At 42.8% G+C, this 72,089-nt stretch overlaps 1 protein-coding gene across 1 annotated transcript; it reads left to right on the top strand.

The window, feature by feature from the left end:
* Positions 1–16,598: 16,598 nt before the first annotated feature.
* DUSP10 (dual specificity phosphatase 10) lies at positions 16,599–53,986 on the top strand. Its single transcript, XM_001488632.6, has 4 exons — positions 16,599–17,366; positions 19,531–20,384; positions 49,841–50,212; positions 53,458–53,986. Exons 2-4 carry the CDS (start codon positions 19,574–19,576, stop codon positions 53,721–53,723), a joined length of 1,449 nt encoding a protein of 482 aa, XP_001488682.1. The 5' UTR covers positions 16,599–17,366; positions 19,531–19,573; the 3' UTR covers positions 53,724–53,986.
* The last annotated feature ends 18,103 nt before the right edge of the window (positions 53,987–72,089 follow it).

Raw genomic sequence — 72,089 nt, 5'->3', positions numbered from 1 at the left:
CCTCAGGTCGGTTGATTCCCAAGGCCATGCTGTCAACTATTATGCCATCCCGTCTCCCAGTGATTGCATTACACTCTGTAACCTCTGCGTGACCTTCACAAAGGGAGGGGGCATTTCTGACTTAATGGGGGTCACAGGAAACTAACCTGCATGTGCTCATAAAGAAGGCAGCTCTGTTCCCTGGTGGACAGAGGGCCAGAGGGCCTGCCACCACTGTGCAAGTGGTGCTCATTGGATGGGGATGTTCTCCCCAAGATGAAGGATGGAGAAAACTCCTTCATCCCTTGAGGCAGCCCAAAACAGGGTGGCTTATGGCAGAAAGAAAAAAACACACTCTGAGGAGGCCTAAAAGATGGTCCCAGGAGCTGCTATGTAATATAGGAAGCTGAGATCTGACCCACTGGACTGGTGGGCTGGTTGCTCAGTGTCCAGGAGAAGGAGAAGGCAAAGCCAGGCTGATTTGGGTGCCAGAGCAGCAGGGAAGAAATGGTTTGTAGTTGTGAAGCTATACTCCTTACAGGAGGCAGACTCGGGCAGGAGGAGCACCTGTGAAGGTGGACACTGTGACAGAGGTGAGCTGGGCCCGAGATTTCCTTTTTGAAAATCAGTTTATTTATTTGGTCATCCAATACTTGCCGTGCACCTCCTGTGTTCCAGGCTGAAGTCTAAGTACTGGGCGTTCAGAACTGAACAAAACAGACTCACACCCCTGCCCTGGGGAGGTTTAATTCATGTACCTCTTGCAGCAAAGTGAATTAATCAGTGACAAAAATGCACCAGGTGATGATGGAGATATGGGTATGCCAGCCTTGAAGATAAGCTGTTAGAGCTGTCGAAAGAATTAACCAGGCAGCAAATATTCGCTGTAACAAGCTTCTTTGATTCACAGAAAAAGTTTATTCTGGAGTCCTTTCAAAGATGCACCATAGAGAGATCCCTGAGTACATGCAAATTGGAATCTAAATCATCAAAAGTGTGTTTATGCCCAACTTTCACAAAATTCACCTCATATAGATGTCCCAGTGAGCAGGTCCTAATAAGGTGGCCTAATTTCTGTGACTGACACATAATACCTGGTGGAGTTACTAGTTCTACAAGTCATCTGATAGTAAGGCTAGTCCAAACATTGAAATTAACAAATGTCTGGTAACAACAGCCAGACATTCTAGTCTCTAATACTAATTTTGTAACTAAGCTTTCTTGTGACCTCCCGAGCCAGTCTTTCACTTTTGTAAATATCACGTTCCTTTCCTGGAAAAAAAGGTGTGCATTAAGCGATTTCTAAGTTCCCTTCCCATCCAGGCATAGTATTTCTGTAAGGTTCCATGAAGGAAATCATGCCAGGGGATTAGTATGGATGGGACGGGGCTAAAATGATTGCCAGATGCAGAAGAAAAGGCACCAAATCAACCAGCGTCCCAGCTCGGAGACCTGGATCTGGGCATCCTCCTGTATTGGGAACGTTGGACAAGTGATTAGCAGACTCCAGGCATCTCTTGCTCAGCAGTTTTTTGGTATTCCTCCCCGTAGCCTATTGACACGTTGTTCACGACAATGCGTATAAAGGCTTGAGGCACTTTAAGAGCAGCTGCACGTGTACATGGCCCCTTGGAGAATGAGGCATTCTGCATGAGTGAATTCCGGAAAACCCAAGCTTATTTCCGCAGACATCAACACTCCTGTCACTAGCGTCTAACCTATTTTCCTCAGGACCAGTATGAGCAACAAGCACTCTTGTTCTGTGCTGAGCTATGGTGATACGTTGTGGCTTGTTCAAGAGTGTAGGTGCGACCCCCAGATCACCGGATACTTTTTATGTTCAAAGCTTTTATTTGCCTGTTTGCTTGGTTTTGTTCTTCCCTCTGCAATCCACTCTCTCCTTGCCCTTGCTTTTTCATTTTGTTTTACTTTTGTTTGTTTTACACATAACTGCCCAGCTCACACTTTCTCCATGTATATTACCTGAACTTCGTGATAATCTGTTTCTCAGAATGAGGCTTTTTTTAAACTATCAGAATGACAGGGCTACCAGGCTGATCTTCACGTGGTTACTTGAATGTGAAAATCTGTGTTTAGAAATCAAGAATCAATTCATGAAATAGACCATTATTTGCTTTAATGAATCTCCTGTTTTAAATAGGGAGGCCACGGGCACCGTGGGTGAGCAGTGAAGGGCAAATCAGATGTTGTCAAGTTAGGACAGGTTCTTGCTCTGTGAAACGTGAAAGCCCGCCGCCCTCCTCGAGCGTCACGCTTTCTTATCTGCAAAATGAGAATAGGAGCTTGCACTGCAGAGCTGTGGTGAAGTTTAAGAGCGATAACGTGTGTGAAAGCACATTGTAAAGGACGACTTGGGATACAATTGTAATCATTATTATGACACAGCGTTGCGCGGGAGTTATTGGCGGGCCTATCTTACCCTCTAAACTGTAAGCTATTTTAGGACAGAAAGTTTGTCTGATATCCAAGGGTGACATTCAAAATATTTAACAACTGGTAGGGCATCAGCCAATCAGGTGGGACCCGGGCCTAATCAAAGCAGATGCTGGCTATAAACAGCCAGAATGCCTGAGCCAATGCTCAGACCAGTCCTGCTCACACCCGTGGGAATCTCCCAAAGGGACTAGTACAAGACCTTGCCCATAAGGGATGCTCCGTGTGTGAATTAAAAACATTATCTGTTTTGTGAAGCTTTATTTTACTCACAAAATTTTTAGAGGAACTTCCAATGTAAAAATGAGCTACATCTCTCCCTCGATTTCCCCCAAGAATCTTAGGGGTGTCTGATCTGTTCCTGCCCTACTTGACTCCCCAGCTGAAAGGTTTTTTCCAAGCTCAGTTCCAGGTGTTAATCCCTGAACACCTGAAGCCTCTTTTCTTTCACCTGAGTTACAGATTCATTAACCCAGACTTTTAGAAATGTTATTATTAGAACTTTAATCACCCATGTCCTCCTTTTCAGTTCTTTCTAAAATTACTTTCAGGCAATAATAATTATGTCAATCAGGGGCCAGCCAAATATAGCTGTGGCCCTTGAGCCAAATCAAGATGGGAGTTTCCAGCCATAATCTATTATTTGGCTCCAAACCATTGTGCTAATTTCCCCTCCACCCCAACCTTCCTTCTCTGTCCTACCTATCCTTCTTGTTGGCACATGGGGCCCTAAAGACCAGAGTAGAATGTCAGAACTGGGTCTGTCTCACCATCTATTGCTATATTCGAGTCTGCAAGTCATATCTCAAAGGAATGCAAAGACAAAAATGAGATGGTAAGTAAATAGAGTCTAAGTCAAGGGCAGAAGGCAAAATGGTAGTGGTCTTGGTGGGGATCGGGGGGAATAGTGAGTTTCAGGCTGGAAGAGAGAGAAACCGAGGAAGCCTAGAAATGAAGAGTAGCTGACAACTTGCACAGGTGGTAGGGCTCTCATTCTGAAAGACGCTCTCAGCCATGGCTGCTTTTGATGTGATCCAGAAGAGCTTTCATGAATGTACCAGATGCAGCGAGAGAAGCCACAGCCACTGGAGGCCTTTCAGTAATGGCCCGCCTGACTTCCAGCCCCCAGCCCCTCATCTCTATTGCTTGAGTTCTGTGGCTCTATCCACAGGCCTAGCCCAGTCCAGGCACTGAGACCCACTTGACCATAGTCAGACAACATTTCATGACCACACCTTCATTACCTCTGCTCAGTATGAGGTCAGCTAAGCTGTCCCTTTCTGCCTTTACTTCATATATTCATTTAATAAACATGTACTAAGTGCCCACTATTTTCCAGACACTGTGCTAGGTGTTGGTGTTACAAAGATTCAATTCCTAGGAGTAAGGGAATGAGGTGACAGACATAAACCAAAAATCACATGTGAAGGCAGCAACATGGAGGAATACTTAGAGGTCAAGGAAAACACAAATGCCGGTAGTTCAGAATGCCTGGCTTGTGAGGAGGGCTTTGCAAGCTATTCCAGGCTGTTGACATGGACTATGAGGAGACGTTGAAGGTAGACCAGGAGAGTCAAGTGTTTAGATTTGGGCTTTGGACAGCTCACTGGGGCAGCAGTGGGGAGGACGGCTTGCCTGGGGCCTGTGGCAATATCCAAGCAAGACTTTGGTAGGCTAGACTAGATTGGGGATAATGAGGATGGAGAGAAGAGAGTGGACTTGAGAGCCAGGTAGGAGAGAGTATCAATTAGGCTGGTCAAGGAAGGGGAAGGAGGTGTATAGGATGACCTACCTTCCCGCGTGTTTCTGGCTCAGAGACCTGGTCAGAGCAGGAACCAACTCACTGAAGAAGACAGTCAAGGAGCAACAGCAGGTTTAGGAGGGAAGGTGATGAGCTCAGTTTGATGAGAGATATCTATGGGGTATTGAGGTTGAACTGTCATGAGATTGCATGTATCAGTGGTACCCAAAAGTACCTGCTCTGTGCACTGTGATGAGAAAGGGGTTCCTTCCAGAAGGCAGATTAGTGCTCTGCTTCTTTCAGAGAGAGGAGAAAATGCAGCTTAACTAAACAGTGTGCTTGTAATGTTTATTTGCATTCTGACACAAACTCCTTCTCTAAATTTAGACCAGCAACAAACAGTGTGTGGTCCCGCACTGGTCCACAGACCACACTTCGAGAAGCCTGGGTCTAGGTTAGGAGTTCAGGAGAGTCTGGGCTGGAAGCAGGGGTGGAACATCAGCATATGATGCCCTCCTTACTCTCCCTAGATTGTCCTGCCTCTTTCTTCACTTCTTAAACTCTGCTTCTTGCCCCTCAACATATAATTGAATGTTTATCCACACTTCCCTTCCATTTTGGAGGCAAAGATGACCCCTCACTTTCCAAGGCTAATAGTTGCTCCTGTCCCATCAGTGCTCCCTCCTCCAGGACCTGGTGCTGACAACTGCCCTCTTCCTCTCTCATACCTTCCATGGCTCGTTTCAACCGGAAACCCAGCTCAGCCTGCAAAGGGACCAAACCCTCCGTTCTAAAACAAAACGAAACAAGCAGAAAGTCCTCTGACACTGGTGCTTCCTCCACATATCTCTTCAGCTCTCTCCTTTTCTTAATCACAAAACTTCCTGAAAGAGGAGTCCTTGACACTGTCACCTCCACTGACACTTGGCTCCCACCCCCTCCTTGTCTGCAACCTGCTCCCAGCTGTTCTGCCCAAGTCTCTTCTCTGACCTCAACCTGCTAAAATCCACCATCAAATCTGACACTTTGTCACTGTCTCTCCTTGAAACTCGGGGCTTTCTAAGGTCCCCTTTCCCCTCGTCCTCCCTCACTCCTCTGACTGCTCCACACATCCTCTCCTTCCACAAGCCCCTAGCAGATAAGACCAGTGTATTCTTTTCTAGAACTATTGTGTAAAGTGTACTCCTGGGGAAGTCGCTTCAACTCTGGCTTCTATTTTCTTCTGCAATTGAGGAGGTTGGTACCAGGATACTTGCAATCTCTATTCCAGGTATAGTGTGATTCAAAAAACATTTATTAAATGCTTCTTATGTACAAAGGATAGGTTTAGGAAATATACTCAAGAAGCTTGAATGACATTGGGAGTCAAAGTTGACCTGCTATCTATAATACGGCAACCACCTAACCAGCTATCACAACAGCCTGTGGAATGAGGCAGTGTGCTAGTCAGGATTCTCCAGAGAAATAGAACCAATGAGATGTATATGGACATATATGCAAAAAATATATATCTTATATAGGTGTATATAGATATATATAAGAGGAGATTTACTATATGACTGGCTTATAGAGCTATGGAGGACCAGAAGTCCCATTGTCTGCCATCTGCAAGCTGGAGACAAAGAAGAGCCAATGGTGTAATTCAGTCCAAGTCTAAAGGCCTGAGAACCAGGGGAACTGATGGTGTAACTCTGTTCGAGGCTGAACTTCTAAGGTATAAGTCCTGGAGTCCGAAGGTCAGAGATCCAGGAACTCTGATATCCAAGGACAGGAGAAGAGAGAGAGAGTTCATCCTTCTTTCACCTTTTTGTTCTCTTTGGCCCCCCAAAGGATTGGATCATGCCCAGCCACATTGAGGAGGGCATCTTTTTGAGTGTCTGCTGATTCAAATGCTAATCTCTCACAGACACACCCAGAAATAATGTTTGACCAGCTCTCTGGGCATCCCTGCACCCAGTCAAGTTGACACATAAACTTAACCATCACAGGCAGTATATAAACTAGCAAACAAATAAATATGATCAGGGTTGTTCACTGTTATTTAGCCAGCCAAGAACTATCATTTGAGTACCTACTTTATGTCAGACATTATGCTAACAACACAAATATACTCACTATTTCTAATCCTCACAAAACCCTGGGAGGAGGTGTTATTATTCCCATTCCAAACATTAAACTGAGGCTCAGAAAGGGTAAGGAATATTCACAGAAGAAAAAAAGAGTCCAGGATTGTATTTTGTCATCTGTTTATTCATAGGCTTTCTAGTTTAATATCTACTTTCTCTTCTAAAACTCTAAGTTCTTTAGGGTAGGTAAAACGTTAATTCTGTTCACCACTGAATATCTAGCACCTAAAAGATAGGCACAGAGTAGGTTATTGGATTAACTAATTAATAAATTCATCAAATTAAACTCTAGGGTCTTTTAATTCTAGAGCCCATTCCATTTGCTAGAGACTTGGTCCTTTGTAAATGCTATATATGTGCCACAAACTTTTTAGGGAACACAAAAGAGAGTCCTGGGGCTGGCCCCGTGGCTGAGTGGTTAAGTTTGCGTGCTCTGCTGCAGGCGGCCCAGTGTTTCGTTGGTTCGAACCCTGGGCGCGGACATGGCACTGCTCGTCAAACCACGCTGAGGCAGCGTCCCACATGCCACAACTAGAAGGACCCACATGAAGAATATACAACTATGTACCGGGGGGCTTTGGGGAGAAAAAGGAAAAAAAATAAAATCTTAAAAAAAAAAGAGAGAGAGAGAGTCCTGTTAATGAATTTTTGAGAGAGTTTCCAGGTCATTTTTGGCTAGGCCTTTCTAAAGAGGATACACCCTGACTGACAGGGCCCTAGATGGCCAAGGAGTGCTGGGAGCCACTGTGTAAGGGGTGGGGATAGGGAGGTGGCGGCAAACACTGAAGCATGAGTTCTAAGGAGATGGAGTAAAAGAGGGATTCAGTGCCTGGTGAAAAGTGACTGAAGGAGTAGAGAACTCACTCTCCTTCACAAATACGTCCAGGACCAGCTCTGTTGATCTGGAGCAGCACCGCCCAACAGAAATATAATGCAAGCCACAAATGCCAACAAGATACGTAATTTCCAATTTTCTAGTAACTCCATTTAAAAAAGTAACAAGAAACAGGTGAAAGTAACCATACTAGTATGTTTTCTTTAACCCCATATTTCTAAAATGTTATTCCAACACGAAATCAATATGAAATCATTAATGAGATACTTTGTCCCTTTTTCCTACTGAATCTTCAAAATCTGGTATGCATTTTATACTTAGAGTACACGTTAATTCAGACTAGCCACAGTTCAGGTGCCCAAATAGCCGTGTGTGGCTAGTGGCTACTGTATTTGATGCTGTGGGTCTAGATAGCACAGTGTGGTCTGTGGAACAGCTGCATCAAAATCATGGGAAAGCACGTTAGGAAATGCAGACTCTCCAGTCCACCTCTGACCTTCTGAATCAGAATCAGCATTTTAACAAGATGCCCTGGTGATCTGTGTGTACGTAGATTTGGAGAAGCTCTGGTCTACGTAAAAGGCAGGGAGCTTCCTGTCTGCTAGAAATCAGGGAGGATGAAGCGGAGAGTTGTACGTTCATGGTCAAGCACTTCACACATTCCTGATAAAGAGCCAGGAAAACCGAAAACATTAGGCAGCTGCAAAAATAGAGTAGATTTTTGTCTCCAAGGTGGTTTTGTGAACTGTGACCTCTTCATTTTGAGAAATCTACTTCTTAGGCCCTTATTCTGAGAGCTTATAAAAATTGACCCAAATGTTGATGAGCTTGGGAAAGCAAAAGTAACAAGAAATTAATAACTGCAACGAGATGTCAACATTAATTCTGGGATTTAAAATGGTTTTCTGAACACATGATGGAAAATTGAGAAAGCAATCTGTACTTACTATGGAAACTCCTGACAGTGCTCAAAATTCAGGATGTTTAGATAAAGATTAAATATTCATTTTTGAGGAAAGCAAAAATATTCATATCTTTCTTTCTTCAGGCTGAATGGACACAAATCAAAGGCTCAGAAACGTATCTCAGGTTTATTTTTATCTTTCCAATCTCTAGATTGCTTTGTAATCCCAAAGGCAGGATTTTATACTTTCTCCTAATAAATTGTGGTGTGTGTGTGTTGGGGGCAGGGTAGTTGTTTTCCTTCTTTATCAATGATCCTATCTTAATTTTTTCTTTTTTTGAGGAAAACTAGCCCTGAGCTAACATCTGCTGCCAATCCTCCTCTTTTGCTGAGGAAGACTGGACCTGAGCTAACATCTGTGCCCATCTTCCTCTACTTTATATGTGGGACACCTGCCACAGCATGGCTGGACAAGTGGTGCCATGTCCGGACCTTGGATCCCAACTGGCGAACCCTGGGCCACTGAAGCGGAATGTGCGAACTTCACCGCTCTGCCACCGGGGCAGCCCCTTATCTTAAAGTGTTTTTTTAATTAAAGTTTCTCTTTCTTAGATTTGTTAAGTGTATCCTCATCACCCTTTCAAGGCAGTTTTAAACTCTTGGAAATTAAGGCACTCAAAGATGCAGATGCCCTCAATTCAGTGTGTCTTTAGTAACACAGGATGGGAACTGAGATGTGTTGATGCTTGATAAATGCTCATCTCCCAGGCTTTGCTCTGCTCTGTCTGCACAGGAAAAGAAGGATGTATTAGTCAAGGTTCTCCAGAGAAAAAGGACCAATAGAATAGAGAGAGAAAGAGAGAAAGAGACAGAGAGACAGAGATTTTAAGGAAATGGCTCATGCGATTATGAAGGCTGACAAGTCCAAAATCTGCAGGATGGGCCAATAAGCTGGAGACCCATGAAGAGCCAATGTTGCAGTTGAAGTCCAAAGGCCATCTGCTGGTAGAATTCCTTCTTGCTCTAGGGAGATTATTCTTTGTTCTATTGAGGCCTTCAACTGATTGGATATGGCCCATCCACATTGTGGAGAGCAATCTGCTTTACTGAATGTCCACTGATTTAAACAGTGGTCTCATCCAAAAATAAAACACCCTCATGGAAACATCCAGAATAATGTTTGACCCACCATCTGGGTCAAACCAGTTTGACGCAGCCAAGTTGAGACATGAAATTCACCATCACTGATGCTGAAACGGACAAGGGGAGAAGCTCTGTATCCTCACAGGAGAGAGGCACAATCTGCTCTTATACTATAGGATCAGAGAAATTGGTTTTGGGGGTTCTCCTAGATTTGAATAGAGTGTCTCTGGGCATGCACTTGAACATCTCTAAATGTCCTCTCACTCAGCTTTCCCAGAGGGCTGGTGCTGGCTTCTCACATTTTGGAGGCCCCACGGCCTGGCACAGAAGTGCTCAGTTGCTGCCTGAGTGAGAGCTTCTTGTCACAGAGACACACCAGTACTGATAGCCTTGCCACTTCATTCCCATCCCAGTAGTGTGGGCCCAGTGTCTACTGAGGACCACCAGACGGAGCTTCAGGGCTACCACATTTTTTGGCTACAAAGCATTCAACAACCCCTTTCTGTGGCCAGACTCTGCTATAGCCTATTTAGCTCGTGAAAAACAAAAAGATCTGGAACGGGCAACACTTCCTCTATTTGTCTACTCCTTGTCCTTCTCTGCTCAAACATACCCTTCCCAACCCATAGTCAAAAATACAAGCAAAAAGTTGATAAACAAAGCAAAAAAATCCTAATAACCATCTCAGTCTTCCTTTTGCCCGCCTTCCTTCCTTCTTTCCATACTCCCTTCTTCCTTCCACAAACAATTTCTATTCTGTGAAAAATATAGATAAATCACTTCATTGGAATACTTGCTGTCCTTAATCCAATTTAAAGTTCAGAATAGCAGTTTTATCAAGTAGCATCAGTTTTCCTGGTTCCTAGGAATAGAAATTGCAAACTGAAGCATGACAGTGGCTAAGAATTCCCTGTGCATCTTAGTGTGTTCCTTTAGAAGGGTGAAACAGTTGCTCAGTCACTCACACCTGGCACGTCCTAGGCTCTGCATCAGCAGATGAATGAAAAGCAGGTCCAGCACTCCATTTGGCCACTTTCTGATCCAATCTATTTATCCTCATTAAATTCTAAATTTTTGTGAGCTGGAAGTTTATAGCATCAATATCATTTCTTCCTTCTCTAAGATTTCTACTTGAACTAACAGTTTAGCCAATTCCAACAGGGGTTTTTTTATTACCTGTTGTATAACTGGATTCAACCTGACTTGACTTGAATTCATTTGAGCACCTACTATGTGCCACCGGTGGTACTGTGGGCTCAGTACCCATCACACAGTGGACACTTCAATTCACCTGGAACGGGACTCATCCACCACATTTGTGCACTTGTGGCCCTAACAGGTCAAGAGTGTAATTTTAAAGTAGTTGCTTTATTCACCACATAAATCAGGGGTCAAAACTGAACACTCTGCCTGGTGGGGAGTCTATGGGACGTGGACCACCTCCACAGAACACTAGAAACAGTAATTCTCAGGTCTCTGCTCCCTGTCTAGGCCAGAATGGGGAGCGGCATTGCCTTTCAGAGCACAAGATCCACCTCCCAGGAACAAGAAGAACTTCCTGACTTCCAGGCACAGGTCCTTGATGAAATGCCTCTTTCTAAAAAAGCCGTTTATCAGCATCAGTCACATGATAGACCACGAACACTGGCCAGGCCCTCCGTCAGGGAGATAAACACAAGGAAATAGCTGCTTTTGACTGCTATAAAAGGGAAGATGTTGAAAGAGAAAAGGAAGAAAATTTTATTCTGCTGAAACTCCGTGAACAAGAAGGGGGAAATATCCTAAGCATGGAAGATGATGAAGCATGGAAGAGCAATGACACATACGAAAGTACAAATATTGTATGGATTATAATGAGAAAGATATTGATATCTCCACAGATACTAGGGGAAAAAAAAGAAATTGGAGTTAAACTATAAATGGGAGAATATAGTAAAAGAAACAAATAAGTGATGTGTAAACAAAGGGGTTCCCCAAAGATAGACATTTGGCTAATATCTGCACAAATAATTCAGAAGAGCATTGAATTTAGGGACTTCAGAGGTCCCAAAACTTCCAGCTATTGCAGAAGGCCAAATAAGTAGGTAGAAAGGTGTCAGATGAGCCAATGTATGCGTCTAAAGAAAAAGCACTTCAGGGATGTATATAAGAAAAATGCTATTCATTCATTCATTCCCTCATTCATTCATTCCACAGAAACTTATTGAGCTCACACCATATGCTGGCTCCTGTGCCAGGTCTTAGGGAATGGATGGCAAACAAGACGTGGTCTGGGTAACAGAGGTGACACAAGCTCTTCCTTGAATATGTCCGTCCAGCTTGCAGCAGAATGCAAACACTGACAAAGTTTAGAGCACTATTTTGGAGGATTCTGGAAACAAAGTGGAGGTTTGATCCAGTCCCAAACATGGAGGAGGCAGCAGTGAGAGAAACCTCACAAAAACATAATGGACTCAGAGAAGTTCAGGAGAAAGCAGAGGCAAAAACAGCAAAGTGTCATGGAGAGGCAATTAAAAATATCCTGGGAGTCTGAAGGCTCAGGGGAATATGATAGAAGTTTATAAAATCACAAAGAGAATGAATTAAATAACACGTAATGGTTAAAAGCAGATGCTGTGGCGCCACACTGTCTGATTACAGATGTTGCCTCTGCTGCTTTCTAGCTGTGTGACCTGGGGCAGATTACTTAACACGTTCGTATTTCTGTGTCCTCATCTTTAAATTAAGGCTAATAAAAGTGACTCCTTATAGTATCAATGTGGATGTGGAGATTTAAATGAGTGGATGTTTGTAGATTACTTACAGCAGTACTCAGCAGAAAGCAAAACAGTCAATCGATGTTACCTATTATTATTACTTTCCCAAATGCTTTGGAATCAGCTCAATGTTTAATTGTAAAGATAAACAAAGCCCATTATGGCACACTTGGTCATTTAAGGACCACGTTATATCCAGAAGCGGTGCAGTCTTAACCTACTAGGAGATGCTGGGAAGATGGATTAATTCCTTCGTGTTAAACCTGAAGCAAGTCCTAATGGGGTTTAGGAACACCTAGGGTGCATGTTTCCCTTTTGTCTTTGCATTCTCCAACATTGCTCCACAGCACCATCAGACACAGCCTCCTGGGGTTGACGGGCTGTGGGCCTGATGGCATTTCCTAATGAGAAACTGATCGCTCAGCTTGGCAAAGGGGAAAATATTACCAGTCTTTGATGTAGCAACACATAATAACAAGAGGTCATCCACTGCAGAGCAAGGCGTTACTGGAGACCTGTGGCTAGTGATTTAGTTTTTTGTTATTTTCATAAAGAAAATAAGTTTGTGTCAATGCTCAGGCCCAGACAGAATTCTCTTTGGACAAAGAGCAGCAGGCGTCCGTGAGGTCACAAGTGTAGGGTGAGCGGAAGGAGAGGAAAAGCTCACTGGCTTGAAGGGGGATCTGCTTGCCTTGGTTGAGACTGCGAGTTTATTAATTCCTCCAACCAGTCAGTCACCTCCTCTCCTGCCAGGCTAGACTTGGAAATGAGGTCTGAGGTTAAGTCCTGAGGCCAAGCATGACATTGGCCATGCCATCTCCATTCTCTGGGACTCAAATTGCCTTAGAAATAAAATGATGGGCCAGAATTCAAAAACAAAACAGAACGAAAAATGAACCAGAATCCTTTCTTCAAATGAAATCTCTCTTCGGAGTCTCAGGAGTCAACTGCTTCTATCTCGAGTGTGGAGGGGTGGGGATGACACTGTGGTCTGAGAGCTTCACCAGCTCAAGGCTGCTCCCCCCTCAATCACCCCCACTTGCACTGGCGTCCCTTCTCCCTGTGACTCATCCTAACACAGTTTGAAAACCACTGGCCTAGATAAGCTCTAAATTCCCTCCCAGGTCTAACATTCTGTGGTTCTGGTGCCTTTGGCACCAAAGTGATCTCAAACCAAAGGAGCCATTACAGGGTTAGAACAGCACTGTCCAACAAATATGCAAGCTGCTCATGTCATTGAAAACTTTCTAATAGTCATATTCTGAGAAGTAAAAAGAAACAGGCAAAATTAATTCTCCTAACATATTTTATTTAACGCTACATCTCCAAAATAGAAATAATTCAATACGTAATTGATATAAAAGTAGTTCAGACATTCTACACTTTTACATGAAGTTTTCAAAATCCAGAGTGTATTTTAACCTCACAGCACATCTCAATTCAGATTTGCCACCTTGCAAGTTGAATAGTTTAATAGTCACATGTGGCAAGTGGCTACCACACTGGGAAACAGAGATAGAGAACCTTCCATGGCTCAGAGCCTTTCCCTGACTCACAAGTGCATCCTTTCCATGAATCCAAAAGGAAAGAGATCTGCTGTCCTCCTGCGTCCAAACTCACGGATGGCAAGATAAGCCGGTGGGCCTGCTTCTATTTCCATCACCCCACCAAACATGGCAGCTGCCAGCTCTTTCAGGAGATCTTCCCATCAGCACTTCTCTAGGCTTAGAAGTTGTCCCAGGATGTTTCAGGCTGGTCTCGATGACCTCTGCTGCTCACCACCTCACTTTCCCATCCCTCAGCTCATTCCCCACTTCTTCTTCATTTAATACCACCTCTATCCTGGGATTTATTATTTCTGTTTTCTTTAAGCCTTTCTCTGCCTTAATTCCTGTACCTCCAGGAATCCACCTTGACCGTGCTTGAGGACTGTCTTGAAAACCTGCCTTTTACCTGGTCCCCACCTTCTGCCACCATCCCACACACTTAACCACCTGAGTGCACATAAAGGAAGTCATTTAATTCATACATTTGTTCAACATTATCCATATTATATCTTACATGTTGGCCTAAGTTCTCTTCATCTTTTGGCTTTAATATACAGCACTTTGCACTGAAAGAAATAATATTTTTCTTACGATGTTTGCTCATAGGAACAAAGATATGGCTCAGTACAATCATGTTAGAACACTCAAACACAGTGAAGACGCTTTGCCATTTCTTTGGGACTAAAATTGAACATTAAAGCTTTGCTGAGTTATTTGTATACAGATCAGGTTCATAGCCATTGGCTGGCCAGTATTATAAATTTAAATCTAAGGACAGTACTTCTGACAGTATTTTGACATTTATGACTCAAAAAATAGAAACAAAATCACCTCTTTTTGTACAAAAGCAGCTTAGAAGAGTAGTGACTTGAAACAAATATCCATCTGGAATCTGATTTTTTTCTACCACTCTATAATTTGAATTAAACTATACACTTAGAGATGCTTAATTTAGAAAATAATTACATCTTTGCATATGTTAATGACATGTTTATTCCATGTTTCAGGTTTGATAAATGATGAGGCATTTTGCCATCTTTCCCAATTTTTCAGCTTCGATGGTTCAGATTCTTAGTCAACTAAATTACAGCAATTCACTAGTTTGAAACTATAATAAAATAATCATCTCATTAAATGAGTTACATTTCTTTTAGAGTTACTTTCCCCTTCTGGGCCATGTAGGAAAAGCTGTTAAGAACTCTTCTACAATTGTATAAATCCCTACTTTGTTTGGGCTTAGAAATTGAGGTATTAACAATGAATTCATAATTTATGGATCATAAGTACCTTTAAATAAAGACACCTCATTTCCTGAAGCAAGGACAATGTTTTCTTTACTGAATGTCTTGTATCAGCAGGGAATCTTTTTTCCCCTGAGCACTTGTACCAGAACTTTCCCCTTTTTCTTCTGTAAAATAACCATTTGACGGATAAGTAAATGAACACAGTGCCTCTGGATGAACAGACACAACAGATGAGAGTCAGAATCAGGATCTATATCCAGAACTCTCCAACCCTGAGTTAACGAATATTTTTCCGGTAATTATCTATGGTTAAGGAAAGGCAAGCTTGCAACCTTTCAGCTCCAAATAGATCCAGGGTAGACCCTCTGGGAAGTTCTTTCCTGATTTTTATGGAAATTACCCAGAGCCCATCTTTCTTGGCTAGGACCTGGGGATCCACAAGGGTGTAAAGATCAAATGGTGTGCCCTAATCACTCATTAGTTATCATTAAAGGGATGCACGTGTATGTGTGTTGGTGTGTGAGCGCAGAGGAAGCTACACAAAGCCCTGTTCTGTTTAAGATGATTGTATGTATTTACCGCATGTTGAAACACTGACGTGAAAGTTGGACTGTGTATGTGTATGCACATATGTGAAAATTATTTTAAAAAATTATATGTATATATTTCTTTTTCCTGAGAGGTACCCAAGGGGGTTTCTCCTAATAGCGTATTGAGCATAGCGGGCCTGTCGGCCATGGTTTGGCATCTTCTGATTTCAGATCAGCACTTAGAGCAATTACACGAATATGTCGCTGTCGCTTAGCTGACTTATTAGGCCTGGAGCCTGAAGTGTGTCTCTAAACACCTTCAATCTGGTAAGAGAGAAAAATCATAGCCAAATATTCTATAGTGCTCGTTATGTATTACCCCACTGGAATGATTGCCCTCTTTCGCCCCTGTCTCTCTGAGACAGGAGAGGGGGAAAAGGGAAAAGCTCTACTGTGTTTCCTTAGGGTTCTTGGATGCGCACTGTCCGAAGTTCATCTCGGCTTCTCCACTCCCTTTCGTACCCCAAGACAACTTTCCCGCAGTCCCGAAGTTTTCCTGACCAAGCGCAGGCCGGCTGGCCTCGCCCCGCACTCTCCTCGATGCGCGCCCCGCCAGCGACTCGGCAGACAGCGCGAGGCTGGAGAACCCAGAGGGGCGGGGCCGCCCCCTCCACGCTCCGCCGGCCACACTCCTGGTTATTTACGCTCAGCTCGGCTCCTTCCTGCAGCCGCGGCTGTTCCAGAAGCGCGGGGCTGGCCGTCCTCGCTCGCCGGGGGCCATGCGGGGTGGCGGGCCACTGCCCGGGCGCGAAGCTCTACGTGGTACAGCGGATGCGGCGCCGGGACCCTGCGCACCAGACGGGAGCTGGGGCGCGGGCTGGCAGAGGCCGGGCCCCGGGGCGTTGCGAGCGCGCAGCGAGCCCCAGGACGTCCCGCCCCGTGGGCTGGAGCCCTTGCGGCCGCTCGGGGTGCGCCCCCTGTAGCTTCAGGCCTGGGCCGCGACCGCCGCCTCCGAGCAGCCCTCCGCGGCAGCGCTGCCTTCGTGCTCCAGGTCGAGCCCCGGGAAGCCGGCGGGGAAAGCGGGGGCGTGACCGGGGCGCAGATGTAGGAGAGCCAGAGGGCGCCGCGCCGGGTAGCAGCATGGCAGCCAGAGGGGCAGCGACATCTGCGGGCGGGCGGCCGCCGCTTCCCGGCGGCGCGGGGCCGAGCAGGGCGGTCCCGAGGACGCGGGCCGCGGCGGGGCTGGGAGAGCCTCCCCGCCCAGGGACCGCCAGCCCGCTCGCCAGCTGCGCCGGAGCCCGGGCCCCCTGCGCGTGGCCCGGGGCCGCGGGCCGGAGAAGAAGCGACGCCCCTGGCTGTGCGCTCGCGTCGGTCCCAGCGCAGGCGGCTCACCGACGTCCGCGAATCTTGGGTTACAGTTTAAGTCAGCTCGAGCGACTCGGAGAACCCAGTTTTCCTACTGGGGACAATGATTATTCTCGTCGTGTCCTGCCTTTAGAAAGTTACCCCGACACTTTTGATCATCCGTCCAGAGTAAGAAGGAAAAATAAAGAGTAGCGTGGTCTGTCCCCAGGGGAGGGAAGGTAGGAGGGTCCCGTCAAGTGGGCAAAGCCATTTTCAGCCAGAGCGGCGAGTCCAGCCCATTGACAATTCAGCCCCGGAAAGGGTTAACTGCATCCTGCCGGTTCGGTTTACATGTAAATAGAGAGCAGCTGCTCCGCGCGGGCCCCGGCTGGCCCTTTTAAGTTTTTGATTGGTTGCCAATGACATCACCTCCCGTGTTATAACACTGAGGATCCAAAGCGGCGTCGGATAAACCCTCCTTAAAGAGACGAGGCCACGCCCCCGGCTCCTCCCCCTCCTGCTGCCCATTGGCCGTGGGCTGCTGTGAGGTAGCGGTCAGCTTTCTCCGGATTCCTATTGGTCCAGCGCACCGTCGGTCGGCAGCCGGCCCGCCCCCTCAGAACCTTACATTTACAGTGTAGCAAAAGAGAAAGTAACTATGTTGCTGCTGGAGATCAATGAAGCCAAGTGAATGGGGGCTGAATGCGCGAATCCATAGCTGAAGCGGAGCGCCAAATGGTGGAGGGCTACACTTATTTATGAAGTAAGTAGAAGTCACTGCGACTACTTTTGAGAGTCGGAGAGTGTAAGGCAGAGTGACTGTGAGTGTGTGTGTGTGTGTGTGTGTGTGTTGCGATGCTTACGGGGGAGCCACAGCAGGTGAGGTTACAGGGTTCAGACTGTTGGCTCACGCTGCCCTGTGCGTGTACTCTCTCTGCAGTCTATTTGGATTTGGGACGAAGAAAAAATGAGGTTTGTTGGGATCCTTTGCGGCAGTTTTAAATGCCTGGGGCTTGTTAGTGCGCTATGTTGCGAAGGGGGATGTTAAGTGCCCCAGGAGTGGGGAAGGAGCATTCTCTAACCACTTAATTTTCTTTCCAGCCCCTGTCTGGAGGTGGAAGGAGGACTACTGAGGGGTGGGATAGCTCAGTATTTCTCTGAAAGGTTTCCTGGGCCAGTCTGGATGGTTTCACGGGCAATATATACGCCCGACCCTCTACTGCAGGGATGCAGATCTCGTTACACACTCCGTGCGTGTGTGTGTGTCTGTGTGTGAGCCGCGCACGCCGTGTGGAAGTGGGGGTCCCAGCTTGTGTCTCCGTGAACACGCTTTTGTGTCCCTCTCCAAGGAAAACGACTGTTGATCCTGGGACGTACCCTACCAGGTAACACAATAGCAAAGACTTCACCGCTTGGTCCAGCTGGGAAACAGTTATAGCTTCTGGAATAGTACTTGCTCTTCAAAAAATACTACGCAAGGGAAGGAGGAAAGGAGGAAGGGAAGGAGGGAAGGGATTGGACCCTTCGCTCCCATCTAAAGGTGGGTGAGAGAAACCTGAGTCGGTGGGGATCTGGGGACGCGATGGGTGCGTGCCCCTCTGGGTGTGCGTGTGTGCGCGCGCCTGTGTGTGGATTCTGCCCGTGACACTTTGGCTCTATGTCAGAGAATGGTGACGGTCGCGTGTAGACGGGTGATAGATGACATTTTTCCAGACATCTCTTAAAGTTCTTTTAGGTGAGCGACTCTTGCATGGGGTTTGGTTTCTTTTCTGTGTGCTTGTCTAATAGGACAGGAGCCAGGGGGCGGGTTGTAGAGTGCCCCTGTGCCTACAGGGAGGAAGGAATTGTCTCTTTGCAGGCGCTCTCTCATGAGGCAGGAGGTAGACCCTGTGGGCAACGCTTCACTGCCCCCTTTAACAGGGACGGGCTAATTGAGAAGTCTTCTTTATGGAACCCATCCGCTTATAAGAGGGGGGATATCTGTGTGGGATTGAAATATTATGCACGGTGGCTGCTTCCCGTTGTGAGAAGCTCTAGGCTGCATAGTCTATGCCAGTAGAGAAATGGAGAAGGGGGGAGAGTCGAAGTGGTCCTTTCCTTAAAGGCAGGAGGTGGGGGGGGGGGGGGGTGGTGGCGAGAAGAGCCAGGGAACTAAGGGTGATGGATCTGCCAGGGTTGGGGTTTCCAGACCTGGCTCCTTGACTTGAGGCTTTGTTTTAGGACACCAGTTTGTAATGAAAGGGGAACTGTAGATTAATTTATAAGAGCCTAATAGGAAACATGGGAGGTTTTAATATGACTATGCTTTTCAAAGGAGTCGGTAGAATGGAAAACAAGAATAGCTCCTAGTTAAAGAGATTCGCTTAGGGGATACTTTCATTCTGATTTGCAGAAAGTTGACATCCACCCCTGATGTATATTTAGCTGCTGTGTATTTCTGTGAGCCATGCCAGCACTCTTGGTCATTCCTCTGCCTTTGCAGTGGGTGAAAGAGTTAAACGGAGAGTATGCAAGGGTGGACAAATGGGTCTTTCTCAGATGGTTGCAGTATACTTCTGCCCAGGAGATGAGGCCCAGAACAGATGCCTCTTAAGAGCCTTCCGTATTGTCTTCAGCTTTTCTAATTCTTTGTGTTTTTAGCTTCTCTAAGGCTGAACTTTGATGTAGGTCCATGAAACGTTGTTCGTCAATATTTGCATAGACTATGCATTTAACCTTGGACTTAGCAACCACATAGACGGGTGGCCTCAGGTTTACATCCTCTTTGAATCTGGAAAAATGAGCTTCAGGCTTTGCACACGTCATGAGAAAGGGCACTTAGGACGACTTTGCTCAGAGGGATGCAAAGGCCTTTCCTAGGGATTGGATTAGACTGCCTTTTGTGTCACGTGACTTTATTCTTTCTTTCCCCCTCCCCTTCTTTACAGACTGTCTTGAGTTCTTCTTGAATTGCCAGTTTTCAGCCTCCTCATGCCTCCGTCTCCCTTAGACGACAGGGTAGTAGTGGCACTGTCTAGGCCCGTCCGACCTCAGGATCTCAACCTTTGTTTAGACTCTAGCTACCTTGGCTCTGCCGCCCCAGGCAGTAACAGCCACTCTCCTGTCATCGCCACCACCGTTGTGTCCCTAAAGGCTGCGAATCTGACGTATATGCCCTCATCCAGCGGCTCTGCCCGCTCCCTGAATTGTGGATGCAGCAGTGCCAGCTGCTGCACTGTGGCAACCTACGACAAGGACAATCAGACCCAAACCCAAGCCATTGCCGCTGGCACCGCCACCACCGCCATCGGAACCTCTACCACCTGCCCTGCCAACCAGATGGTCAACAACAATGAGAATGCAGGCTCTTTAAGTCCATCAGGTGGGGTGGGCAGCCCTGTGTCAGGAACCCCCAAGCAGCTAGCCAGCATCAAAATAATCTACCCCAATGACTTGGCGAAGAAGATGACCAAATGCAGCAAGAGTCACCTGCCAAGCCAGGGCCCTGTCATCATTGACTGCAGGCCCTTCATGGAGTACAACAAGAGTCACATCCAAGGAGCTGTCCACATTAACTGTGCAGATAAGATCAGCCGGCGGAGACTGCAACAGGGCAAGATCACTGTCTTAGACTTGATTTCCTGTAGGGAAGGCAAGGACTCTTTCAAGAGGATCTTTTCCAAAGAAATTATAGTTTATGATGAGAATACCAATGAGCCGAGCCGAGTGATGCCCTCCCAGCCACTTCACATAGTCCTCGAGTCCCTGAAGAGAGAAGGCAAAGAACCTCTGGTGTTGAAAGGTAATGCCCCTGCTCCCTTCCCAAGCACAGTCCTGACTAGCCTGGGGTCGCTTTGGGTTTTCTCTTAGAAGTACCAGCATTCTCCTTATCCTGGCTACAAAAGACTAAAGTAGACTTTCCTCTTTTTGTCTTTCCTTCCATGCCCTTACTTAATTATTTTGGTATAGTGAGAGAAACCCAGCAACCTTGAACTGGAAGCCAGAAGATTTGGGTTCTAGTCTTGATGCACCTTCTAATTTGCATTGTGCAAGTCATTTCACCTCTCTGAAACTATTTTCTCATCTTTCTAAAAAGGGGCTTTATAACACCAGCTGGTATCTCATGTCATGCTTGGTCTAGTAGCTCTACTCCATTCAATAGCTAGTTGGAAAGTTACTGTCTCTCAGACTTAACCAAAGTTGATGGAACAGAGGAAGCGGCAACTGTGGTGAACTACGAGTAAGCCTCCAGGTACCAGTTCTTTTTGTGGGAAATTCTTCCTCTTTCTCACTTCTCTCATCAGCTTGGATTTTAAATGGTTTATAAAGTGACCTTCACGAAGGTCAGAGATCCATATTGTAAGGCCCCACAGAAAGTGTAAATTCACCAAAAACATCCATCCTTTGCCAAAGCTCCAAGGGGACAGAGTCATTTTTATGAAATACTCCCCAATGCATTGTTCCTTCTGGCCTCACCTGACAACCTTTGGCAACGTAGATCCCCCCAAGATAGGGTGGTGGGTCACTTACCCCAGAATATTGGGCACAGAATGACTCTTAGATAAGTGTTGCTGAGCCCTGGGAGGAAGAATTAATTACCCACACGTTGTTGCCTAACCTAGCAGGGGGGCCCTCATCTCGTGTCCATCAGTTGTACCTCTTTGCTCTCAGATACTGCTCTCTGGGGGCACAGTACATCACTCTTCTTCTTTGGTGTCTTCTGTCCGGTGGTGGTGGCAGTGAGAGATTGTCATCTTCTTTCTTCTTTTGCATTTTGAGCCAAGGTACACAGCCTGGGCCACATCACCAGCCATTCTCCTGAAGTGTGTTGACCAAAGGTGTCGCTGGGTTCCTTTGAACACCTTGCACATTTAAATTGCAACAGGCCATTGGGGTGAGCAGACATCTCTGCCATTCTCCTTCTTGTCTTCCCAGTGATGCATTCTGCCTTTTGTTAGGTTGTATTCTTGGAAATGTGGTTCTAAATTCCTTTAATATAATTCCCCTTCCCATCCTCCACGTCTCTTCTCAAGCCTGTTTTCACTGGACTTAACTACCACAAAGGCACCACTTTCCCTAAGGTCACTGGGCTCCATTGGGAAGGAGAACATCATGGAGGTCGTATTCAGAGAGTTCTAGCAGTTCCCAGGCATTTTTTGTTGTTGTTGATGGGTTTTCTTGGGGTTACAGATATGTTCAGAGTTCTGTGTAGCTCTGTATTTGATTGCTTTATATTCTTGTGTGGTTGACTTTGAGTGATTCCCAGTAGGTTTACCTAGCTAGTGTTCTCTCACTGTGATCTTGGCTTATCTCGTCTATTTTGGCTGAGACAATACAATCTACAAATTTCCCATTTGTAGTATTTGTCTTAGGAGCAAACAGAGGCGGCAGCCAGTGGTCTTGATGGTTATCTCTTTGCTCATATAGAGATATTGTTGAGAAAAAGGGGGCCTTTTGTGTCTGCATGATATGAGGACAGGCATCAAACAATGCAAATTAAGAAGACCCTGGACTTGAACATGAGGGTGGTTAGGAAGAGCAGTAGATCCTACCCTCTATTTTGCAGTGGGCATTGTTGTGTATGGGAGTGGCCTGTCAATCACTGAGAAATGAATCTCCTGGATCCTACTGAAGAAAGTGGGGTTCCTCTCCCCCTTTCCTGTGGATGCAGCTGAGAGTCTGGGCAGTCTGGGCTTGTTCCTCAGTGTCAGTGAGTAAGATTGCCTCAATGGGGCGGGGCTGGACATGCTGCTGACCTCACCACTGGGCGCCCTGGGCGGCCACCGTGAGGGCTCGTCATTTTCGTGTTGGTGAGACACAGCGGCGGTCGACCTGGAAGACGCGCTCGTGGTAGAGGTTGGATTGTTTGTAGCTTTTGGGGCTTTTTCTTCAAATATCTGGGAATTTGGTTGAAAATATGTAGTTGAGGAGCAAAAGGGTCTGTAATCTACCTTCTTGATTATTATCGTGCTTATTATTTTGGTCCTTTTGGGGAAATGGCCTAAAATTGGGACCAAGATGGGAAAGAGATCAGTATTAGAATGCCCCTAGCTACCCTTTCATCTGCGTAAACTATTATTCACCAAAGAGGTGAATAATGGGGTGGGGATCTCTCAGAAGGCATGACCAGAAACTTCTCCCAGGTTCTTGAGGGGGTCAAGCAGACCATTTTGGTCTGGCTTCTCTGCTGGGGTTTATTTTAGTAAATCCCTCCCTTGGTGATGTAAGGTTTTATTTTAGCAAGAGTGGTAGTGGTACCATTTTGGAGTGAATGATTTTTGCAGGGAAGATATGGTGGTGGGGATAGTTAGAATAGAAGGCAGAAACTTCTAAGGCCTCATTAATGTATTTTCAGAGATTTCAGTACAATCTCAGGTAATTTATGGCTGGCCCATCTGATTCTGTGGTTTATGTTTGTAAACACTGGTTGCTACCCTCCTTGTCCAAGTTGTAAGTCCCCCTGTTTCAATGCCACGTTCTCCATTTTTGGTGCTGCCTGTCAAGTAGAACGGCTGCTCAGTTACTGTTTTAGTAATGCTGTGTCAGGTTGGGAAGAAACTGATCAGAGGCGCAGAGGCCCCTGGGATTAAGTTACTGTTCTAATTTACAGTCCCCTCGCTGTTGTGACCTATGTCTGAATCCATATTCTATTCTCATCTTCTGCAGAATAAATGGCATCAGACGTTCGCTTCTACTCAACCTGACAAAAATGATTCAAATACATAAATATCTAGGGATTTGCAAAGTCGTTGAAAGAATTAAAATCTGTTTTACCCAAAGTTGATTTTTAACCAAAATTGACTCCTGACCAAACTAAATAAGAAGGCTAGACAATTCCGGGCCTTCTACGATGACAGCTACCATTTTTACTATGATGTTTATAAAGCTCCCTTTCTTTTCAGCAAGGCTGAGTTCAGGGAAATAATTTGTCATTTACCTATCTAGGAAAGGAAAGTCTCCTGCTGCCTCCTCCTTAAAGATCGTCTACGCCTTTAAAAATTTTATTCTAAAAATTTTCAAATATGTAGAAAAGTAGAAAAGACTATAATGGGCACCCATATACCTATCACCCAGATTAAACAATAAGATAATAACATTAAACAATTACTAATATTTTCCCTATGTGCTTTCTCTTCCTTTTTTGCTTGTTGAAATATTTTATAGTATAGATGACGTTTTAATTTATTTAAATGTTTCACGTTAGACAGTGTTTTAAAGTTAATAAGGCTGGTAATATTTTAGAGGATAGTAGAGACAAGATTTTCATTCCTAAATGCTTCAGTTGTCAATTACTCATTTTTGAGAGTTTTTCAAACTTAGGATTCTACTTTGACTAGCTAGCTATCAGGTCTATAGAGAAGGATCTCGCCCTCCAAGTGGGAGGGCTCTAGGTGCCTTCTTAGGGGTCCATAACTCCCCCTTCCATGTGAATATGTCATGGTGCATGCCTGTACTCACTCTGTGCTGTCATAAAAGAAAGACTGGCTGACTGCTTCAGTCTCTCACGGGCTGGCCTCTGTTACCAGAGGCACTTACTGAGGAGCAGGGGGAGGAGAGAGAATCGCTTCAGGAGGCTGACACATAGGGAAAATTTGATAGCATAGGGAGTTGAGTTTTTATACTATCAAACTTTCCATCACAACTCCTGAGAAATAAGCACCACACACTGCACATTTTTCCGTCATCAAAAGGGATCCTGAAGTAAACACATGTAGGCCATATTGAGTTTGATGACAAAGTGAATGACTATGCTCAGAAATCAGAGACCCTGTGAAAATGTTCTTTCTGTTTCTGCTTTGTTTTGTGGGGGGAAACACAAGTTTTCTCTTTTCTCTCAGGGATGTTATGAGGATTTTTTAAGATATGTGAAACAAAGCCATGTCTATATTCACAAACTTACTGTTGTTCTTCTGGGCCACTGTTCAAACGTGGCAAACGTTAGCCTTGTAGCAAATGATGGAGAAATTCAGGCAGGACTTTGGATCCAGTCTGTCTGAGTTCTGGTCTCTGTTCTCCTCTTACTAACTATGTGCCCTTGGGCAAATTGCTTAATCCCTTACTTCCTTAATATCCTCATTTACAAAAAGAGGATGCAACAGTAGCTAGCTCATAGTGTTAGTTTAGGAATTAAATGAAGCAATGTGTGCAAAGTGTCTAGAACAGTTCCTCATATGTATCTGGTAACTACTCAAAGTAGCTTAATATTATTATTGCTGTTGGTTCAACAGAAATGATGGTACCAATAAAAAGGCAATTTTGGCTCCTCTACCAAAGGAGTACAAATAACAAGCAGGTTAGAGTGAGTGAGTGTGTGTGTGTGTGTGTGTGTGTGTGTTGCTATGGCCTAAAAATAACTTGGTGACTGTTACCTAATTTAAGTAGCGTACAGTTGGAGTGCCAAGTAATTACAAAAACGTGTTGGGTCAAGAGGCCAGAGTAATTTGGGCATATCCTAGAATTATTTATTTGCAGGGGAATTTGTAAAAACGTGATAATAAATCTGTCCAACTAAGGTCCCATAACTAAATAATGAAAGGATAAAACTATTAAGCTTTCCTTTTTCTGGCCTCTCATCAGGCTGATTTATTTTTGGAATAAGGATTGTAGTCTGACTATAAAAGGGTAGTTGGAAGGAGGGGGCAGTGTGCTTCATTTTGCAAAGTTCTCCAAGCTTTGAGTTGTGATGAGATGGAGTGTGAAGGAAAAAGGAGGGGATTCACTGAAAGGCCTGCTCCTTTCTTTAAGTGAGTCCTGGACCTTTTCCCTGAACTGGGTCACAGTTGCCTGTACTCTCTCTGAGCCTCTGGATATCCTGTTCTGCTTCCTCATTAAAATGTAAGTGGAAGATATAAGTGAGCTCTCTCGCCATCTCTGTCCTTGCTCCATCTGCTCCTCATTCACTGTGTGCTCAGCAGAGTGGAGTTTAGCTCACTTACACCTAGGTTCAGATTTAGGCTTTTCCACTGACTGACCAGAGGTGCCGTAGGTAACTCAGGTCACCTCTTGGAATCCCAGTTTTCCTCCATTGTAAAATTCCAACATCATAGGATGAAGGGAGACAATGTAAATAAAATCCCTGGCATATAGACAGCTCTCAATAAATCGGGCCCCTGGGCCCTGCTCTCCACCCCCATGCCCTTTCAGAGCCTCTTACATTAGACGTGGTGGGGAAGGGATGGCAGGTTGTTCGAAGCATAGTACCATGAGAGCATGTTAAGTATGATTCCCTTGTCCTTACCAATTCAGATCAGTTAAGTTAACCATCCGGTTTGTCAAGGGCAAGTTCAAGAAGCTCCTTTCGTGGCAGCGGTAGATAATGACTTTAGATTAGAAAGAGGAGGGTAGGGGAAGGGAGGTTTGGCAAAATCACAGGAACAGAACAACTCTGCCACAGCCTTGTGGTGCACACACCCTTGGGAGCGAGGTGTGAGCCTCTGACCAGAAGCCAACTCTGTGTCCTTTTACTCAGTGTTATGAGCAGCCAGTCTCCCCACCCTGGCATTTCTGGGGAGCAGTTTGGGCATAAAAATGTGCTGATTTTCAGTGCCTAGGCAATTTAGTTCAAGTAGGTCGATAAGGATACACTACACATGAGGGATAGAAATTTTAATCCCAGGAGAGGGTCATCTCACCTTTTTCGATCTCAAGATTCCCAATTTCTAGAACAGGAAGGAACCCTTGAGGTCCCCTAGCCCAGTAGTTGTCACTGAAGGCTGCTCACTGGAATTACCTGGGGTGATTTAGAACCTATGAAACTCAGTCCCACCTTCAGAGATTCTGATGAAATTGGTCTGGGGTGCAGCCAGCCCATCAAGAGTTTTAAAAACTCCCCAGTTGATTCTAATGTGCAGCAAAGTTTGAGAACCATTGATCTAGTCCAGCCTTCTCATTATGCATTTAACGGAAATGGGGCCTAGAGAGGTTTATCATTTGTCCAAGGTCACATGCATGATTAATTTTAGAGCCTTAATTCTTAGTGCTAAAATAGGTCTTGCCAGGTCGATAGATTGATGTGTGTGTGTATATGTGTGAGTGTGTGTGTGATTATCTAATGATAATGGTATCTAATGTATAGCATACAAATATAAAATAACATATTTAATCAATCATTTTGGGTCTTGATACCTTTTTGTTGAATTTTGAGATTTCAGTCCAGAACTTTTAGGACCTAAGTCTAAGATCTTTTGAAACCTGCAGCTGATGGTCCTGATATTTACCTGAGTCCTAGAAATATGGGACAAATATTAACGTTGATTTAATCCCATCTTCTAGGGAATTTAATGCTTTAAGAAAGAGCTAGAAAACATGGATCAAAATGCACCCCATACCCAAGTGTCTCAGGTTTCTAGGGACTTTTCAGTAGGTTGGTCTCCACGGATGTACACCCTTGTGTGTAGGGAGATTCATTCACTAGTTCAGCAAATGTTACTGAATGCCTTCTATATTCTAGGCTCTAGTCTTAGGCCAGCGTATCTGTCAGCGTAACCCTTATAGTCTAAATGCTAGAATGAGAGCATATACGGAAGAGGCCAGTCTTCCACGCCCTTTCCACCTTGAAAGTCATGTATCTGTTTGTATTCTTCATCCTCTTGTGCCACACAATCTTGTTTGGGGAGCAGTTCCTCTTCAGGAAATGTCATTATCCTGCGAAGTACATGTTTGTTTGGCATTTGGCATTTTTCTCCTTTCTTTTTCCCTTTCAAAATAGAGCCTAGCCTTTTCTAAGCACATCTTCACGGACCAACAGAATTTATTTCCCGATTCTTGGTTCGAAAAGAAATGATTTTTTTTTTATTTGTTGGTTTTTAATGGAAAAGGCAATATACATTCTCTCTCTGCCTTGGAAGCTCAGGGCTGACAGGCCTCCTCCGTGCAGTAGAGTGGAACTTTGTGATTTGGACCTCACTAATTTTGGGCATGTTGCTGATAGGAACAAGGCCTGTGTTGGCTTTTTTTCCTGCATGCTCTCTATGAGAAGAGGACTTTTGGTAGGCAAACAAGCATTGTGAACAATATTTCAAAGACAAGGTTTTGGCCTGCCCAAAAACAAAGTTTGCAAGGACGATTAAAAAACACTCTAGGGGACAGGGCTGGGATGAAAGCACAGATCTCTGTCATTTCAAAGCCTGCGTTATTTCCCCTAAACCATGTAGGCAAATTTTTATTGGCTGTATTTCCATATACTGTATGCTCTATATTCATATCATATAACCTTACTAATTCAGAAAAATTGAGGGAAGAGAAAAGGATGAATCTGAACCACAGCCTGAATTTGGTTGTAGAACATTTAAAAATACACATTTTATATTCAAGTTGATGTCGTGTCCTTTCTAATTATGAAGCGTTGGACTCTTGAGATGTTTGCATCTGTAAACCGAGAGGAAGATCCTAGCATCATTTTTTTTTCCAGCTTATGTCTGTATCATCTATTATTACTTAAAAGTTGAGGAGAAAATACCTATATATATTCTGCTGCCCCAGCCCAGCAAGACCCATATTTTATGTAACTTAAAGAAAAAGGCAGCTTGAGGCTATGCTTTTGGATAAGGAAATGAGCTGTGTGCAGCCTGGTACTTTCACATAAGCTAAAGGCGATTGCCCCATGCTCCGCCTCTGGCAAAGAAGATCACTAACAAGAAGAAAAGTGTTTGAGGATTCATCAAATTATCTGAATTGCCCTTAATGTTTTATTTGCAGCGAAGGCCTACTCATCTTTTTTTTCACCCCCTAAGATTCGAATTTCTTGGAAAACCAAACAAAGCCAAACTCTTCATGAGTGCTTCAATGGAGGGTTTCGTCTTCTTTGTCTTACCACCTGGATAGGACCCCTGTCAGGCGTCTGTTGCCCATTTCCCAATCAAGCAAATAGATGAAACTACCTGATCCAGGGGGTAGCGTCAGGCTGGTCCTCCCTGCAAGGAGCGTAAACCTCTCATGTTATCACATGAGCTCAACTGATCTTATTTTGTGTCCGTAGGTAAGGAGGCAGTCCCTGCTTTGCGTCAGAACATCACTATCCACTTCTTGAATACTTTATATTTATTCTATGGAAGAAATAATCCCACATTCTCTGAATCATGGCCCCGCGGTCCACTACCACTGGGCTAAATATGACCAGCTGTTGCTACTGACAAGTGAGAAGAAAAAACAAATCGGGAGGCAAGAGATGAGGGGCTGGGGAGCAGAGAGAACAGAACAGTATGAGGGCAGAGGGTACTTTCAGGGTCGCGGGGACCGTATCTTCCATCTCCTGGGCTTGAGTCTCAGGTTCCAGTGTTCAAGGCTGTGAGTTATAGTCATCACTTATTACAGAGTATCTGCTTCCCTCTTAAAATGATAAGACTAGATGGACTTCTAAGAGGGGCTTCCTTGAAGGGATAAGGGACATTTTCTTGGGTCTTGTATTTCTGGTCTTATTAAAATAGCACATTTTTATGATAAGACCTTATAAGAATGGTCTTAGGGTTCTCATGAAGTGAATGTTTAATCTGACAGTGGAATATCATTTAATCACATGTAACTCTTCTGGGTCTGACAACCTATCATCCCTGAAATTAGAAAATTATTTTCCAGATAGTTTGGCAAAAAAAAAGTTGTTGATGTTTTCTAGGTGCTGTGCATTGGGCTGTTATCTATGTGTCTTATTTAGTTCTCAGCACAGTTTCTTGAGAGAGGTTTTCGATCCTCAGTTTTGCAGAAGCAGAATCTGAAGGAGAGGTTAAGTATTTTCCCTCATGTTATTGACCAGCGAGTTGGAGAACAAGCATTGAAACCCAGTTCTAATGATCTCAAAGCTTAAGTTCCTTCCAGGCTGGCCACATGGTATTTACAAATGAGCTATAATCTCATTTATTATGCTTATTTTAATTGTGCTTTGTCTCTGAGGCACCCCAAGTTATAATCTGTCCCCCCCCACCCATTTTCTTGTATATCCTCAACTGAAAATTCCTATGTTGAGAAGAGTTGGTTGCTCTGCATCCACAGAGGAGGGCTGGCTTCCTGGTGACCTGGCCCTGAATTATACCCCAACCTTCAGAAACTTCACATTTTGGTCATGGCAGAGGCTTTTAAGGAGTGACCAATCAATTAAAGAAACTTTTGAAAACTGCAATAATTATCCCTAAAATTTATGAAATGTTTATTATATACCAGACTCTGTGCCCGGAGCATTTCGTCTGATGATAACACTCCAGTTTACATATGAGTGACTGAGGCTCAGAGAGGCACTTGTCCAAGGTCACTCGGCTGGTGCCCAGTAGAGCCTGAGCGAAGAGCTCTGATGCTTGTGCTCAGTGCATTTTCAATGTGGAGAACTTTGAAATGCATTCTCCTAGTAGCCTGTGGATATGAGAGCGACTTCCCTTCTTCTGCATGTATTAATATACTCTCTCACTTTCTAGAGTGGGAAGTAGATGAGTGAGAAGTAAGAGAAGTACAAAGTTAGACATGGTGAGGAAGAAGGAATATATGATGGGCCTGTATGATTACATCCTAAAGGCTCTAAAACCCAAAAGTATTTGATTGCTTATGTTTTCATATTCATTAGTCACTTTATTGTCTGGATAATATTAACTATAGATTCTTTTTTCCCCTCAAGTGTCTGAAGAAAAAATCTCTAGTAGGTTATCATTATCCTTTCGGAAAGTTAATTCTCTGGGATAAGTGAACAGGGGTCTTTTCAACCTATTTAGTATTCCTTGCTTTTCTCTTCTTCTTTCCTTGCCTTTTTTCTTTCTTCCTCCCTTCTACAATCTACGCCTACAAATACAGCTCAGGTCATCTGGGAGTGTGGCAGGGACAGACCCTGGAAAAAGCATAATTGACACCCTTGAAGGATAACAGAATGGACTCCATGGAATCCTGTGTTAGAAGCAGCATTCACTCAGGCAGAATTATTGAGCGTTTGTTCCAACTGTCCCATTTTGCAGATGTGGAAACTGATTATTTACCCAAGAACATATAAGTAGCTGGTAGCAGAACTGCCATTGGATCCATTTTTCCTAACTCTCAGTTCACTAATTTCTTTTTAATCCCAGTGGGAGTATAATCCTTTGCTTTATATCTGAGTTATTATTAACTAAGCAAATCTTGTGGGTCCAAGTGTTTGGCCAGGTCACTCTACGTTTTCTTTCTGTTTCCTTTTGTAATGAGCTTCTTAAGTGACTTCCCAATGAATCCGTCTGCTGACTTGTATTTCTATCCAGACTTCCTACTAGGAATTTATATCTTTTCTGGCAGAGGGAGTATAGTATGGAGGTTAACAGCACAGATTCTAGAGCCCAGACTGCTGAGTCTGAATTCTGACTTTGCCACTTATTAGAAGCATGAACTTGAGCAAATTAAATTTAGTGTGCCTCAGTTTTCTTATCTGTAAAATGAGGAGAGTGATGACACTCTTCTCATGGAATTGAGGATTAAATTAGATAATATAGGTACAAGTGCTTTGAACAATGCCAGACACATAATAAAGAACATTTATTAATAATTTACCATAACTATAATACTAAGTATCTACAATAATAATTCATCATTATCTACTTATATCCAAGGGATACATAAGTGATATACTTCAGTAAAATGAATTGACATCACCACTAATACTAAGTATAGATACTAGTGTACTAAGTATAGATACTAGTATACTAAGTATCGATACTAGTATAGACACTAGTATACTAAGTATCTACAATAATAATTCATCATTATCTACTTATATCCAAGGGATGTATAAGTGATGTAGTTCAGTAAAATGAATTGACATCACCACTGGTGCAATATAAGTAGGAACGACCCTCCCATGCTTGTTAGACCTTTTTGTTTAAAGGTTTGGGAAAAAAAAACTGTTTCTGGTGGGGTGGATAGGTAACTACATCAGGACTTTTTTCTGAATCAGTGCCATTCTGGAAAATTAGATACTATTTCTATGTAAGGAAACCTTATAAAATTAAGTCTTCGCAAAGACTCAACTATGTACCCATTGTTGGAATATTAAGAAAATTTTAGAAAGAAAAAAATGGATGATATACTAATCTTCCTGACTGGCCCAGTTTCACTTTTACATATTCTCTTCATTCTTTACCCATATATGTGCATATTTTGCAGAGCTTCTCATATAGAAACTGAAATTCATTTTTGCTTTACATTGCGTGTACTTTTGCATCCCGTAGAGTCATCACAGATTTTCTTTTAATGTCATAACATGTCTTATTTTATGGATGTATCATATTTTACTTAACTAATTTGTCTATTCGTGAAGTTAAGATTGTTTCCCAGTTTTTGATATTATAAGAGAAACCTCTTGAGGGAATCCCTCGTTTGGAATCTTCTCCACCCCTCATGGAGGAATGGAAGCTCAGGGCCAGCCACCTTGGGTTTATCTTTCTTTTCATCCTAATTCCCTTCACTTTTTCACCCCTGCTTTTCTCTTCTGAATACGAGGGCCAACTACCCATCACAGTTATCGGTTTTTAGGGAAGTCTTTATCCTTGATCACAGGTCTTTGCACAAATTTTGATTGTGTGTACAGCACATGTAACCTGATGAGACACCTGTTATAAATCTTGGGTTTCTACTTTGGTGGGCAGAGTGAGGAAGTGTGGAGGCACCACTCAGCACTATTAAAAACCAGAAGCCATTGTGGAAATGAATGATCTGCCAGGACCAACAACACCTCGTTTCATAAATATGAGTCACTCCCAGTTTCGTGCTGCTGATAAGACACTTCGAAAGGGACATCGTTACAATAACAGCAGAAAGAGTTAGACTTTGTGAGATGCTGAGTAATATGCATTTGTGTTTCCCACCCTCCTCCTTTTTTTTAAACCTTGACATTTTAGGGCAGTGCTGAAGTCTTCTGAGTGCTTAAGTAAACGCAGTAAAAAGAATATATCAGAATGGAAAGACAACTCCCATTAGTTCTTTTTTGCTAAATTGAGGTAAAATGCCCTTTAAATAGGAGCTACTTCTCTGATAGATAATTAGCTTGTCTTCCTTGATAAAGTATGTGAATTGGGTTGAATTTATTATAATTAATCTTGCATATTATGTAAAAATGCATTCGTCTGCCCTTATTACATGAATCTCTTCATTCCTACCTTGAGGGTGACTAGGAGCCCCCACCCCTACTCCACTGAGAAGTGAATGAATTGGATGAATGTCAGAGTGATGGGCAGCCCTCTGTTACAAGAGTTGGGAGAAGCTGAACGTGGGGCGCCATCATTAAAAGAGACAGAGCTTTCATATTAATATCTGCATCTTTTAAAAACACTTTGAGAATGCTTTAGGGCTTGAGAATTAGATGCTACAAAGCTGCCTAAATAATTACCTTGAAATCAATCTCCTGCCAGTGACATTCTTCTGGATTTACAATGCAGAGCTTTTTCCATGGAGTAGAGAGTGGGGTGATTGGCTGGCTACACCTAGCTGGTGGCCGGGCAGTGACTCTGGGAGTTGGCCTGAGAGGGAGAGGAGTGTCTGCTCCGTGACTCAATGAGCCAAAGCTCCTTCCTGCAGTTTTTCTTCCTCCCAACTCCCCAACCATTCAGAGCTCCTTGAGGCTGCCCCATCCAGCTGCATGGTGCTTTGGGAGCATCTTTCCCCATTGAAAGCTATTGTCCATGGTCACTTGATTCTGCCAGTATTAAAATGTGTGTTGGGGAGATATGGGATTATGGGAATAAAAGAGCATGCTATGGATAACGAATCCAAGAGCCTCTCTACTCCAAGTTGAAAGTTTTCTTTTCCTGAGAAGAGAGCAGCTATTTCAGCTCTGGGGAGCTGACTGACACAGTGTAGCTTATTGCATCTTAGATTTCAGTCATCTCCTCTGTATGTGTGTGCATGCATGCTCACACGCATTTTAGTTAACATTTGTAAAATTGGGCATGATAATGGCACTGAGCATTAACTCATTTTGTGGGGATAACAACAGTTGTTATCTCTATGTGCACTGTCCAATATGGTAGCCACAAGTCACATTTGGCTACTGAGCACTTGAAATGGGGCTCATCCAAGCTGAGATGTGCTCCATGTGTAATATACATACTGGATTTCAAAGACTTTGTATAAAAAAAGGCTGTAAAATATTTTATTAATAATTGTTTATAACAATTACATGTTGAAATGATACAAGGCTTGGACATGTTGAACACAACATGTAAAATATATTATTAATGTTAATTTTACCAGTTTATTTTTATTTTTTTATATTCAGCTACTAGAAAAAAGTTTGTTACATAGTAGCTAGTGTTACATTTCCATTGAATGGTGCTGATCTCTATGTAGTGATAACAGTATTATTATCCCTACTTTTTAGATGAGGAAACTGAGGCTGAGAGAGGTTAAGTAAATTGCCCAAAGTCACACAGCAGAAGGCCAAACTCAGGCCTATCTAACTATGGAGTCCACCCTACTTGCTACTACAGAATTGTTCTGTAATAGAGAATTTAACTGTCTTTTGTCCTTGGTTCCTGGGAGGTAACCTTTAATCACACCTGAGCTTATACTGATGAGATGATTCAGAAAAGGTGTGGGTCATGCGAAAGACCAACAATGTGATTGATTAGAGGGTAGGGGCTTTGTATTAGCCTGACCTCTTCCTAGGAAGAAAGGGGGCCTGGAGATTGAATTTAGTCACATGACCAATGGTTCAATCATTTATGCCTGTATAATGAAACCCCAATAAAAACTTTGGACACCAAAGCTCAGTTCAGCTTCTTGATAAATGAACACATTGATGTGCTGGAAGGGTGATGAATCCTCAGGGCACGGAAGCTCCGTGTTTGGGACCCTCCAAGACCTTGCCTGTGTGTCTCCTCTTTTGGCTGGTCCTGATTTGTATCCTTTATAATAAAGGATAGTAAATAATAAAACTCACTTTCCTGAGTTTTGTGAGTTGTTCTAGTGAATTATCCAACCTGAGGGGGTGTGGGAATCCAAGAATTTTTAGCCCATTGGTCAGAAGTGTGGGTGGCCTGGGAACCCCTGAACTTGTGGCTGGTGTCTGAAGTGAGTACGGTCTTGTTGGGGACTGGGCCCTTCACTTGTGGAGTCTGTGCTGATTCTGTGTCATTAGTGTCAGAACTGCACTGCAGTTTTGCAAGAATAGACTGCCTTTCATCTGGATATATGTTTTAGGGGCACAGTGATTGGGAAAGTTAAGTACTGTAGCTTAACTTGCTTGTCTCTCCTACCCCATATCATGGGTGGCAATGGCCAGTTACATTCTAGGCTTGTAAAACGATTGTCTTTGAGCAACTGTTTTTGACAACTAGGCTCAACCTGGAGACAAGGAAGCCTCTGACACCACCATGCCCAGGAACTTCCAGCCTGCAACTCTTGGGGTCCCCTCTATATCATCTCCTGTACAGTACCACATGAGTAGTGATGACATACATATGTGCTGGCCCTTTGATAATAGAGATTCTTAAATGTTGATATTGAGATTGAGTTCCATATACAAAACTGATGTAGGTTGATAGTATGAGTAAGGAGTATTTTGTGACTTTTTTAAAAAATGCTTTGCATTGTCTAGAATCATACTTTTGTAGTGTGTGTCCTGTTACATCTCATAAACACAGGTTTGAACTAATTGTTCTCTTTGGGGGCCTTCATTTGGATTTTTAAACTATGATCTCACCATGTTTTCTTTTTCTTTTTTGATTTGGTTTCTCCTTCCCTGCTTAAAATAGACACTGTCTCTTGCCTGTGGTCCTGCTAACCATTCTGTCTGTGCTCGGGCCTGGCCCTCACCCTGCAAGGCCCTCTTAGGTCACCAGCTCCTAGAAAGTGGCCTCCTATGAGGGCATCTTGGGGCCACCCTGGAAGGCACGTTTCTAAGAAAAGACAAAGTCTGTAGTTATTGCAAGGGAAGATTCCTTCACCAATGAAAACTAGGAATGAAACAAAAAGTGTTCTAGAATTATAAAAGAGGTCTCTTGAAATGCCCAGGATGACATGATTTCTGTCTAACTTGGGCCAGCCCTGGGCACTTTTCACACTGCAACTATGCCAGGCTTGCTCTTCAGAGCTGTTCAGTTTTCAGGTTGGGGACACTTAACTCTTAGAGGCAGCTCTCCCTGCCACTCTCAGTAACTATAAGAGTGTCAGTCCCAGTTTCTAAGAGGGATAGAGTGGGCTCATCAGAACTAACTAAAGAGGTACAGAAAACTAGGCATTCTCTTTTCATGCTGTGTTCCTGAGCATCTCACCTTTCAGAAGACCAGAGGCTCTGAGGCCCCTTGTCTATCTTTTGAGAGCGGCAATAATGTTATCCCTGTGAGAAAGCTAGGGCTGTAGCAGCCCTTTTGTAGAGAAGAACAAACTTCTGTGTTTGAAGAAAAAGCTCTTGTGACATGGTCGTGTTTTAAAATGGCCTTAAGGTTAAGTGAGCTACCCAAAAGTTCATGGTTAATGAGAGGGATAAGAAGAACCCAGAGTTCCTGATTTTTTAGATCCATCATTGTGTCCCTTCAAGAGGAGGCAGAAGAAATGGTTCCCAGGGGTGGTGAAGACAGTCTGTCTGAGTCATCTGCATCTAAGTGGTCAGGCCAGCTAGCCTGGAGAGGACAGAGCCAGGTCTTGTTGAGTTGCGTACACTTGGTACTGTGCCCCCAGCCCATATCTAGTGCTTAATAAATATCTGTTGAACTGAACCGGGGTGCCCCTCCCACTGTTCCATGACATCCCGCAGGCTGGATGCTTCCTCTTAAGCCCTCTTTTCTCTTTCATGTCTGCTTTCCATCTATCTCCACCATTCATCGCTTATAGAGAATGTCCAAGGAGGCAGCATAGGGAGGGGAGAAAGGGTTGAAGACCACACAGGTGTGAATCATCGTGGCTCTCAGCCCTCCACAGGCATGGTTATTTGTCACATTTAAGGCTTGGCACTCCTGTTGGCTGCTGCTTCTCCGTGAGCCTTCTTGGCCCTCCTTCCTGGCCAGGGGAGTGGCAGGATTTCTAAGTCCTCTTGCTGAATTCACCTGGCTGGCCCTGCACTGCCTTGCATGAGTCACAGCCTGATGGCATCATCTTCAGTGTGTTCTTAAAACATCTCCTCTCTCAGTCCTTTTGCTAAGTTTCTTCTAATGTTCCTTCATCCCTCCTTCTTTCTCCTATTACATTTATCTTCAGGGACTATATATTTAAAAAAAATTTTTAATCTCCCAAATCCCTAGTAATATACTGAACAGCACATAATAAGTGCTTTATAATTACCTGGCCCTTTCTCATCTTGTTCCAAAGTTTATTTAATCCAGAAATATTTAATGAGCCCCTACTATACAAATCAAGTATTGCTCTAGGTGCTAAATGGCTAATACTTACAATTTCTATTAATAACTACAGTATTAGTTCATTAAGTTCTTGCAATAACTATATTGTTGCCTGTGGGTACTATTTTTAGTCCCATTTTACAAACGAGGAAACTAGGGTACAAAAAGGTAAAGCAACTCAGCCAAGATCATACTACTGGAAGGTTGTGGAGGCAGCTGGGGCTCCATGCGGTGAGCTTTCATGCTCTACTTCCTCTGAGACAAACAACCGTCTACATTTTAATAATTACAATAAACAATTGAAGAGATAAACAAGTAATTTCAGATAGCGGTAAGTGCTTTGAAGACCATAGGGAAGGTAGCTATTCATTGAATATCAGGGAAGACCTTTATAAGGAGGTCACATTTGATGTGAGGTCTGAATCACCTACGTGAGGGACTAAGGAGAGAGAGTTCCAGGAAGCAGGAACAGGAAGTGCAAAGGCCCTGAGGTGGGAATCAGATCACCCATGCCTCACACACCCTACGGCAGCTGCTTTCATGCTTGCCATTGTTCATCAATATCCCACTTATCAAAGCTGTGTTATAGTTATAGAATGCTGGAATTGGGAGAAACTTGCAGATTATCCAAACTCCTGATTTTATAGAAGTGGCAACAGAAGTCGCAGAGCTAGAAGCCAGTATCACTTCAATGTGGAAAGATGGGTTGTGTCCTGAGTCCTTGCTGTCAGGATGTCTGTCACCCTGAGCAACATTAGGCATCACTTCAAGGGGATGTGGCTGGGAAGTCTGACGATGCCAGATGTGGGTGCATGCCAGGTCAGCTCACCATTCCACATGTCCCAGGTTGAACTGACCATTACTTGGCTGGCCCTCCACTTAGCCTTAAGTCCATGTTGACAGTATATCATCCCAGCCCAACTCCCCAGAGATATACTGGCCTTTTGGTTGCTTTATTTTCCCCTTAATCTCAGAACGTGGTCCACTAGGTGGGTACACACTAGCTTTTGACCTGATGCAACCTTGTGTGTGTATCTCAGTGCACAGAGGCCTCACCTGGCTTCAGATCTTTCCAAGCTCAGCCCTCATGGGGTGGTCCGACTGTTGGGCAACGCTGGCTGGCTGAATCCATATGTAAGGGCAGCTGACTCCCTGCTCTTTCTGGTGGTTGATTGTTAATGCTCAGGGTTGCTTAGTATTCTTGCCAAATATAGAATTCATCTCAGTGACTAGAGGAAGTTGTTGCTGTGCTTTTTGTGAACTGAAAACATTGGTGCAGTAAAACAATTCAAATTTTGATGTTGACATTCTATCCTTTCCCCTGCCACTTCCTGAATTCCCTAAGCCACAGCCCTTTGACTTCCAGATCATATTAAAACACATCTTTGTAAAAGCTGTTTTTTGAACAGGTTCGGGGGTTGGGGGTCATTCAAAGCAAGCTAAGATGCACATTGCATTTTTGGCTAGGTGCTTCCACGCACCATCCTGGCTATGGAACCTGCCCAGGCTTCACTTGTGTAACCTTGTCTTGCTTCCCGTCTCTCTTCCCCTCCTCTTGTCATGGATGTTTCCAGATGACCTTTCCTGAATGTAATTTCCAATGGGAATGTTTCACAGTAGAAATATGCTCTCCCTTGAGGGCTCTCTCTTGATATTTCTAGAGATTTATTTAATTGGGCTCTACTTAAATCCCACTGGGAAACATACTTTTGCTGTGAAGTTGTGATGTGTTAAATTTGGGGTCTAAGATAAATGTCAGTCCTCGGGGGAGGTGGATGTTAAGCAAGAGTTTTCCTTTTGTACAATGGGCTAGTTTAATAGCTTTACTGGGCTTTCCTCTGTTTGTTTGTTTAGCAGTGCTTCATTATTTAAACTTCTGCACTGAAAAGCAAAGAATGTTTTCCCTCTCTTCAGAGAATTAAACCATAATGGAGAGTATCTGGTTGAGCTCTTGGGGAAAATATGGCTTTGTGTTTCATAGCACTCTCCTCCTGTTAACATTCTTCCCTCTGCAGCCTTCCAGTATGATCTCATGGATTTTTTTCCCCTCCCTTAATCCGTCTTGATGGATTAACCAGTATTGAGCTTTTTAGTGAACAAAGAAGGTGGAGTCCTAACATGGTATTGAGTTTCCTTCCAAATACACAGAAAGTCTGCAGCTAAAAGATTCTTCAGCCCCAAGAGATGCTTCCGGGAAGGCATGGGTCAATGCTGATCCAGAAGGAGGGTATAACTAATGAGGAAGTATGTGTCTTTGAGAAAGGAGTGGACTTCTCTGCTTGCAGCTGGCTCATGGAACTAAGGTTCTGGAAGATTCCATGGGCTTGCCTCTTCTAGGCATGCTGATCGTTTAGGCAGCATCCCCATTCAGACTGTGGACCATTTCTGACTTGACTTTAAGATATGGTACCATCTAGGGTTGGCTCCCAGGAGCCAGGTTCTCAGGCAGTTCATAGGGTTTGGTGTGGTTCTTTGAAAGTAAGAATTATAATTTATATTTTTAAAAAATAAGCTCTCCCTGGGAATTAAAAGTGGTACTGCATTAGACTGCTTGGGCTGCCATAACAAAATACCATAGACTGGGGCACTTAAACAACAGAAGTTTATTTTCTCACAATTCTGGAGGCTAGAAGTCCAAGATCAGGGTGCCAGGATGGTTGGGTTCTGGTGAGGTCTCTCTTCCTGGTTTGCAGATGGCCACTTTCTTGTTCTGTCCTGGATGACAGAGATACCAAGCTCTCTGGTGTCTCTTCTTACAAGGGCACTAATCTCATCAGGAGGACCCTACCCCATGACCTCATCTAAACCTCACTATCTCTCAAAGGCCCCATCTCTATATCATTACATTGGGGATTACGGCCTCAACATGTGAACTGGGCTTGGGGGAGGGGGGTAAGACACAAAGTCTGCAGCAGGAACAAACATATACTAGGAAAGAAAGAGTATGAGTTTTTCCCAGGTTTTGGAGTGTAGGTAAATTGCACAATCTGGTAAATTAACTTCTTTCTCCCTCTCTCTCTCTCTTCATTTCAAACACCTACTGATCACCTATTACAGACTTCTGAATGTTCAGGAGCTTCCCACTGAATGTAGAATAAAATCCCAATAGCTTAATGTCCCTAAGTGGGCCTCTGCAGACTTCTGTGACCTCCTGTGGTCACTTTCTCCCCCTGCCTGTTCCTTATGCTTCACCACATTAGGCCCTTTGAGTCCCTGCTGGCCTCAGGAGTGTCTGGGCCTGTATCCTAGTGTGGTTCTCTCTGCCTCCACTGTTCTCCTGGGCTCCCTCCCCTCCACCCTTTTCCCAAACCAGTGAATCCCTTCTCATCCCCAGGGAGGCCTTCTCTGAACTCCTATCTAATTAGTCCCCTCCCACAGCACCCAGGAACTGAAGGGCACCTCATTATTATTAATCATTACCTTGTTATTTGTGTGTTTATATGTTTATCATCCATCTCCTCCCATTGGACCCTGATCCCTGGGGAGGGAGTCAGGAGGGGAGAGGAAAAGGACATCTTCAGCATGTCACTCAAGTCCCAAATGTTCTCAGGAGTGCTTGCTCTGAGATAGAAGAGATTATAAACGTGAAAAATATGTTCATATAACTGGTATGTCTGTTAAGAAAACCCAGACACTTGAGCTGGGGTTTATGATGTGTGTTTCTCCCTGGGAACGCGTTGGTCTAACACAGTTAGGTGAAGTTTAGACGTGGAGGGTTAGAGAAACCAGAAGGAAATCTGAACTTGTAGGTTTTCAGGAACACGATGGGGGAAGAAGGGAGCAACTGGACCCACCAGAACCAGTCTGTTCCGACCAGGCCGGGCTGAGCATAAGGAAGAGCAGAAGGCTTCGCTCTGCCCCTCAGGCAGAGTGACTCAGAGAAGTCCATTCTGCCCACCCACCGCCTTCCAGGTGGTTCTTATTGAAACCTTTTGGAGACAGAATGGCGAGGATGGGTGTAAAAGTGTGGCTCTCTGCACTAAACAGGTCTCACTGTGCCTGTGTGAAGACGGGGCCTGACCACTCTTCCCACCGCCACCCTCGACTCTAAAAATAAGTTTAAAAAATATTCTGTGGATTTATTGGAAATTCGAGCATCAAAGGTATTCCAGGGAGAATCTCCCTTCTCTTGCTTTCTTCCCTGATCCTCCTGAAGGGTTTGGGGTGGGGTGGGGGGGTGGGGGGGCAAAGGGTGCTCTCCTTAAAGTCTCAGGGACTTCTGCATAACCTAGTCATTGTAACTCAGGTATCTCACTTATTTTTGTTTCCCTCAGATTATGGGTCACCCCTGCCATCCCAACAATCCGGTAGATTATCAAATCTACCTGGCTGTGGGAACTCTTGAGATCCTACAGTTCGAATCCTGCTCATGTAAAAGTCATCTGCTCATTAAAAGAACACAGAGCTGTTTAATTGTCGTCTTTGTGGAAAATTACATGACTGTCATCAGCTGTTGCTTCTGGCAGTGCTTTCTGTTCTAATGTAAATAAATGAGGTAACAGATTTAAAGGAACAGGCTGTATTTACATACTTGCGAAGTATCTTCTCAAACAATCTGCCTGTGTTATTCAAATACACACAAATTAAACTTGTGGTATCCTAAACACTGGTCGCTCAATAAAGCCTTAGAGTAGTCCTAATAGGAAGGGGTGCTAAAAGTACACCTCCCTTCCTGGGGCGGTAACCAGAAGCTGCCTTTTTTGTGCAACTGAGCTACTTCAGCGGGTTGAAATTTAATCCCCAGCCCTTTTCTGCCCCAATTCTGTGAAGGGACTTATATGCACCAGAGGGAACTTCTGAGCTGGGAGAGTGGGGGTGGGGTGGGGGCTGAGGGAAGTCTTTTAAACTCAAACAGAAACATGCCATGCTCAGCGTTTCTTGGAAGGCGTACAGTTAAAGCTTCATTTTCAATTTTTGTAAATCACAGTTCCTAAGTCATTGGATCTTTCTGACTCATTTCGCTTTTTTTGAGGTAAATATTTAGGCAGGAATTTTTTAGAAATTCTATTGAGGGCATCACAAAGATTTTATCTGTCAAAATGGGAAGCAATGTATTTTAAAACAGAACAAAGAGGAGCCCCACAACAATTAATGATTGAAAACAGTTGTAGAGTTCTATAGAGCCAAAAAATTTAGCTGAAAATGCATTGCAACTTATACAAAGGTTAGGAAGGAGCCAAAGTTAGTGTTTTTAGTTCTTGGTATATAATATAGTCAAGCGTTAGCTTATTTCCAGAATGTTAAATATTAATCTAGCAAACTGTTGGGTTGGCAGGGATGGCGCATAATCTGAGAGAAGCAAAAATAAGTCAGATACCTGGGTTACAAAGAGTATAAAACCAATGTCTATTTTGGGTAAGCATCAATAGTCTAAATTACGATTTTTGTCCAGCAGAAAATCCAATGAAAGGACTGTATTATTAACTGAAAATTCAAGAAAATTCTGGAATAAACTTTTCAGGAATTTTCTTTTTTTCTCTCAAAACATTACTAAGTACCACTTGATTAGATTAACTAATATGAAATATAAGAACAAGAGTCATCTTTATTATGGAAAGACAGTTTTGTGAGGGGCATCCTCGAGGTAATTTCTATCTACGATTTGTCACTAGGTAAAGTAGACACCAGGGAGATTCTTTTACTTTATCTTTTAATTTTTGTAAATTATTTACCAAAAGAGATCCATCACCTATCTCAATATCTCTTCCCTCCAGCTGTTGCTATCAAACGTATCAACAAATCCTCTGTCTTCCTGTGACATATGGCTAAGTCCTGTGTGCAGAGGGATGCAAATAAGACCGGTCCTGCTCTCCAGGAACCGAAGTTGTGCTAAGGCCATGAATTTGGATGTACATGGGAAGGAAACACACAGGAAAGAAAAAGTGAATAACTATTAAAAGCACAGTTTTATTTGTAGAGTGAGCCTGTGTGTATACCTATCTATATGTGTTGAAACTAAGCTTTTATCTAATGATCCTGAGAAAAATTTTGAACACCTCAACTAACTGATTTATAGAAAAGTTATACACACACACACACACACTATATGTATATATATGTATATAAATGTAAATATATGTGTAATTTTTCTATATCTGTATTTCTAAAATTTCTAGGAATACGTACATAATACATACATATACATATGTATACATACATATATATATTCCTAGATATACACATAAATATATTTATATTTCTATAAAATTCACCACAAATGCATTTATGCCTATTTGGTAAGACTAGATATACATTTTTTTCAATTCCATTGAACTCTTAGGACACAAATAACTAATTGTAATGAGGTTTCCAAAGGGGAACACCAAACACGAGAGCCAGCCCCGTTGTGCGTGCCACGTCTTCCTGCATTTGTGGAGTCTAAACTGGGACCCAACAGCACTGAATATGACCTTTCCAAGGGCAGGGCTGCAGGCGAGGTGCCCTGTGGCCTCTGCTTTGGCATCCTTTCCCTTGCCTGGGCCTGGCTGTGGCAGATGGTCACCTTTTCCCCACTTCTCTGAACCAAATGAGCCGCCCTTCAAGGTCTCACCTCTAGCCAAACCTACTTGGATACCCTAGTCCACAGTAATCCCCCTGCATCTGACCAGCTGGAGTGCTTATCTTTGCTGCATCATTGACACTTATTATCCAGGTAGCTACAGTGTGCGAAGGCCTTCTTAAAGATACCAGGATGGTTGCTTTACACACCGTCTCATCGAGTCATTACAACAGACCTGAGTGGTAGTACCCCGTTTTATAGTTAAGGAAAGCTAGTCCGGAAAGACTTCATAGCTTTCACAAAGCCACGCAGCTGGCATGAGGCAGAGCCCCTATTCTAAATCCAAGGCGAAACTCTTTGCCTGCTGCCTTATCTATCAGACTGCCTTTGAGAGTTGGCTTTTTAACTATATCTGTAAGTTAACGTCTATCTCCTAACAGAGAGCAGACAGTAAAAAACCTCTGAGGTGAGGGACAAACATATGTGTAGATATATCTTCTTGGAGCGCTTAACAATATTTGCCCAAGTAAACAAGATGTGCTCAATTGGATTCAACATCCTGGTTTTGTTAAGAGTGTTAAGCTAGATGGTACCTTCTTGCTTATGTCTTTTCACACATTGGCTATTTCACATGTAAGCAATGAACTGACATGCTCAGAGGGATTCTTCTCTTTGACCCTTGGTCCCCACTGGCAGAACTGCTGGACCGAGCTTTCAAAGTCTCTCTCTTCCCTGGGTAACAAAAATGTTTCTTTATCCCTTTGTTTCTCACTTAACACCTAGTGACACAGCGCTCTTACTGGATTCATTCTCATTAATGTAGCCTCCCTCTGTTCTCCTTAGGAAAGAATACACGTCCTCTGGGGACAGGATCGTAAGTCAGTTTAGGTGACACTACCTGGTATTAAACTTGAAATCATTCCTATTATAAAATAACCAATATTGTCTATGGACTATAAAGACAATTTCAGAGAAAACAAAAGGTAGAAGTAATCTTTGTCGATCTAGCTGGTATCCCAAGTATTTCTCCTATTAAAGTGGGTGATTTTCTGCCCTGAAAAGTATGAAGCAACTCTGACTCCATCTTGGAGAGTTTCAGATCTGAAAGCCTGACGTCAGCTCCAATTTATCCAGGCTTTGTTGCTTCCACGAGGATCCTCATGCAAATAGAATCTTGTGACTCTGCTTTGATGTACTCCTGTTTCCATGGAGGACCCTGAAAATAGTATCCATTAGGGCCTATTTTACACCAATATCTTGCCCATTAGAGTAGTAATATTTAACTCCTGTGGCATTTTATTCATATTAAGAACCCTTTGACATAGATACTACTGTTAACTCTATAATATGGACATGGAGACTGAAATGCAGAGATGTTAAGTAACTTACCCAAGTTAACACAGCTAGTTAGTGATGGGAGCCAGGATTTTAAACTCAAACAGTCTGCCTCCAGCCTAGATTCTTAAATACTATCAGCAAAGTGCCATTTTATTTGAAAAGACTACTCACCCAGTAAAAAAAACTAGACAACACAAAGGGATAATCAATATGCTTGCAGCAAGCTTGTAGAAGATTTTAGTCCCCCTTTACCTTTCTTTGGGTGTTAAATCCATTTGCTGACCTTCAGTGAGAGTTTTTCTTAAATTTCTGGAAAGTGCTCACTTTCCACCTTAGCATGAAACCAAAAAGCTTGTGTGCCAAAGTGCTCTCCATCTTTAGAATATGGAATTCTCTTTCTTATTGATTCTGCATTTGGCTCTGGTTTCTTTAATTTGCCACCCAGAGACTGCTTCGGAATCCCATGACAGAGGGCTCTTCTGTTTCTGGGACTGCAGTAGCCAAAACAGTGACAAGAGCTGAAACGCATCGACAAAGAGAGCTTTCCCACTAAAACTAGAATCCACTGCTTCAGCGGGACTGTCACCTGACTGACCTGCTGTTGGAAGGAACTGGCGAGTTGTATGTCTATGTATTTTTCTTTAGGGGTCCTGGGTATTCTTTGTTGTTGCCGTTCAGGATCAACGTGCTGACCATACTCATTTTGGCAGAGAATCTAGTTTTGAGATAAGGTTTGGAAATGTTTGCCCCCAGCATGGTTGCTCATGTCTGGAAAATATTTACACTGATAACTACAAGCAGTTATGCGCCTAAGGAGATCACTCAGCCTGGTGGGGACGGGGGGATGAGGAGGAGGGGGAGGGGGGGTAAACTGTTATTTAAAAACTCAATCCTCTAGAAAAACCAGGAATCCAAAGACCATGCAGTCTTTACTGGGAAAGCTAGAACAAACAAAATAAAATCAGATATATTTGTTTAGGAAGGATGAGGAGCTGTTACTTTCTTTATGATAAAAGTGCATTATTTAAACTTTAAATCTGCTCAGATACCTCGGTTCCTAGTTCTTTTTAAAGAAAATTTTGGAAGTTAACTCTAGAACAGTAGTTTACTTATCATTTGCAGTCTTTATATTAAGCAGAGTTTTTCTTTTAGATCTTTAAAATGGTAGTTTCCCAAAGTAATAAAAAAAATGCCTAATATATGCTAGATATTGTTTTCAAAGCACTTTGTTTTAGTTGACCAGTTTAATCCTCATCGCAGTGGTGGGAGGTGAGTCCTATGATGATTCTTATTTTACATATGGAGAAACTAGCAACCGAGAGGTCAACTTGCTCAGGGTCTCATAGCAAGGGTCTGGCAGTGCCGGAATTCAGACCCGAGGAGTCGGGCCTCAGGATCTCTGCACTGCGTTTAGGGTTCTCACACACTGCAGCGTGCAAGGATCACCTGGAGGCGAGGACAGCGACAGTGATGAGATTGGGGTAATAAGACATTGCTTATCAAACTCCTGGGTACATATCAGAACATTTGCATAGGCTTCCCGTACCACAACTTTATGGGTAGGTGATATTACGTCCACTTGACAGATCAGTAAACTGAGGCTTAATAAGGAAAAGTGATTTGCACCCATTCTCACAGTTCTTGTGAGTCAGAATCCCAGTTACAGCCTGGACCTGTCTGGCTCTAGCTTTGCTCTTAACCACACGCTGCACTGCCTCGGCTTGAGTTGCTAGTTGTCACATTGCAATGTTCTTATATAATAATCACAAATACGAAAAATTAAGGCTCCTCATTAAGTGATCAGTCAATTTGGCCTCTAATGGAGTATGGTGGGGTAGGGTGGAAGGAAAGTAGTTGGAGGAGAAAATTCTATTAACCCTACTCCTTCCCTGCCCTTCTTCCAACCTTCCAATTCCAAACCCCTAAGAGAAGAAAATAATCCTCCCTATAGACCTTTAAGAAATCGCACTGTGAGATTCTACTGCTTCCTTTTGCTTTAAGCACCATCTCCAGAGAGAGAGTTCTTGGACTGCAGTACGTGGATACGCATAACCCTTAATGAGGACCAATGCCTCAGTTGATGAGCAGACTGGCGATTGAACAGGAGACTGTATCTTAGTACCCCTCAGTGAGAATTTCCTCCTCCAGCTCATATGTTTGAATTATAGTATTTCCTTTTCTATCCACTCGGTCTCCAAATTTTCTACGAGCAGAGTTCCCACATGACTGAAACATACAATATACACATCATTTTGCACATGAGCACCCCCTGTGATCCGAAGCATTCTGTGTCTGTCTCAGATTCCCTCCCGCCCCCACCCCCATGGGCTTTTTCCCCCCATTAGGCAAATGGAAGGCCCATGCCACCTGTTAGGATTACATCATTGGCTCCCCAGAACACAGTTGCACCAAAGGCCTTAAACAAAGTAGTTCTTCTTGTATTGTTTGCACTCAAAGAGCTGATATCATGCCAACTGATGTCATTGTATGTCTTTGTGTAACTGCTATGGCAACTGGGCAGGTGGGGAGCCTCCAGCTGACGTCATTTGGAAAGGAGGTGTAGCGACAGAATTTTAAAAAGCTGTATGCTGCTTTTTTCTGTGTGTGAGGTTTTCTGGCATGCGTTTTTTTTCAAACTAGCTGCTTTTAAGACAAATTACAGCTTGAGCACCCTAAATAAGAACAGAGAGAAGTTTTTCTTTCCCTTCTCCCTCCCCCTACTTAGAGACTTCTTTTGAGTCTGTTTTGTTCTCTCCTCTCATCTTATATGGAAAAGTGTAGCAACTGCCTTTTTAAGAAAAAAAGTGAATTAGGTTCCCATCACAGGATCAGTGTGGAACTGTTTACTTGAATTTTATGGAGGCAAAGCTGAGCAGCTTTTAAAATAACTCTTCAGAGTCCCTTCTGAGGAGCCTGCGATGGTGGCAGTGGGTAATTCAAATTAACTTTTTTACTATTCACTGGTAAAGTTTTGCTAGTTTCTCATTTCTTCTGTTTACTTTAGAAATGATGTCTTTGGGCCCAGACAAACTTTATTACAATGATTTCATATCAGAATAAACTAATGATATGTAAGAGCAGAGTTTAATTCTAGAAATCAATGAAAATAAATTTAGAGCTCTTGTTTTTCTTTTGAAAAAGCATAGGTAGGTTTTGACCCTTACAGATGAGGAAAGTGATCATAATTTAACACCCTTAGAATGATCTTTGACTCATTGATGGACCTTAATGAAAATGTGCCTTCCCTGCTATACATGGCTGGCTCTGTGTGTACTGGTCGTGGACAGTGCTGAGACTCAGTCTAGGTGACGATATGGGGCTTCCTGCTGTGGTTGCCAAAGATGAGCCTTGAAATGGAGAAGGACATATGTTGGGTTCAGAAACTAGTGGACAGATAGGCTTCCTGTCCTTATTTCAACACACCCATATCCTGTTCACACTTCATGTTTTCTGCCTTATCTCCTGAAACTATCAAGACAGACGGAAGCCAACTCTCCATGGGGGTAAATGTTGTGTTCTGGTGGCTTTGAGCTTCTAGGAGATCTCCAACCTCCTCTTCTTTTCAAAGGGAAGGCCAGAGTATATCTAGTTCTGTTTAATTAGAGTTGGAGCTCATTTAGTGGTAATAATTTCGACTCGGATTTCATAGCCCTTACATATATGTTGTATAATTTAACCCTTGTATTAATCCTTTGGGCTTATCCACATGTGTGATGCATCAAAAAAATTTAAGCAATAAACTATGATCCACACCCTTCCTAATTTAAACAAGTGTTCTTTTCTGCATGTTCCTTCAGCTTTTGGTCACATATATGGTGGATGTTTCTGAATGGACTTTTCTCATTTAATATTAAGCAGAAACATTTTCTTTGTTTTCATATTCTCTTTACAACTTTTAATGGCTATGTTATATTCTATTGCATGAATATAATAACTTTTTCCATTTTTTAAATGTTTGTTTCTCGCTTGGCTTTTTCTATAACGCTGTCGTGAACATCCTTACGTATCTAGTTGAGTATTTTTTATTTCCTTAAGATGTATTCCCATAAGGGACATGCACTTGTGGAGGGGGAGGTTTGCATTTTAAAACTGAGGAGAGTGGTGTAGTTTTAGGCTTTTTATACTAGATGCATAATTCTTAGGAGGCAGAGTAGGACCTTAAGCTCAAAGGTGCATATTCGCAGATCCGTAGAGGTTCCCTGATGGGTTTATGTTCACACAAGCCTCGGAAAGGAGGGTACAAGGAACTGGGCTGCTCTCAATCGGAAGTCAGGTTGACAAAGTCAATCTATATGGCAAAGTCAGGGACCTACATGGAGAATATCAAAAAAGAGATCATAAAGTCAGCTTACCTCACCCCTCCCTGTATTTTTCTCTTTTCCAAGCACTTCTCTACTGCTTCCACCTGTGGGCAACATATAGATAACATTAATAAAAATACCTAATCTTTGTCGACTGATACTGTGTGCTAGGCAAAGAGCTAAGCACCTTACATATATTCGTTTATTCCTGACTCCCAATCACACCAAGAGGTAGATGCCATTAGCCTCATTTTACAGATGGGGGAACTGAGGCACAGAGAGAGAAACTAACTTGCCCAAGTCACAGAGCCAGGAGGTGGTAGAACTGGGTTTATAGCCAAGGTCACCTGGTTCTTCCAAAGCCCCTGCTTGTAGCCACTCTGCTGTATCAGGAGCAGACTTGTCATTCTGAGTGAGGTGAGCTTATGAAGGGTGCAAGACACACTCCTACAGTGCCAAGATACTGGTAGAAGCTCTCTGCCCGAGGAAGTGATCCATACCTTTCTCGGCTCCCAAAGTGCAAGGTTCTATATAGGCCACTGAGCATGTGGCTCTTTGAGGCAGATCAAATTTGCTGCTGATGAAATCGCCTGATGCTGCGTGGAACTCTTTCCAGAGGAACATGCCCCAGTTTGTATAAAGAGCACATTTCCCAAGTCTTGCATGCAGTCCATATCCTCTGAAGCTTGTCCTGGGTCTCCAAGTGGACTTTCATTTTCGTTTTGATTTTATGAAAAAACAAATGTACATAAGCAACAACACACACTCATTCCTATGGGGAAAGTGGCATTTTCAGCTAACTCTGAAGTTCTAGGAAGAGTCATTCTCACTTTCTGTGTTTTGGTTCCAGGTGGACTTAGCAGTTTTAAGCAGAACCATGAAAACCTCTGTGACAACTCCCTCCAGCTCCAAGAGTGCCGGGAGGTGGGGGGCGGCGCGTCTGCGGCCTCGAGCATGCTACCTCAGTCCATCCCCACCACCCCTGACATCGAGAATGCCGAGCTCACGCCCATCTTGCCCTTCCTGTTCCTTGGCAACGAGCAGGATGCTCAGGACCTGGACACGATGCAGCGGCTGAACATCGGCTATGTCATCAACGTCACCACTCACCTGCCCCTCTACCACTACGAGAAAGGCCTGTTCAACTACAAGCGGCTTCCGGCCACCGATAGCAACAAGCAGAACCTGCGGCAGTACTTTGAAGAGGCTTTTGAGTTCATTGGTAACTATCTCCCTTGAGGAATCCACATCTTCTGCCTTCCTTTCCCCTCCCGCTTTTGCTTTGATATCAAATCCAAACGTTTACACGCCTGTGTTGCAGAAAAGCTGCTCTGAGGTGTTTTTGGGCTCTGCCACCTGGTGCGGCCAAAGTAGTCTCCTCACTCATAACCCATCAAGTGCATTGGTGCCGTCAGGATGCATATAAAAGAACAGGAATTCAGTTTGGTTGGAATCGATTCAACTAGAAATCTTGGTCCCTCAGGTTCTCAATGAAAAAGTGGTAGGGGTTAGCATTAATATGTTCTATAACATAATTTCAGACGAATTGATGGAAAGGAAGAAACTGGAGGTCAGAGTCTGTGACTATCTGGTCTGCTAGCGTCTCTCAACACCTTATAGGAAATAAACTATAGTGAATATGACACCACCTTCAAACTCAGCCACACCTCCCTATCACCGTACTAAGCCTTACTCATCCAGCACAGGAGGTGACTTCATTTCCTTATCTTGAGTTCCATTAATTTGTAGTTGGTCTAGCCTCTTTACATGAGGTTGAGGAGAAAGTAGCATTTGTTGAAGGGTTTCTCCTGAAGGACATTTTTCAGTGAAACAGTGCTGTAGTGAACATCTTTATGCATCGCGTCAGTTCAGAGGAGAGAGAGAAGAGTGGGGTGGGGGTGAGTTTTTTTCCCTTCCACCTGCTTTGTCTCAGACCTTCAACACTGGGGAGCAAAAGACTGTGAGTCCTAGTGAGATGGTACTCGATTCCCTTAAACAGTTCATCCCAGACTCACTGAAGGAGGAAAGATCAAATTGCCTAGCCTGAGTGGTTCCCAGGGAGGAAAATTCTAGCAACAGCATGCTTTCATCTCCAGGAGGAGGGAACTGCCAGGCTAAGCCTAATCCACCTTTCACTTTTGCTGTTTCTGTAGCCTTGGGCTGTTGTAAGGGTCAAATGATCATTTTGGGCACACCTGGCACCTAGCAGATATTCAGCAATTTTTTTCAAGCAACTCCATTTACTACCACAAAGAAGGCACCCAGTCCTTTTCCTAAATATGGTGGCAGGTTGTTACTGCCTCTCTCCCGGGAAGAATGCACTCATGTTTGGTGCTCCTTTGTCAGAAAACAAAGACTTGGGGTTAACAGCCATTGGGTTTGGTGGATTTCCTGTAGAGTTGGCAGCTCTGGTCACTTTGTCTAGCTGTTTTCCTTGCTAATTTTGCCGTCCATGCAAGACCATCAAATATTTAGTTTGACAGGAAATTCTGAGTGGTCCTGAGCTGAGAAAAGTGAAGTGACTTATCCAAGGTCCTAGGAACTTAGTGTCAGAGACAGGACCAGAACCCAGTGCTCTTGTCTCCCAGGCCACCACCGTTCTATAACATGCTGGGACAGGGTCTATGAAGCTCTGTTAGTTCCTGACTGGCCACACTTGTGGCTGCAAAGATACCTTAGATTCTTTACTGGTAATATCTGAACCAAACCTTGAGCCCCCGAGGAAGAAATATTTGTCACCAAGTAGATGAGGAACTTCCTGGTGGATATTATGACTGCAATTTTATCTGACTTCATTCCAGTTGGGAGGAGTGAGGAAATCACTTTCCATTTAATGAGTAGCATAAGATAGGCTTGTTCTAAGAGGATTTCAATCAAAGCACCTACATTCCTTATAGGTTATTCAGGCTTACCTGCTCTTTTAGAAGGAAAACAAAACAAATAACAAACAGCATTTAACCTGAAAAACCATTCAGCATCACAGCTTGCACAATTTTATTTTCGTTGTTATCTCATTGGATAGACTGAAATCTTAGAGTCTGGCTTTAGGGAAAGCACAGCAAGTTTTATAAACATAATAACATTCACTAAGAGTCTAATATAAACCAAGCAGAGTCTTGGTTTAGGGTTTACCTATGCAGGTTTATTTATTCCCGAATCAGGTGATATTATTCTTATTTTCCCTGAGGCTAGTTAGTTAGTATTCTTCCAAGTTTTCACACAGGGAACTTGAGGATCTGAGAATAACATGACTCACACAGACTCACACAAGTTTACTGGTCTAGTGTGTAGTGGAACCAGAGGTCAAACCTAGCACTTGGCAGCTCATTTTCTTACCACCATGCTTCCCAGTCTTGGTGTGGAGGTCAATAAACATGTGCTGAAGAGAAGAAATTGAAAAAGGGAGATACTTTCTTAAAATACAATTATCTATGAGAAGTAGGCTGAAGCTACAGATCTTTAAGATGGAAATTTGCATGATACTTCCTTTCTTGGTCCACTGGTGGGTAGTCGATAGAAGTAATTTAAGTTAAATCGTTACTCTTCTTACTCTCTCTCCTTCCCTCCCCTTCATCTAATTGGTATTCCTTCAAGGATGCTTTCTTTGGGATGCCTTTTAGTCTAGAAGTGTCATTAAGAATCCATTCAGGTAGTGCCCACAAGCTATTCATCTCAGCTTTTAATATATCTGCAAACTTAGAAAGTATTACTTCTCAGTTGCTTGGGATTCTGAGTCCTTGCTAGAATTCCTGCATCTCTTGCTTCATTGCCTTGTTGGAACAGCATACATGGGTGGAGAAAGGGTTGAACAGTTCAGATGTACGTGATACCCTATGTCTGAGTACCACAGGTCCTTAGCTAACTTTGCAACACTAGGGTTTTCTGATGAGAAGCTGAACATAGTAACTTTCTAGTTGAGTTTTTTTCCTTTAACCTTGGTCAGATATTAGTTTAGAAACTCTTACCCATTTAATACCAGTTCCTGTACAGAGCACTTGTGCAGCAGAAAGGTTTTTTTCTTTATCACAGGTGGGGGAGACATTGTTACAACACTAATTTTGCTAAGCCGCACAACCTGGCAATTGGAATTACAATCCTTAATAAGAGGGATCTACTTAATCAGTAGCTTGCTTAACATGTAAGTTAATTGCGTTATAGGTCTAGCTTCAGTCAGCTGCCATCACCTGGGAAGTAAACTATTACTATGAATGATTTCTTCATCTAGTCTTCTCTTTAAATGCAGAAATATGGCTTCTTATTCATGCTGCATTTTACTAATATTGCTTTTAGCCAGTTCTGGAGGTTACAACGTAAACATTCACAATTAACTAGTAAATTATACTTGAGTGTAAAACCATTTTAATTTATTCTTTTTCTACAAAATATGGCATTGTCAAGTGTAGATAAAAGTTAATCTCTCTCCTTCCATCTCTCTCCCTTGCCCCTTGCCTTTCTCCCTTTTTTCAGAGGAAGCTCACCAGTGTGGGAAGGGACTCCTCATCCATTGCCAGGCTGGAGTGTCCCGCTCTGCTACCATCGTCATCGCTTACTTAATGAAGCACACTCGGATGACCATGACTGATGCTTATAAATTTGTCAAAGGCAAACGACCAATTATTTCCCCAAACCTTAACTTCATGGGGCAGTTGCTGGAGTTCGAGGAAGACTTAAACAACGGGGTGACACCGCGAATCCTTACACCAAAGCTGATGGGCGTGGAAACGGTTGTGTGACAATAGTCTGGATGGAAAGGATTATTGTTCTCCATTTGGAGATGAAGAGGAAGGATGGATTCTTTCTTTTCATTTTTCCTTTTTTAGATGGGGGGTAAAGTTTGTGAACGGAAACAAACTTGTTTAAAAACTTTTTATTTTTAACAAGTGTGAGAAGAATTTAACTTTTGATGCCATTGAGATTTACTTCCCAAGAACTGATAAAGCAGGGAGGCTAAAGAAGTAATTTTTTTAAGCCAACAATAAAAATATAATAAAACTTGTTTCTTCCCCTTTTCCTTTTAAGCTATTTGTAGAGTTTATGATTAAATAGTCTGTGCAGGTTCATAGACCGACGATACTACACTTTAAACCAATTAAAAAGAACCAAAAGTAAGTAGAAAAGACACTGAATCATGAAGGCCTGGGATCTGCCTGGTCTATCCATACAGAAAACAGAAACCCAACCAAACCAGCCCTGTTTTGCTCACTGGTGCAAACAGAAGATCAGGGCAGCTTAAATGGTCTAAGAACCCTTCACGTCCTTTTAAGAGATGAAGAATACTGTTGATTTTGTGTGTTTCATACTCTGGATTACTTTTTCCCCCTTCTCTGGGTTTAAGAGATTTTCTGAAACAGCAAGGACTGACCATTATACCATATGCCTTCACTGGCTTCTTGTGCAATAATATGGTGTTTTGAGTGTGCAAATGAGTGTGAGCTGGCAGCTGGATGATAGACAAATAGTGCAAATTTGCCAGCTTGGAGATAGAAAGGAATTAAACAAAACCAATTTCTTTCCTTCCCACCTTTTTCCTTTGTTTAATTTTTCTTTTTTTTTTTTTGGATTTGATTCTGGTTACAGTGCCATACACCTTGTTACATGTATATATCAGAATGTAAAAAAAAGACAAAAATTTATTTAAAAATATTTTTCGCAAAAAAAAATAACTTGGTGTGTTTTTGTTGATTGTGTAAAAATTTATTTTCATTATATAAATGAAACTTATTTTGGGATGTGTCTTTTTTCCTCCTCTTTTTCTCAACTCAGGTTCATGCATCTCTTACCTCTGGTAACTTGGACATGTAACATCATTGGAAATAGACACACATTTTTATGTGGGGAAAGAGAGATGAGGAAGGGAACACATTCTCTGTTCTCCGTGTGAAACAGAGAGAATTAGCAAGGAAGCAAAAGAGCTCCAGTATCCACCTGTGCAGTCATCACCCCCTGTCTTCTCATAACACGTCTCACAGCCCCTCTGTCCTCTTTGGCGAATGCAATCCCTCTTATGTTGGGTGAGCCTCAGGGAAAGTCACCTTAAAGGTATGCGGAGTTCTTTACCAGCCTTTGAGCTTTGGTGATCAGGTCACTGTCAGATTGATGGGTTAGAATTCCGTGATCTCACCAGTGGCTATTTGATAAATATTTGTGACAATCTGCCATGTATGGGTCTTGACAATCTCCCTCCCCATTGTCACTTGCTCAATTAATATCTTTGGTAACATTAACCATGTTGTGTGCACTGCAGCAAATTGCTATTTCCTACTCTTTTGCTAGCAAGCTGAACTTAGCTTCTCTATCACACTTGGTTAATACATAGCTGATATTGCATGGGTTCCCAATCCACAGATGAGTGGGGTGAGTAGCTGGGGAGAACACATTCCAAATGTTTCTATGTTTTATTAAAATAGATGTCTAGAGGGACTTGGCCATAGGGAAGGCTCAGAACAAACTGAAATTTGCCTGGGGTGAGTAAAAGAGCTGAAGAATTCTGGCATGTCCAATTCTATATGACTACATTTCACATAAATATTTTTGCTAACATTTGCTTACAGGTGTTAATAATGAAATATTTTTGACATTTTTTAAAATAGCTTTTCTACTAGGAGTGATTTCAGGAATTCACTGGAAGCTGTTTTGAATTATTTTAGTTTACTACTAAATGTTAATCAGGTAAAAATGTAAATCTCTCGTATGGTGCTCTTTAGTCTTCAGACTATTAATTTTTTTGGTGCTACAGCATATTTAAGGAGTTGCACTGATATGTAATTAGTGATTTGAAATACATGGTGATTTACTAGACAGCTTTGTTGTTTATTCTAAGTACAAATGTTAAATTTTTGATAGAGTATAAGGCTTATTACCTTTTTTTTTTTTTAACAAAACGAGAAGAATCAAGACAATTTCTTTTCTTTAGCTACATAGAAATGATTTCTGTTTTCAAACTTCATGATTTTAAAGGAAAGACTGTCCTGGGGCAGAAGGGAATCCTGCCAACCAGCATACCAAGAATTCTGAGACAGACTCAGGTCTTTTTTGCTAATCTGGTTTGAGTCACTTAGCCTCCAATTCTTCATGAGGAGTGTCAACCACTTCATGAAAATAACATGGATTAACCAAGCCATTGCTCTAGAAACCAGAGTCCCAGGTGTCTGGGCCTCACAAGGTACTTAGGCTGAGCTGGGAAATAACTGAGTGCTGTCTTCCTGAGACAGAAGAGTGTCTGACTGACCAATGCATGCATCGTTCTCGGAGGCTAGCAAGGCTTGTATGATGCTAAATGAATTTAATGATTTAATAGGCTGAATCCATAATATATGTAATTAAAAAAATGGATACAGCGGGCACTGTTACCTTAAGTTGAACAGAAGAACAGCTCTGGCTCCTCTATATACATTCATTTCAACAGTTAATGCTTTTCCAATCAATGCAGATTAACCAGGATGTAGAGTCCACATTTCATGGTGCTAGCTAGCTTTTGGGTAAAGACTGGCAGGGCAAGAGGTGGGGCAGGGGAGGCAACAAATGGAGGACATGTATAAGGGGAAATACGAAGCAGAAATGTGATTGCAACCCAGCAGTCACATGTTGACAGTAAATAGGAAAGACGACCTTCTAAAAGGTAATAAAATATGGGAAACAGAAAACTGGAGGTTATAGTAAAACAAAAATGAAAAATCATCAGTAGTCCTTATCTGTGGGACATATGTTCCAAGACCCCCAAAGGATGCCTTGAAACGCGGATAGTACCCAACTCTATATATACTATGGCTTTTCCTATACATACATATCTATGATACAGTTCAATTTATAAATTAGGCAGAGTAAGCGATTAACAACAATAATAATGCAACTGTTATACTGTAATAAAAGTTACTGTAGATTTTAGCAGTCTCAGCATAAGATGTTTTTTCTTTCCTTAGTGAGTCTAGAACTTTCACCTTTTCACTTAAAGGAAGCACTTTATGACTTCTCTTTGGCATATCCAAATCACCAGCATCACAACTTTTGTGCTATGGGGCTATTATTAAGTAAAATAAGAGTTACTTGAACACAAGCACTGTGACATTGCCACAGTCGATCTGATAACTGAGAGGGCTACTAAGTGACTAATGGGCAGACAGCATATATAACGTGGACCTGCTGGACAAAGGGATGATTCATGTTCTGGGTCGGAGGGCATGAGATTTCATCACGCTACTGAGAATGGTGTGTAACTTAAAACTTATGAGTTGTTTATTTCTGGAATTTTCCATTTAATATTTTCAGACCTTGGTCACCTGGAGGTAACTGAAACCACAGACAGTAAAACCACAGATAAGAGGAGACTACTGTATCAGAATAAAGAACCAAGACCTGAATTACACTTCAAAAATTGACTAAGATAGAATGTTAATAAATTGCTCTAACTAGATCTTCTGGAAGGTAAGAAGTCTGGCAAGCCAAATTGAATAGAGATAAAGCAAAGTGGCTATCACCTTATTTGTGAACAGGCTGTTGTAAATAAGCCGCAACACATTTATGTTTTATTCCCCCAAAATGTGACATCCAATCTTAGGAAATGTGGGTTGGTGCTTGGTCCCAAACTCTAATTGGAAACAGTCATTATTTATGGATAAGTGTGGAAGAGGAGGCCAAAAATGACAAGTAAGCACTGACCCCCAGAAGGATGGGCAATAATAAAGTATTTAGAAAAATACCATCCAAAATTAAAACTGTCTATAGGAGACTTCCCACCTTTATGGAGGTGGTAGACTGAATGCCAGTGCTTTCCATGGTTCCTGATTTTCTCCTCTGTGGGAATCTTTGTCAATGTTTGGGGAAAGATACATGCATCAGGGTTTGGTCAGAAGCAGAAACACTGGGTGATATACAATGAGGAGTTTATTCTAGGGATCAGACAACTGTGGGATCTAGTGAAGAAATCAGTGGGAGTGTGTTGCCTCTGTGTTTGATGATGGGCTGAGTTCTCTGGTGGTCAGCAGAGCTACCAGGGAGAAAAGCTGGGCACGAAGTGTAGGAGAGCAAGGAAGAACCGCAATTAGGAGGAAAAAGTAGAACACACATTTCCCTCTTCTGACTTCCATGACGTGGCTGACTTTGAATAAAGATCTAGTGCCCTTTGCCATGGAGCTGAACATGTACCTGGCCCAGGACTTGCAAAGCTGAAGGAGGAGACCTGGAGAGAGCTTCAGGAGCTGCAGTCACAGCTGCTGCCCTAAGTTAAGGTGAGCTACCAGGTCAGTGACAATGTGTGCTCGCTGCAATAGTGCTCAGTGCCCTCTTCAGAGTATAATAGTGGCTGCTTCACTTCTGCCTTCCAAACCTTATGTAAATTTTTCTTCAGGTTAACCTTAACCCCGTGTAAAACAGGAACAGGAAAGGGAATTCTATGAAATATAGTTTCTGATTTAGCTAATTTGATACGGGACAAAACCACCATAGGCTACCATTGCCAACTTGACATCCATCTACACTTCTTTTAACCATACATAACTTACAGACAAAGACCTTAGAAAATGACGTTTCCACCTAATAAGATGCAACTATCACTTCTATAGTTGAAAATACACTAACTTTCCATGTGCTACTTTATCTATTCTGGGGTGATGTTCATTCCTCTTCTGGTTAAGATCCACTCTCCCTTTCATATCCTATACTTTAAATACTGAGATATGAGGATGCTATAGATTGAACTGTGTTTGCCAAAAAGCTGTATTTTCAAAGTTTTAAACCCCAGACCTTGTGAAAGTGATCTTATTTGGAAATAGGGTCTTTGCAGATGTAATCAAGTTTTTAAAAGGTCATATTGGATTAGAGTGGGCCCTAAACCAATTACTGGTGTCCTTAAAGGAATGAACGCCCTATGATGATAGAGGCAGAGATTGGAGTGATGCATCTACAAGCCAAGGAACACCAAAGTTTGCTGGATATCACCAGAAGCTAGGAGAGAGGAATGGAACAGATTCTCCCTCAGAGACTTCAAAAGGAACTAACCATGATGACACCTTGATTTTGGATTTCCAGCCTCTAGACTGTAAGATAAATTTCTGTAGTTTTAAGCCATGCAGTTTGTGGGACTTTGATATGGCAGCCCAAGCAAATGAATGCAAAGGATAACTACCTTAACCATATTTTATATTAGATGGTAGAAAGAGGAGAAAAAAAGAATTGGTTGATATATCACCAAATATATTTATATCAAAGTATGGAATATTCATAACTCTTACCGTCCTAATTCCTACAACTGATTATGTGGTCACAGCAGATGTTTTTAACTTCTTTCCATTCTATATACCCTTTGTCCTCAGCAAGCACTTCACCTGGTTATTGTTCCTTGCCTGTTGAGGTGACCTAAGTCTTCATTTTTGAAGGATCTGAACCTTTGGCAGTCTGCCTACATTGGGTTGTTTTCCATTTACTTTTGTTATAAGACATGAGAGTTTCAGAGGTGCCCTTTGTCTCCTTACTCGTATAGTCTAGTAATAATCCAGTTTCCCCTTGATAGTCACAGTCATCCCAGCCAGTATAGTAACCCCATTCTTTGCCTGTTGGTTCTTTAGCATGAGGAGCCCAAAGTGGCCAGTAGGCAGCATCACCTTCCAGTTTAATGGAGCCATTGTTGGATCTCCTAGCAGAGCACCTCTCCCTTGGGAACTAAGCCTTCTAGGCCAGCAGAATCCAAAGTTGCAGGCTAGGAAGAACAAATTTTGCAAGGGGATCACGAGGGGTAACAGTGACAGGACATTTTCCCATTTCAACTCCTTGATTTCTGGACCTGTGAATCCTGGATAAAGGAGAAACAGTAACATATATTGGTTAATGATTTAGAGAATTTACTGCATTTTGAAAGACATTACCCTAGCCCTGCAAAGTGTTTCCATTCATCTAGCACAGTAACTGAATTGTCAAAAGAACCATTCCACTGCTTCAGAGTGATGGATAAGATGGTAAAACTAGTGAATTACGTGATCATGATCCCGTTGCTACACTTCATTTGTCGCAAAATAAGTTTCTTGGTTAGAAGCAAAGCATTGTGGAATACCATGATGGGGAATAAGACATAAGAATTCTATAAGTCTGCCAATACTTATTTTGGAAAAAGTATTGCAGACAGGGAAGGCAAATCCACATGAAGCGTAAGTTTCTATGGAGTGAGAACAAAACATTGCCCTTTCCGTGATAGAAGTGGCCTAATGTAATTAACTTACCATCAGATAGGTGGCTGATTCTCTGGGAATGGTGCTATTTCAGGGGCTCAGTGTTGGGCTCTGCTTTGGTTGGGTTGGACACTAAGCGGTGGCTACAGCCAGATTAGACATGGTGAGCGAAAATTCACATTGCTGAGCCCATGTATACGCTCCATCTCTGCCACCACAGCTACTTGGTTCATGATCCCATTGGTCAAGAATAGGAGTGACTGGAGAAAGAGACCTGACGGAGGTGTCATCTTGACAATTATTAAGATCTTTCTTTGCTGAGGTGGAGCTTTGTCGAGCATTCACGTGGGACATTGTGTATCCATTCAGGGAGTTCTGTCCATTTACTTCTTCCCCAGACTTTCTTGTCACCAATTTTCCAATCATGTTTCTTCTAAGTCTCCAATGTAGAATATGAAATTCAGAATTATCATCCCAAGGAGTAGGGGGTCTAGGGAATTTATTCATCAACTCCCGCTAGTCATTCGATGAAGGCTAATTGAGTGCAGGAGGGACCATCATCCCTGACACTTCTAGTCTTAGAGGGCAGGCAGAGTGGCCAGAGAAAGTTCTCAGGCAAAGAATCACAGTTCCTGGCACTTCAAGACAGGTTGGCTTGTTTTGGAAATGGTAAATAACACGGCATAAGGCAGAGCACTATAGGCTTCATAACTGGTGGAGCAGACCAATGGTTCCTTGGGGTCCTTTGCCCTTTTGACCAACTACTTAGTCCCAGTGAAAATAGACATATTCAGAGAAGAACAGAAAGACTTCCGACATTAGGTCAGAAATCCAGAATGTCTACTTGTTTTCTGTCCTGTTCCATTCCTTGACATTATTTTACTAATTAGACTCTACATCCTTCATTCTTCTATTTCTCGTCTCATTTTCTGTCAGGCAAAGAGACATTTAGTTTGCCCTATAGCATCCAGTTCTATGTCTTCACTAGAGTAAGAACTCAATATTTTATTCCTGACTGATCAGAATATTTTTATCCCATTGGTTTTTGCCATCTAAAACAGTTGTCAGCTCACAAAATTCCAGAATATTCAAAAATAAGCTTTCATGAACTGGGTGAGCCATTGTATTTACGTGAGATGATATTAAAAAGCTATCCTCTATCTCATGAAGTTGTCGTGGCAGACAGTACCCCAAAGATCTATTTTTCTGTCTTTAGCTAACTTAAACCTCTCTTTCCTTGTTTTGGATGGTAGGGAGAAAATTGCTGGTTGGAAGTGATAGGAAGAACAATGTCAGGATCAATGATAGCATCACAGCAAAATAATTATTGTTATAATTGTAATGCTTTGCATTTAAATTGCACTTTTATCCAAAAGTCTCACAACACTTTTCTGAATATCTCTTTTGAATTCAAAAGCATTTACTGAAGAAGGCAGAGCAAAATATAATTATATTACAATTTTACTCTGAAATGTAATTCAATTCATACAAAGTGGATTTTGGAAATTGAATTATTGACATACATATGAAAAATTTTGTGGTGTATTTTTGACAAAGGAAGTCCCAGCGTATGGGTCTTTGAGGAGAGGATGAAAAATAGGTGCTAACACGTTTCCAAGCAATGGACAGCGAAATAGAATAAAACTGTCAGGAAGCAGATTGAGATGAAAAACAAAAACCAAAGTCTCCCTACTCCTGGCCCAAAACTCTTGCTAGAGGGCTTTTAAATGACATGGCCCCAGGACTCCAATAAAAGATGAAATCTTTTCTTCCTGGAATAGCAAGACATTTCTTAGAAGACGGTAGGCATACAGAAAGAATTAGACTCAAAGTATCTAAGATAGAGAGCAGGCAAGAGGTGAGCAGGAGGGGAAGGAACAGCTTACAGAGGTTCTGTCCTTCAGCCTTTGGACCCCTGCGGAGATACAAATGGACTTTGGGGTGTCTATGAACCCTTAGAAACCACATGTAGATTGTGTATGTGTTTGAACACATTCATTGTGATGAGGGTGTCTCTACCTTACATGAGATTTTCCAACAGTCTCTTAACTATGAGTTATAATCTCGTATAACCTCTCTCTGCCAGCCTAGAGAGATGCCCTGAAGACGTGGATCTGACATTGCTCTTAAAAGTAACCCCCAAATTTCACTAGCTTATGCACTGTTTGGACCTTGCCTACTTCTCCAGCCTCAGCTGAAAGGCAGCAGAAAGTAGTGATAACAAGGCAGATTCTAGAGAAAGATTGCCTAGATTCAGCTCTATACTTACCAGCTGACAGTTATATGACCTGGAGCAAGTTACTTGGGACTTATCCCATCTGCAGCTCTGATTCCTCATGTTTAAAATGGGGGTAATAATAATAGCATATAACTTGGCTGGTTTGGGAGCACACTAACCTCCACCACATTTATCTTCTCCCATTTCTTCAAACACCATGTTCCTTCTCACCTCAGGGGCTTTGCACAAGCTTTTCCTTCTGCCTGGAAAGTTTTGCTTTTTGTGTGTGTGTGTGAGGAAGATTGGCCCTGAGCTAACATCTGTGCCTATTTTCCTCTATTTTATATGTGGGACGCCTGCCACAGCATGGCTTGATGAGTGGTGCATAGGTCCACATCTGGGATCCGAACCCGCGAACCCTGAGCCACCGAAGCAGAGTGCGTGAACTCTACCACTACACCACCAGGCCAGCCCCAACCTGGAAAGCATTTTTGCCCCATTTCTTTCCCTAGCTGATCTCACAGGTCTCAGCTTAAACTTCACTTCATAAGGCAATTTCTGACCACCATAACTTGGTTCAGCCCCTCTCTGTTATGTTCTATATGACCCAGTGGAGTGCTGGAATTGGCTCACACTGGCTGATGGGAGCTGACTATTAAATTTTATGGAATTTTCTAAGCTGGCAACTGCTGCCAGCTTGAAGTCAACCATGGTGGAAGTATTTACTCCATGGAAATAGGCAAATTTTACATATCAGGACTTTTTTTTTCCTAAGCTGGTTTAACAATAACTACTGTATGTAAGATCCTGTACATTTTCTTTGTCACAATTTTAATTATGCAATGATTTCTCTGATTGTGTGTTTACAGTCAGCCTCCCTCACTCAGCTGTAGGCTCCATGAGGCAGGAACTATGTCTGTATGTTCAATGCTATCCTTACACTACCTAATAAAAAATGTGACCCCAGCCCTTAACTCCTTTAAAGAAGCAGATCAACAAAGGCAATCTGGCAAATGGTTCCCATTCTGCTTCCTTAGGGAAGAAAAGAATTAAGGAAGAAGAACCAATGTTGACATTCCTCTTCCAATACTCCCCTCCATGTGTCATGGGATAGCTGGAGTGTCATACATAATGTAGTTCTTGGTACGGGGCCATGAGAAGCTCCTGACAATGGCAGGACTTTAGTGACCATGTGGGGTGAAAAGTAGCACATGTCCACCACTCAGGTTTGGAGAAATGCAGCCTCTCAGTTATTATAACCATCCTTCTTGGTAATCTGGATAGCCTTAGAACTCTCAGAGATGCCTCTATGTGTGTGCCTCTTTGCTGCCCACCCCAGTAGTTTCAGGTGGAGCTAAGGGGTTGCAAATTGCCTGTGGAATAGTGCTCCAGGATGGTGCTGTGTCTGCTACCTCTTGGTGGTTTACAGCTAAAAGAGGGTGTCACATGGGTGGTTTTGATTGCCTGAAGACTATGAATTGGGAAACTCTAAAGAACTCAAAAAAGATAGTGCAACTAGCTTATCAGAGATGGAGAAATTGGGCCAGACTCACCAGATGGGCTGCTGTAGCCTAATCCTCTCCTATTTGAGGCAGTTGACCTCTGCTGAGACCAGCTTCCACCAAAAATTGACTCCTGTGGATCTGCACAGGATGGAGTGTTGCTCGCTACCAGGCAGAGGATTCACAGGGCTTTGGCCAACTTGTCAGGAAGGAAAATGGGTTCAGTGGAGACAAGGTATACAGCTGGGGGAACACACCAAGCCATTTCTCCATCTTGAGGATGTCAGTCACTGAGCTGTAGATAAGTAGAGAATGAGCCCCTATAATATCTAGTAACCACCAACACAACTGAGCATCCTGAATCAGTTAGGAGAGTGGTGCTCCCAATCTAGAATCACTGAACCCTCATGCCTTATCAGGCTTGATGGATGGACAGGACTCGGCTCAGAACCTTAGGACCATCAAAGGCATGTGATTCAAGGCAATGCCCAGAGGTCAAGTTGTAGACAATCAAGGGCTTCCAGACTGGATGTCTCATGAGCTGAGTTTACCCAGATACCATCCTGAGAAGGTGTAAAATTTTCTGATTGTCAGGTATTAGGAGATACAAACAAACAAACAAACACATAGGCATTGCAGCAGTCAAATGACCTCAGAGCCTCCTCAACTGGTTGAGCTTATCTGGAAAGCCCACTTGTATCCTCTCCCCTCCCAGATACAAGGCAATAAGTCTCCTGGAGTTCATTGCTCAAGCTTTAATGTGCATACCAGTGTTCTGGGTACCCTGTTAAAAAGCAGGATCTGGTTCGCTAGAGGAGAGATGAAGCCCAGGACTCTGCATTTCCATCACACTTTCAGAGGTTCCAAAGCTGCTGATCCAAAGACCATACTTTGAGGAGCAGGCCTCAGAGGACACCTTCCGCAAAGAGGTAATTACGAGGGAGGTGAGTGCCACAGGTGCTCAGGGTGGGTCTCTCTGGGACCTATCGTGCGCTCTGCCAGTGTGTCTGATTTTTACTCTCCGCCTTCCAATTTTTGGAAAATAGAGATGACAATAAAATCTGTGAAATGGAGATAATAGTAATTTTTCTCTTTCAGCCCCTCAGCAATATCATGAGAAAATAACTTAATGGCTGCTAAGTATTTTCAAATCCGGAGTGCTGTTAGCTTCTTGCTTAAGAGTACATTTCCACAAGGACAGAAAAGTGCTTCATAATGACCCAGCGTCCACACAACTGTTGGGAGTGGGAGGGTGTTGCAATCACATGTCATGGCATCCTTCCTCACCGCCCCCTCCACATTTTTTTTTTTGAGTTGTTCTTGTAATATAAGGTTTATGGATGTGCTGCACTCCATCCACACCCTCAGTCCTAAGCTGAACTGTCCTTTCTAATGGGCTGGTGGCAAACCTGTGGCTCAGCTAATCAGGGCCCATGAATGTCAGGATGCTTTACTGGGGCTGATGTGGTTTTTCACTCCTGAATTGTATCTGACAGCCCGTGTGGGGCTGAAAGGCCAGGGCATTTTTAGCTTTAGTTAAGCAACACCAAAATCTTCCAGGTTGAAGCAAATCCCTTTTTTACTGCTCTTGGAGTGCTAGCTGAGGGCACAGTGTATCCTCAGCGCCAAGGCGCCGGCACAGATGGGGCTGCTCTGGGCTGATCCTCCTATATTTAACACGGCCCTAATTACCCACAGGTCTCTGAGCGAAGAGGGCTGATGAGCAGTTCAAGTTCCCTGCATAGAAATAGCCCCAGAATAGTTCCAGTGTTGTTTCTAATTGCAATGGATGAGCAGACTGTCTCATTAATCCTCTCCTATCAGCGTGCAAACTGGCTGCCCCAGAATAGCCCTGATCTCAGCCAGCCCCGAGCCAGCTTTGGGGCTGGTGGTTTTGTACATATTTGGAGAGGGAAGGATCTCCTCCCCAGAGATGGCTGTGTGCGTTTGGGGGTGAGGAACAGTCTACGGATTCTGGAATCTTAGGTATACATGGGAACTGGATTCAGAAGAACAAAGAATACCACATGAGTCTGGGCAGGATTGGTTCAAAACAGCAGTGAAGTAGCTGAAATATGTCCTTCAAATGACCCCAGCATGTTCTTGTGCCCTTTTACCTCTCTGTGTGAATATTTCACTCTGTTCATTTCTCCTTGCTCTGACTTTTCTGTCTCTACTCAGTGTAGGATCTATCAGTCATGTGCATCTTAGTATGAATGTGCCACTAGGAGGTTTGCACATGTTTACAGCTTTAAAATTTACAAAGATTACTTCCCTTTGCACACCCATTCTATTAGACTCTCACAGCAACCTTATGAAGTTAGCAATGGCAGGCATTGTTCCCATTACACAGAAGAGGAAATTGAGACTCCGCAAGGAACACTTGGTGAGCACCCCAAGATCACACAGTTAGCAAATGACAGATCTTGGACAAGAAACCAGACCTTTTCTCTGATAGTTCTGGGAGAAACTTGATTCCTTGTTAGAGAAATATAATATTTTAGTTATGGTTGGGATGATACCATGGACAAAGAAGACTCTGGAATCAGACAGATTGGGATTTCAATCTCTGACTCTGTGCATGTGCATGTTGTAAGGATTAAATAAGATACTACACACAAAGGACCTCTAGTTGGCAAAGTGAAAGTAAGAAGGAAAAAAACATTTAATTCCGCAATACTGAGCTATTTTGTACTTTCCTTTGGGGAGAAGGAGATTAACCTTTTAGAGCACAGGGTTCAAAAGTAACGTGTGGGCCAGTCTTTCTCCTTCTTCTCTCTCCCTCCTTTCCTCCCCAACTATTTATGAAGCCCCTTGCATGCGCTAGGCTCTGTGGGAGATACAGTAATTTTGCAAGTCAAGTTTCCCTGAAATATCAGACCATTAAACCCAATCAACTACCACTGAATAGAAGAGAGGAGGATTGTAAGTAAAATTTGTTGAGCAGCTATTAGGCTCCAGGCAATGTTAGATGTTCATATACATATATATTTGTTTATATTTATATGTGTGTATGTGTCTCTGTGTATGTATATGTGTGTCTGTAAATGTAATTTTCGCAAAAAACCCATGATGTAGTCTTCACATTATAGAGCAAAACACTTTAGAGGGGATAAATAACTTGACTAGAGAAGAGAAGTTATTGTCTCAACTTCTCTTCCCATAGCAGGATGGAAAAAAAATAAAAGATGAAAGACGAAAGTAATAAACTTGCCCAAGATCACATACATCAATGCAAGTGAATGGTGACGTGCGATCTACAACCACAGACCTTCGGGGACACCTGCGGTTATTTTCTCGCAGAATGTCAAATCTTTCACAGCCTTCAAGGCCCATCTTTGAAGTCACTGCCTCTTTGAAGCCTGGCCAGACTCTCCACTTCCTCTTCCTGCCCCTTGTCTACATGGATTGGTCTTTTCTACCTCTGCTCCCATAGTGTGTTGTGTGTAGCCATCCTGCACTGTATCGCTGCTCAGTCATGTGCTGCATAACACAGTTTCACTCAACAATGGACCACATATATGATGGTGGTCCCATTAGATTAGTACCATACAGCCTAGGTGTGTAGAGGCTATACTATCTAGATTTGTGTAAGTACACTCTGTGATGTTCACACAATGACAAAATCACCTAAAAACACATTTCTTAGAACATATCCCCATTGTTAAGTGACACATGACTGTATTGTAATTTAACAGTCTATGTGTCATAGCTATCTTTTGTGAACTGCTTCAGAGGATGACACCTGCCATGTCTAAAAAATCAACTAAGAAATAAATGGAAAGGGTCCACTTCTAGACGAGAGGAGGCAGTCTATAGCAAGAGCTGGAAGTTCTCAGTATTCATTATGCCCACACACTGTCTTCAATCCTTTACATATATCTTCTCATCCAGTTTTCACAGCCTCTCCAGAAGGTAGGCATTATTAACCCTATTTTTTTTTTTTTTTTTTTTGATAAATGGAGGCTTTACAAAGCCTAGTACCTAACTCGGTCAGGGTCATGTAAAAGTAGTAGGAAGACAGGATTGGAAGCCCAGTCTGTGTCACCCAAAGCCCTCGCTCTTTAATCTCACTGCTCAACTTTCTCCCATAAACAGATGTTGGCTTCCTTTGCTGCTTGGATGGCTGGATGAATGAGTGAAAGAAGAAAGAAGGGGCTAGAGGATGAGTGAATAGCTGAATAACCGTGTAGATGGAGGACTTATCAGTTACTCTCAACTCTTCCATTCTCTCAGCTTAACATCCTGAATTCCATCAGCTATGATTGGTATTGATCTCCTGAGGTTGTGAATAGCCTCCCCAGCAAAGTGGGCCTTCTGTAACACTGGTGATGTAAATTCCAGTACTGCCTGAATGTTGCCTTTCTCAAAACATGACCCTCCTTGACCAGACCCATCTGTGGCTTCCTGTGATGCCTAAGATTTTATTGTCAGGACATTTCAACAGGGACCTATTAAAGTGCAAATTCCCATGGGAGGAGCTGTATATTTATTCATTTTTGGTCATTGATCTCCTCAGCATTTCGCCTCCACAAATACTGAAGGAGTGTATTAGTGTCCTGTGGCTGCTGCAACAATCTTGCTGGCTTAAAGCAACAGAAATGTGTTCTCTCACAGTTCTGGAGGCTAGAAATCCAAAGTCAAGGTCTCAAAGGGGCCTCACAACCTTGAAAGTCTCTTAGAGAAAATCCATCCTCTGCCTCTTCCAGGTTCCAGTGGCTGCCAGCATTCCTCCGCTCTCTCACTCCTTGGTCTTCTCATCACCTTCTCCTCTGTATGTCCCTAATCTCCCTCTACCTCTCTCTTATAAAAACACTTGTGATGGCATTTAGACCCACCTGGACAATCCAGAATAATCTCTTCATCTCAAGAGCCTTAATTTAAACGCATCTGCAAACACTTTAGTATTGGGAGATTAGGGCCTAAGATTTTTGAGTGGAGAGGGGCACCCTTCAACTCACTATAAGGAGCAACCTCTGAGAAGAGACAACCACACAGTTTCCCTCCAGGAGTTTAGTCCCAGAATTTCTGAAGAGAATGAACAATTCAGTGCTTTGGAAATTACATCCTAGGTTTACCAAAGCTCCAGAAAGAATGTGGTATGGGAAATAAAGCCAGGAGTTAGACGGACTTGACAGGATAGAATTAGTGCTTCCAGGATATCTCATTGGACTATAGATTGGAAGGTATGCTGCAAAAATCGTAAATACTGATGAAAGTTAAGGAATCTTTGGGCAAATTTCAGGCCCTAGGTATCTCTGAGCTGTGGATGGGAAGTAGCCCACCAGAGGCAACCTAAAGGCCCTGAGTAGAGGATGACACTCCACATGGTGACTGAAAGTCTGTGTGGGGCTGTATGGGGCTGATTAAGCAAAAGAAAATTACCTGTGTTGATTGAATTACCTCAAAGTTTAAATTGGTCTGTTTACCAAGGTGATTATGAGCTGTAATATCAGGTAAGATAGACCAGAATTCAAATCCTATCAGTTTGCATGACTTATGTCAAGTGACTTGGGTTTTCTGACTCCATTACTACCAAGTTACTACTTTGGACTTACTACAGAGACTAAGGTGATGTGTGTAACATAGCTTGTAGAGTGCAAAATATTATGTGATAGATATACAACAGATGTTGCTTTCCCCTGACTTTGAATATTGTGTCTCCATAAAGACCCTTATACATGTGAGTCTAAATTGTGGTATTAGGAAATTTGATCTAGTCATGCTGAGGTGTACCTTTCAAAATTGCATTTTAGGAGGTCTTATGCTGACCAATAAGAAAAAAAACTCACTTTATCCATATGCCTCCTGATATGATGTATTGAGAAGGACACAACATCTACTGTGTTTTACCTGCTAAAAATGTATAATATATGAAAATATCAAACGAACCCAAATTGCAGTATGTTTTCCAAAATAGTCATCCTATATGTTTCAAATATATTAAGTCATAAAGACAAAGAAAAGCTGAGAAACTCTTTCTGATTCAAGCCAACTAAAGAAATATGATAACTAAATGCACTGTGTAATCCTGGATTAGATTCTTTACTTGGAAAAAATAGCAATAAGAGACATTTTGGGGACAGTTGACAGAATTTGAATATGGACTATGTACAAGATAACAGTTTTTTAGCAATGTTAATTTTAAAAAATGTTGATAATTGCATTGTGATTATGTGTGAATGTTCTGAGGAAATGCACATGGACATATTTAGGGGTAAAGGGGCATGATATATGAAGTTGACTCTCAAATGGTTCATAAAATAATACATGTGTATATAATGTGTATAACTATATAATGTATATATTATTGCACAAGATTATGTTAGGAGTTGTGGAGGGTGGTGTCTTGTCCTGTGATTCTCTTGGTCTTCATCCCCTTGGCACACCCTAATTGACAGTCTTCACCTGGACCTCCTCCTTTTGAGCTTAGAAAACATGCTCCTTCTAGGCCTGTGGCTTCACTCTAAGCCTTAGCTGAGAGGTCTTATACCTCCATTCCACTCTCCTAAGAAGAGAAAGAGAATACATAGAGAATAGTGTTATCTCATCACACTTGGGCTGTACTGATTGCCTCTAAAAGGAAGAGTACTCCTGGGAAAGGCTTGGGGCCATGCCTGCAACTTAGTTGGGTATGCAGGTGCACGTACCAGACTCTAGGTCAGGATTTGATAAGTTTCCAAAAGGATGATCATTGCCGGGGACCCTGATACCAGTATTCATGGTCTGGTCCCTGATTTTCCCTCCTTTCCTGATTCATCTCTTGTCCTCACCCCCTTGGGTCCTTTTCTGCTCCATTCATACTCATCAGAGTCCACCTCTTACTGGCATGGAGTTCTTTGGCTTTATCCAAGCCTCTCCCTTCAGTTGGAACATTCCTCTCTAGTCTCTCCTTGCCTTTCAGCTTTCAATTTAGATGTCTCTTTCTCCTGGAAGTCTTCTCTGATATTCCAAAATCTGTATTATATGTACCTCTAATAGCTCCTCATTGCATTCTGTGCTTCTCCTGTCATAGCCTTATCACTCTGCTTTGTAATCACCTCTTTGCTTGTCTATATCCCCAACCAACTACAATATCTGTGAGGCTTGTTTGTGGGTTATCCTTCGTGCTAGGCACATTTCCTTACATGTAGTACATTGTCCCTAAATATGTGTTGAATAAATTCAATAATTAGACTACACTACTGTAACCCTGAAGATAAGGGTTTCTTTTTGTTGTTGTTTGTTTGTTTATCCTCCTTAAAGTCGCCAGTCACTACTAACAGAGATTTTATCACTTATTTTCAGGAGATTTGGGGGTAATTCATCCAAAAAAGATGCATTAACAGGGTGCTATAAAATCAAGACCAAGAGGAGCCTGATTCTAAGCCCACTTGTCTCCAAATGCTGGTCCGTAATTGGAGCCAGGATCTTCTGGATAGATTTTTAATTACATATATCACAGAGTCCATCTCTAGAAATTCTGATTGAGTTAAGTTGGATGGGGCCCAGGACCCTGCATTTAAAAGGTTCCACAGGTGATCCTGCTGCACAGCTAGAGTTAAAAAATCACTAGAGAAACCCTCCATCTCACTCATAAGACACCCCAGGTGAAATGACACGCTCAAGGCCACACAGCTGGAAGTGCCAGTGAGAAGCAGTATTCAGGATTCTAATCCTCATCTAATCCCCAGAAGGTCTTTCCATTGCCTCATTTCCTCTGCTTGAAATTCCTCCCCCAAATGGAGCGGGCTTGTTTTTCACGTCTCATCTGACCACACAGGTGCGTGTTTGAATATAGGTGATTTTATTCCTTGCTGAAATTGTTGCATTTCATTGCTGAGTAATAGGATATCTCAGGGTCATTTTTATTAAAAATGTAAATACATGTCCCCATTCATTCATGGTAATTCTCTCAAATCAGCAGTTGACTTATTTGGCACTTTTTCCACAGTACAAAAGTCATGGGTTATAGTAATATCAGATTCCTTTTACAGAGTGCATCTTATTCTAAAATGCATTAAAATTACCCTGAGCCTCTCAAATGTTAAATTACAGATGAGGAAACTGAAGCCTAGAAAAGGAAATGACTAGCTTAAGGTTATGGAGCCAAGACTAAGTCTTTTCATTACCAAGCCAATATTCTTGCAGAAAAAAATGGTAATTACTTGCTGCACCTATTATGGCCCTCATCCAAGGAACTGAAGGTATTTCAAACCCCTAAGTTACAAATATGACAAATTC

The sequence above is a fragment of the Equus caballus genome, chromosome 30, assembly GCF_041296265.1.
Source record: "Equus caballus isolate H_3958 breed thoroughbred chromosome 30, TB-T2T, whole genome shotgun sequence".
Taxonomy (NCBI): Eukaryota; Metazoa; Chordata; class Mammalia; order Perissodactyla; family Equidae; genus Equus; species Equus caballus.
This window is presented reverse-complemented; position numbering and strand designations above follow the sequence as displayed.

Excerpts from the sequence above, each read along its gene's own strand:
- DUSP10 (XM_001488632.6), top strand. The coding sequence starts at position 19,574 with ATGCCTCCGTCTCCCTTAGACGACAGGGTAGTAGTGGCACTGTCTAGG. Across the intron at positions 20,385-49,840 it reads AGAACCTCTGGTGTTGAAAG|GTGGACTTAGCAGTTTTAAG; the intron begins GTAATGCCCCTG and ends TTTTGGTTCCAG. Across the intron at positions 50,213-53,457 it reads AGAGGCTTTTGAGTTCATTG|AGGAAGCTCACCAGTGTGGG; the intron begins GTAACTATCTCC and ends CCCTTTTTTCAG.